At 39.2% G+C, this 72,089-nt stretch overlaps 1 protein-coding gene across 1 annotated transcript; it reads right to left on the bottom strand.

The window, feature by feature from the left end:
* Window positions 1-7,620: 7,620 nt before the first annotated feature.
* PLAC8 (placenta associated 8) lies at window positions 7,621-31,362 on the bottom strand. The gene is made up of 5 exons (XM_081049117.1): window positions 31,269-31,362; window positions 14,870-15,001; window positions 12,636-12,760; window positions 9,651-9,765; window positions 7,621-8,005 (listed from the first exon to the last, which is right to left on the bottom strand). Exons 2-4 carry the CDS (start codon window positions 14,970-14,972, stop codon window positions 9,661-9,663), a joined length of 333 nt encoding a protein of 110 aa, XP_080905243.1. The 5' UTR covers window positions 14,973-15,001; window positions 31,269-31,362; the 3' UTR covers window positions 7,621-8,005; window positions 9,651-9,660.
* Between the last annotated feature and the right edge of the window lie 40,727 nt (window positions 31,363-72,089).

A 72,089-nucleotide genomic window follows, 5' to 3' on the forward strand; every position in this document is an offset into this window, starting at 1 on the left:
TGTGGGGAAGACTCTTCTTTTGTACTGGGAGAAATAATTACATATTCATTTTTAGAAAAATAATGTAGTTTCTTGGTTTGAACTAATAACGAGATGTTTTTAAAGTATATCTTTAATATGAAGCTCTAGAGTGCTCAAAAGCAGATAACTAGTTTGATTGTAAATGTAAGTAATTTAACAGTCATATCTGAATCTGAACACACAAAACAGGAAGTGTTTCCCTCCACCACCCCTTCAGGGGTTGTTATAGGCCAGACTGAAAAGACTTGATATGTATTGAAAGTGGGCAGACTGGGATAATGCTGGAATAGGGGCCAAAGGAACAAACATAAAGGGGTAATCATTTAGGGAAAAGTGTATTGGTTTCTGTTCTTCAAATTTATAACTAGAGATCCATCAGTTTCAGCATCTCATATTAACACAATTCTGTTTTGTTTCAATCAATAACAACACAAAGATGAGCAATGAGGTAAACACCTTAGCTCATACAAATATAAGACCAGTCTTCCCCCACTGCCCCACCAATGTCCTCCTTTCTCCTCCCTTCCCCTGCTGTCTGTGGGAACATCTGGACTTTGACGAAGTTGTCCAAAGGCAAATACATCAGATTAGGATATTAAATGCACTGCTTAATAATCTAGAGTTTGTTCCCTGGTGGTGGTTTAGGAGACGTGATGGGCAGGGCAGGGAGGACACCAGAGAGATATTTTTCATGATATGCTGGAAGGAGGTGAGAGAGAAGAGAATACATTTTGAAGGTCTCTAAGCCTGGTGGAGGTAAGAAGATGGGAGAAAAGGCTTTCAAGGAATCATGGAATTGCTGGGTGCTTGCTCTTATTTTTCTCCATTAAACAGTCCTGTATAGAGTCTTATATGTGAAAGAAAGGGTGTACCATTGAATGACTTATTCATAAGTTTCCTTGCTCATTCTTAAGCTTATTCTGTTTTCTGAGTGGCTTTGAAAGCAGAGGCTACACCACTTGGTGTCTCCACTGAAATCACATGGTCACTGGCTCCAAGACGCATGATTTTGCTGCAGACAATCAGCCCTCCTTCTGACATTTTTCACAATTTATTTTCCTTCCCTCTGGCCAAAAATTTCCTTCCCTCACTGGCCAAAAATTCTTGAAACACAACCTAACAGGTTACTTTGCAGGCAAAGTCCACCATCCTGCCAGGGTTCATTGTTTCTGGAAGATATCACTTGTTAATTATTTTTATTCCACATACTAAATAGATTTCCAGCTGCACATATGATTGTGTTTTTGTTATCTTCTTTTCCCTCTTGGCAAATTAATAAGATCAATGCTCACTGAGGCTTTTGTAATGCTGTGTTGAAACAATTGACATCATGGAACATAGTTCCTTCCTTTCCCCATTCACAGTGTACATGACCGATCTTAGGCGAGCTGTTAGACCTGAGAAATTACTGATGCTTATGTGTATTCACTTTGTAGTTGAAAAGTCTTGTTCCTATACCAACATATTGTTTCTTTTAAGCCTTAACATTCAGTAAATAGTAGGAAGGTCTTATCTCCATTGTAGAGGTGAAGAATCTAAGGCTCAGAAAAGCCAAGTGATCTGCTTATACTCACACAGGGGCAAGGGCATTGTTGGGCTTGGATTTCTTTCTAGGCTGCTCCTCCTTTGTCAGCCTCTAAAAAAATTTTTTAAATTAAAGTTTATTGAGGTGACAATTGTTAGCCAGCCCCTAAATTTTGATACCACCCTGGGCTCTGACCTTCAGCCGTGCTCTCCACACTTTCCATGTCCCCGTCAGGCAATCTCATCCTATGAATTTTAACTATAAGCTGTATGCTGATGATTTTTAAATCTGTGTCTTCATTCCAGACCACTCTTTTGAGCTGCAAATACATAACTTGCACTTAAGAATGATAGAAAGGAGAAACATCCATCTGAGGAAAAAACAAAGTAATCAAAACTGTCAAGACTATAACTGATTGCAGCTCTGAAATACTTAATAAAAAGTAAATTAGCCATGACTTTACTAACCTTGGCATCTGAATACAAAGTATATATCAGTGTAAACTAATGGGAAATGATTAAATTTATATGCAGCATTTTGACAAATCTGTGTGTCCTTTGTAGACATGTCCAGTACTCTGAAGTTTGTTAGAAGCAATTGTCCTCTTTTCAGCAGGAATTTTGTTTTGTCTGATGTTTCATTTCTGTTTTACCAAAAGGGACTCTTTTTTCATTCTTGTTGTTGTTTTCTTCTGACATTTACTTTTTAGGATATAAACTACATTGAGATAAAAATTCAAACAGTCCAGCTATTGCTGTCTTTTTTAGCAAACCAGAGACCTGGGGCTGGAGGCTAGGGCTTGGGCTGGGGGAAGGTAGGGGATAGGACTCAAAACCCTGGGTGGGCTAGTGAGACCAGGCAGGACCATGGCCATGGAATCTGGGACATGGGTATCCATCCAGGGATTTCAGTCCAGAGAAAGAAGGCAAGGATACCATCTGTAGGGTTGGATACAAGAGTCATGTTGGGCATTGGTTGGCAGCTTTGTGTTTACTGATCTTTCCTTCTTACAAATGTTCCATGATGGTTGTGGATTCTGGGGACCCAAGGGTGGAGTCCCTTATATCAGTTGGTAGAGTTTGATAATAAACCTAGAGAAAAAGACTCATGAAGGCCCTATATAGGGATTGTATTATCTCTTGAGTTGAAGGTAAAATGTGATTTGTCTTAGCCCTTAGAGCCAAAGGAAATAAAAAAGTCATGCTTAAAACACTCCAGTACTAGATATTAGAATTTTTTGGTGTTGGAAAACTCCAGTGAAAAAGTAAAAAACTTTAAAAACTAAGTCTAACCAAAGATTCAGAAGTGAGGTGGTTGATATAAGAATATTTTGTGACTTGTTCCATCAGTCAAAACAACCAAACAAACAAAAGAGACCTTGGCTATGTTATATTAAGAATCTCTTCATTTTTTTAATATTTGGGGAATAATGTACAATAAATAATTGTATATTCTTTGTTGATACTTGGAAGCTTTCCTTGTAGTTGTGTATAAAATTCTTATCATTCCTTTACTCATTCTGGCCTCATTAGGCTTCTTAAGCCAACTATAGGCATAAATTACCTAATTCAAATGCTGGTTATTTCTTCAAATTTCAAAATTATTTCGTAGGTTTTAAAGGAAGGATCCAGAAAATAATGTTAAAGTGGGTTCAGTATTCCAGCTTTATAATAACAGGTTTTGACCTTGTAGTCAACACATAAACTATAGGTAAATGAAAAACAATGAAGGAAAATGTTGTGATTCAGCTAATGGCTTAGTTTTACACATGGTAGAGGAGGAAGTGACCTAGTTTAAGAATCAGATTGGATTAAAACAAACAAACAAACAAATAAACAAACAGACTTGGTCCTGCATGGAACATTAAAAAGAAGTGTAGATAAAATGCTAAGAATGAGGAGGATCCTGGCAAAATGGCAGATGTAAGAACCAGGAATCTGTGTTCCCACTCAGATAAGAATTATACTGGCAGAAAAAGGGTATCCACAGGATGAGAGAAAATATTTGCAAATCATATATCTGACAGGAGATTAATATCCAGAATATATAGAGAACTCCTAAACCTCAACAACAAAATAATCTGATTAAAAAATGGGCAAAGGACTTGAATAGACATTTCTCCAGAGAAGATATACAAATGATTAATAAGCCCATGAAAAGATGCTCCAAGTCACTAATCATCAGGGAAATGCCAACCAAAACTACAATGAAATACCACATCTATTAGGACACCCACTATCCAAAACAAAACAGAAAATAACAAGTGTTGATGAGGACGTGGAGAAATTGAAACACTTGTGCACTGTTGGTGGGAACGTGAATTTTCCACTTGGAAAATAATATGGCAGTTCCAATAAAATAAAATGTGGAAACAACCCAAACATATGAAGGGATCAGCAAAATATAGTATATACTAACGCAATAATAATGAAATATTATTCATCCTTGAAAAGGAAGGAAATTCTGACATATACAACATGGATGAATTTTGAGAACATTATACTAAGTGAAATAAGTCAATCACAAAAAGAAAAATACTGTATGATTTCTCTTATATGAGGTACTTAGAGTAGTCAAAACTGTAGAGACAGAGAGTAGGTGGTAGTTGCCACAGGCTAAAAGAACAAGGGAATGGGGAGTTATTGTCTAATAAGGACAGAGCTTTAGTTTTACCAGATGAAAAGATTTCTGGATATGAATGATGATAGTTGCACAACAATATGAATGTACTTAATACCCCTGAAGTATTTACTTAAGAATGGTATGTGTATTACCATTATGTGTATTTTATGTTGTGTATTTTACCACAATAAAAAAATAGAAAAAAAATTCTGGTAGCAGATTTAGAACTTGCTGCTGCATGGAAATCTGTGGCAGAATGGAATCTGAAGTAGCTGTTACACAAAAGCCAGAGACAGAAGTAACAGAGGAAAAGCAAGGCTGCATTAGGAGTGAAGATGACCTCACCAGTTACTCCAGGTCAAGAGTTTTTGAGGGTTGTACTCCACTAGGAAGGTCCTGCAAAAACATCTTCCTGAGGAGAAGACCTGGAAAATCCAGAGCAGCTATTGAAGAAGAAACGCCTATGAAAACCTTGGCAGTCTGTAGACTGATTAACAGGTGACTGAGATTATGGGAAATGCAAAGAATTACTTGTTATATTGTGATATGCCCTGCTCCTAGGATAGAATAGAGGCTATGTTCCTATAGAGAGAACCAGAGTGCCACAATGCATGAGTCAGAACAGAAATGGAAAAGAAAAATAAAATGGAGAAGAGGAAAGGAAAGAACAGATAACACATGGTGCCTCAGCTCAGAACTTCAGCCCCCTCCACTGTTAGCTGGTCCATATCTGAGTTATTGCATTAGAGCTCCTTCCATTACTACCTACAGGGAAAAGACGGGTCTCACAGCTGGGGTACAGCCTGCATCAGAAATACTTGTGGTCCTTCTTAAAATTCAGACTCCTGGACCCCAACACAGAACAGAATCAGAATCTCTGGATGAGCAGGCTATTGTTAAAAGCTTCAACCACACTTATGCTCTGAAAATATTTTCAAAGTCACCACAAATACTTAGCTGGTATTACAGAATTTCTGCCCCCTAATGGACAACCCAGGCTGGGCTGCTGGCCGTCACACTGCTGGCACTCTCCAAGAGGTGCTTTATTGAGAACAGATGGATTACAGCTCTGATCCCAAGAGACACAACATAGAGCACCTGGCGGCATCTGTGTCTGATTGTTTTTACCAAAGATGGCTGCGACAATACCTCCTGTCCCTTATACTCTTCCTGCATCTTACCACACTCCATTAAGAATGAAAGTCTATGTCCCCTCCCCCTTGAAACTGAGTGCACTTTTGTGACTGCTTCAACCAAGAGTTCAGCAGAGGTGATGCTATATGTCTTCTGAAGCTAGAGCATAAAAATGTCATGCACGTTTATATTGTTCTTTTGAGATGCTTGCTCTGGACACCCAGCCATCATACTGTGAGGCCCTCCAAGCAGCCTGTGGCATGGCTAATGTGGAGAGGAACCCAGGCCACTGGGCTCAAGCTCTGGCTGGACCCCCAGCCAAGAAGCAGCAACAACTAGCCATGTGAGTGAATCATCTTGAAAGGCCACCCTCCAGCTCTACCCCAGTTCACATTGCATGAGCAGACACAGAGTGGTCTGCCCAAACTGTAGACTTTTGAGGAAAAGAAATGACTGTTGTTTAAGCCACTAGGCAGCAACAGCTAAATTTGATACATCATCCACGGGAGGTGGGACATATGGATAATCATTCCATACCCTGGAAGGGCAAGATGAATTCTCTTCTGCTGTTGTTTTTGCTTTGTCAATTTGTAAGTCTTCTACTTCCTCGAAGGAGTTGCTGCTTCTTGGCTCTTGCAACTTACTTCTAGTGTGCAGGAGGATGTAAGGAGGGTGTTGATGTAACTGAGGGAACTAGCCTGGTATGAGGGGCCTTAGGCATTTAGAATGCACAGGATAAAGCATGAGATCAAAAGAGGGACAATGGGGCTAAATAACAACTATTCTCAGCTCGATCAAAGAGTTTTCTAAAAACTTTCTTGTTTATCATAACTTTTACCTAAAAGTTGTACAAACATGTACAAAGTATAATTTTCTAATAAGCTATATGGAAAATATTTTGCTTAAAAACAGAATTCCACCCCTATCCTGTGCCTTTGGAGTTATGGTTCTTAGGACTGCAAAGCTGAGCTGGAACTAAATTGTTCTGCATAAGAAAGGTGTGTAGTCTATACCCCCATGCTCATTGCAGCATTTTTTACAACAGTCAAGACATGGAAACAACCTAAGTGTCCTTCTGTAGATGAATAAATAAAGAAGATGTGGTACATATATACAATGGAATATTACTCAGGCATGTAAGAGAAGGAAATCCTGCCATTTGCAACAATATGGATGGACCTGGAGGGCATGACGCAAAGGGAGCTAGGTTAGATGAAGAAAGACAAATTACATGTGACCTCACTTATACATGGAATCTAAAACACACACACACACACACACACACACACACACACACACACACACACACACCAAGCTCATAGATAGAGAAAACAAATTGGTAGTGGCCAGAGGAAGAAGGTAGGGAGTGGGCGAAACAGGTAAAGATTGTCAAAAGATACACATTTCCAGTTATAAAATTGATAAGTCCTGGGGACGTTATGTACAGCGTGGCGACTATAGTCAATAACATGAAGTGCATATTTGAAAGTTACTAAGAGAGTAAATCTTGAAAGTTCTCATCACAAGAAAAAAATGATAGCTGTGTGGTGATGGCTGCTAACGAAAGTTGTTGTGAGAATCATTTTCATATATAAATCCTATATAATATAAAATCATATATATAAAATCTTCCTGTGGTACACTTAGAACGAATACATATTAATTACATCTTTGTTGTTGTTGTTGTTGCTAATTACATCTTGATAAAAAAACAATAAAATGCCACATTAACCTGGGACGGGGGGCGGTGCAGAGAGAACGGTGTGTGGAGCTCCTGTGGCTGACTTGCTGCAAGAGATGACTTTGGGGAGGACAGAAATGTCCAATGGGAATTTGAATTAGGCTTATGACAGAAATCCCCTCTTTTGTCTATATAATCTACAGTAAACTCTGTATTGCTTAGCACATACTTTCTGGAGTGGATTTACTTTATGAGACTGTAAAGAAGTGCTAAATGTTGGGGCTGCTGGATGGCTCAGTTGGTTAGAATGTAAGCTCTTAACAACAAGATTGCTGGTTCAATTTCCACATAGGATGGTGGCTGTACCCCCTGCAACTAAGACTGAAAATGGCGACTGGACTTGGAGCTGAGCTGCACCCTTTACAACGAGATTGAAGGATGGTGACTTGGAGCTGATGGGCCCTGGAGAAACACACTGTTCCCCAATATTCCCCAATAATAAAAAAAAGAGGTGCCAAATGCCATTCAGACTCCCAAAGGTAGGCAACCACACTTCCTGGGGTGAGGGACCCCATAGGGTAACATCTGGCCTCGCAATGAAGGGAAAATCCAAAGTAATAAAAACTTTTTACTTGGTAACATTTTAAAAAATCTTTTATTCTGGACATTTTCAAACATATATAAAGGCAGAAAAATAGAATAGAAAATCTCCATCTACCCATTATTCAACGTTGACATTTAGACAACCTTGGGTTCATTTTTAAAAGAAGAATATTGTAATTTCCCATGAAGCAGTATTTAAAGACATAAAAATTATTGAGGAAATTAATTGTTTTAATGGCAGTCATTTTAGAGAATAGGACTGGAAATAGTTTTCAAAATAAACTGCAAATTGAAATATTTTGAAGCCATGTGAAACTAGATGATTAGTTAAACTAATTTCTAAGATTTGAGATGAGATAGCATTTAATAAAAGCTGAGTTTCATTCCAGCATTTTCTTTCACCACAAAGTGAATTTTACCTGTAGGAATAAAAAAAAGAAAGAAAGGAAAAAAGAAGAAAGAATAAATGAATAAAAAAATTGGGACTTATCAGTTCCATCTTTTTTTAATGTTATCTTGTTCCAAATACCAAAACTTCGAGTCCACTTTTACCCTACTGCCAAATTGCTGCATATTTAAAATCTACATCAAATAATGTCCCCTGGTTCAGTACAATCTTTTAGGAGGAGTCATGACCACCAGTTAAGATTCAGATGAGTCTCGTAGATTAGGGCCCTAATTATGCTTCCTTGCTTGAAAGTTGCATTCATTTATTCATCTACAATATTTATTAAGTGCCTACTATGTGTCAGGCACTATTGCTAGTTGGTTGGGTGAACCAACAGAATGCTCTATAGATTGCCAGAGTTAACTTCCATTACAAAATGACAATGAATCATCAAAAATGAGAAGGTGAAAGTATCCAAAAGATAGAAATCCAAAACAATCTTTTCAACTGATTGAATGACTAGACCAGTCAACTGCCACATGGTAATTCCCTCAGGGCTACTTTGCCATAAAATTCTGAGTCCAGTTGGTAACATAGGCCTTTAAAGAAGCATCACTGCTTGGGAAGAGGGATCGTAGTCAATTCTTAGGAAGTAGGGTATAAGGAGGAAAAAGACTGATAAGAAAACTCCCTACCTTGACTCTGCTTGAAAGGGAGTTAAGTACTTCAGTCATTGAGGGAAACCATTTAAAACAAGCAGAAGACAAATACTAGGATACTAAAATAGTACTAAAAATGCAACATACTGAAGCATGATTCATTAAGAGGACATTATTTTGCGCTGCATATGAGAGAGACAGATTACATTAATGTCAACCAATCATACACATTAATACACCATCCTGATCAAACACTCTCAAAAATCTTTTGGGAGATAGGAGTTTTACAGAGAATAGCCATTTCCATGTGAAAGCAAATTTTTGATTACAAGTTCCATAGGGATTGGCAGGAAGAGATTGAAAGACTTGCTCTCTTGCCTAAGAGAAACAGGAAAATCTGAGAAAATTAAAATAGTCTTTGATAATGACTTTGATAATATAGTCACCAAAAAGTCAGTAATTCTTCATAGTGGGGGTTTTGGAGTTTTGGATAACTGGGTGAATTCTCCATACTTAATTTATAGAGACTAAAATAACGTTCCACCACTTTGGAAAATGAATTATTTTAATATTGTGGTGTTGATTAAGAAAATATAACTACACAGTCACACTTTGTATGACATCTCAGTTGGTTACTGATGGTAGTGATGGACCTGAGATCTAGGCTTAGGGAAAGTTATACGCCTATCTCTACTACCTTAAACATGACGTACTTAAGATGGGCATGGTTGATACGTGGCATGTTTATTTGGTACATCAAATGGCCACTCCTGTTGTGGCAGACATCCTAAAAAAAAAATCACAGAATTCTTTCCTATTCAGCCAGGCTTTGCCCTTTCAACCCAGGTTCTGGGAAGTTGACTACCAACTGCTTGGTGTAGGCTGGCAATTAAAAATCATTTGTCCTTCATTTGTTAAGGGATACCTTATGTATCTGTGAGAGAGTACCAAAGAAATAAAAGCTGTCTTGAGAATTTGTTTTGATATTCATAAATCAAAGAATTTTCACTAACATACCAAGCATCTTTTAGAAAGCATTCATTTCTTTTCTTTTCTCAATATCTCGTTTGAGTTGACAAAGGGCGCATTGAGGGAAACACGCCAGCATTAAGAAATCACTGCAAATAGATCCCTGTTAAAAAAAAAGACAAATGAATCAACATGTAGCCTATAAATCTAGTCACACAATACCTGGCATTCGTATAACTTTTCAAATCTCTTTAAGACATTCATTTTATGTCACTTGTTTATCACGAGAGTTCTTGAACATTATCTTCATTTTTCTGATGACCCAGAGATGTTAAATGACTTGCTAAGATCACATAACACATTGGTGACAGCCCTTGGTCTTCCTTTTCTCAAGCCAGTGCCCTTTTCATGATACATCATTTCATCTGCAGGTTACGACTGTAGCCCCAGTCCTCTATCATCTGTCCTGGAATGGTTCCCTTTAAAGCCAGCTGTGCAATGCATCAATTTGTCTATAGTTTGTGCGTAGTGCCAGACTAGGCTTCACCTTGTATCCTTCTAGCCATTTTCATCGGCATCTCTCATGTTTTGCAAGGGAGGAGGTCCAGAGTAAGAGAGGGATATACAATTTTTGGGAAAAAGAAAAAAGAAGAGAATGGTGTTTGGAAAAGTCACGAAATGGGCTACTTTGAAAAGTTTTGAGGGCTCTGTCCCTGGAAGGATCCAGTTGGGTTCTCAATGATCCTCCGGTAGAGATGCTCTTGAAGGGACTCCTGATCTGAGCAGGAGACATTGGGTGATCCAAGGGGATCTAGTCTGACAGTCAGGTGCTATGACTGTGCATCTTGATGGATGGAAATAATTGTGAACTCCATTTTTTTGCCAGCACTAATTTTTTTAGACGTTGGGTACATGTGATTCCCAATCTACAGTGTGAGTAGAGAGAGAAAGGGAAAGAGATAAAAGGAACTGGTAGATTCTGTTTACAAGGGTTAGGAGCTCCTCAGTGTTGAGATTATGAGTGATTTATTTTTCATGAAAATTTTTTTTATTGCTACAGTGATGTTGATTTTCATCTAACAGAGTAAATATGTGGAGCAAAGAGTGGGCAAATGAGTAGCAATGTTAAAAACCTTATAATGTTGTAACCCTCATCAGGTGGAGGCATGGATATTCAGTGTAAAGACAATTCAGTCTCATAGCCTTCTCTTTTTCCCTGATAAACAATCCAAATTCCTTTAATCTTTCCTCATAGTACTCTTGTTTTTCACTCTTTCATTCATTATTTACTTTTTAAAACTCTTTTAAACCTTCATTACATCAACATGTATTGAATACATATAATATGCCCCAAAGAAGAAAATATTCTCACTTTACTTTTCTGTTCCAGCATGTCTATGCCTGTCTTTTACCTCAGGTCGTTTTTAGAGGGGGAAAAAAATCCCACCATTATTTGCTAAGTAACCTAGAAAAACCAATAGAAGACACACCTTGATTCTAAGTCTCTTTCATAGTATAGGTATAGAGATGATGGAGAAAAAAACACATTCCTTTTTCAGAGAGAAAATAAACTACAGGTTTATATCATGCCAAAGTTAATAAGGGACATAAATGCCTTGACTGGACTAGCTTCTCAGGAAATAGGTGCCAGAAATAAAGATTCTGCATTCTACATTCACCACTCTGTTTAGTTAAATAGGACCAGGGCATCACTGGTTAAAAAAGAAGTCTGTAATGAGCACTATTTACAGAATCACTGATTGAGCAAATAAATGAATGTGGTACATGGTTTAAGACACATGTACTCAGGAAGGCAGGATGATAAAGTGGGAAAAACTGGACCTATGCAGTCAGTCAGAATAAACCTTAGCTCAATTTCCAGCATGTCCGTGTTCTGTGACCTTAAGCCTGTCTCATCCCTAATTTCAATATCTATAAAGTGGGGGTGACAATCCTGGAACCACAAAGAGTTTGTACATAGTAAATGAGCAAATATATGTCAAAATCATATCCCAGCACATAGTAGTTCAATCAGCAGTTGTTTCCTTTCTTTCTCCTTCTTTCCTGCAGAGGAAAGAAGGAAGCCTAAAAGGATGGTGATAAGTGCTATAGAGAAAAATAAAGCAAGGAAGAGGAAGAGTGCTGAAGGTTCTGATTTTAAATAAGGTAATCAGGAAAGACCTCAGTCAGAAAGTAAAGAACTGAAAGGATGAGAGGATGACCCATCTGGGGAAGGTCCAGGCAGAGGAAAGAGCTAGAGCGAAGGCCTTGAAGTAGAGCTTACCTGGAATGTTCCAAAAACAACAGGTAGGGGGCAGGGATAGAGTGTGTGTGGGGGGATGGGGTATAGAAGAAGACGATGTCAGAGCATTAGTGAGAACCTAGCAGACCATTATATTTTACTCTGAGTGAATTGGGAAACCACTGAAATCTTTTAAACAAAGAAGGGACATGCCTTTCATGATTTCCTTTGTTCACTGATGTGTCTTTAGTGTCTGCAATAGTGATTGGCATGTTCTATGTGTTTGATAAATCCCTATTGAATGAATGAACACCAGCTTATGATTTAACAAGATTCTAAGTGCTCAGTAGTCCTTTTTAATGAATGAACACTAGCTTATGAGTTACCAGTGAAGCAAAAATGCCAGCTTCATGGGGAACCACTACACACCCATTTTTACCCAAGACTTTCAGAGTTACGATCACACACTCTACAGATTTGCAGGTCCTGTCTGACTCTGAATAAAGCCAGGAGAGGCTAAGGGCCCTGTGCCGATTTCTACCCCTCACTTACTCACCTCCAGCAACTTTTTTAGTTACATTTATTGGATCAATAGAAGATTTCATTACTAACATATTCCAAAATATAGATAGCCACACAGCCCCTGTTAATCACTTTAAAATTACGAAGGTAGTGAAGACTAGGTCAAACCATGAAGGATGAGGAGAGCAATTATGGAGATCCAGTCAGACTAAACAGAAGCCTTTGGGTGTCTGAGCTATCACTTCCCAGTATATACTTGGGTGACTCACCGGGATGCCGTATCGGGTTCGATACTTGGTCCTCATGGCGACACTTGCTCCACACAGGCAGCATTCGTTCATGTCAGAGGCAATCTGACATGAAAGGCACAGGGGAAAGAAAGTTCCACAAAGGCCTGAGTGAGGGTGAAACCACACAGAGGAATTAGTTAAAGTCGTCATCATTTCCACTAAATCACACAGCTTTCAAATAGATGCTAACTCAGGAAATGGCCTTAATGGACCATCTGAGAAAACAATGTGGTCATCTGGGTCTTTATGTCTTGCTTCTGTCCAGGAGTTGTGAAAAATTTGCATGTTATTATATCAGGTCAGATTTCATTGTAAAAGTGTCTGCCGAGTCAATCTGAGCATGTCCAAATTATTTTTTTTTCCTGCTCTAGATTGCATTTGAGTCATTCTTGTATAGGAAGTTTGTGGCATCGGGATGTCTGAGAAGCCCTCTGAAAACTATGGGAGGGTGTTTAGGGTCAGAAAATGCTGAGTGGGGAAATTATTGGGGCCAAAATGTATTAGGTTGTTGCAAAAGTAATTGCGGTTTACAAGGTTAAAAATAATTGCAAAGATTGCAATTACTTTTGCACCAACCTAACAAAAAAAGCAATAGGGAATGATTCTAGAAGGTCTTTCAGGCAAAGGGTAGATAGAGCCCTATTATTATTATTATTATTATTATTATAATTTTTCAGATTTTATTGGGGAAGGGGAACAGGACTTTATTGGGGAACAGTGTGTACTTCCAGGACTTTTTTCCAAGTCAAGTTGTTGTCCTTTCAGTCTTGGTTGTGGAGGGCGCAGCTCAGCTCCAGGTTCATTTGCCCTAGTTGCAGGGGGCGCAGCCCACCATCCCTTGTGGGAGTCCAACCAGCAACCTTGTGGTTGAGAGGACACTTTCCAACCAACTGAGCCATCCGGGAGGCAGCTCAGCTCAAGGTGCCATGTTCAATCTTAGTTGCAGGGGGCGGAGCCCACCATCCCTTGCGGGACTCAAGGAGTTGAACCGGCAACCTTGTGGTTGAGAGTCCACTGGCCCATGTGGGAATCGAACCGGCAGCCTTCGGAGTTAGGAGCATGGAGCTCCAACTGCCTGAGCCACCAGGCTGGCCCCGAGCCCTATTATTGACATGAGGATGGAAACAAGTGGAAGCTAAAGGATATTGGCATCAAAAGCTTAAAAAGCTTACTGCAATTTCACTTTAAAGAATCTGTATCAGAGCAAAAAAAAAAAGGCCTAAGAAAATGGCAACCAACAGCATACTGTTCTCAAACATGCTGAGTACAAATCTCTTTTGAAAAGCTCTAGGGTAGAGTTTTGATATGGCTGTACTCTAGATAAGATAAGAAAGTCTTTGTTTTTTGGTTGATTGTTTTAAGCAGAAGCCTATCTCCAATGAACTTGGAACTTCCATCATATTTATTTTAAAAAGGAGACTGTTTCTCAAACCCTGGAAAGACAAGCTGCACAGATTGTTTGCAACTCACATGGCAAAAGACTCAGAAATAAGGAAAATTTTCTCATACAAAAGTATGTTTGGTAGTGTAAAAGAATTAGAAGGCAGTAAAGTTAAAAATGTACAATGCTTCCTGAAATGGAACAGCCATAAGAGTATCACAGTAAGCCGGAAAACACAAAATCAGCGCTGTAGGGAAAGGATGGTGTAAACAGAAGACTAGAGAAACGTGTCAAGAACATGGTGATACTAAGGAGGTAAAAATTTTTTTAAAAGGTGATTGATTTAGACAAGAATCACAAATTCAAGACCAGGCAGGTAAAATAAATTAGTGAAATAGGTTGGAAAAAACAAAAAATAAACAATAATGAAGGGTGGACATAGATATGGCAAACTGCAGCGTGAATATCCTTTTTAATGGGGTTGGCTAATACTCAGCAACAGTTGACCTCTGCCACATGAGAAGGAGGGCTCATCTTTCCCGATTTTCCAAATGTTTCAAGAGAAGCTGGAAATCTAGATTTTTATGTGGAATCTGATGTTTAGGTGTTTCCCACTACATTAAAATTATGACATCAAGAGAGCTCATTATGTACAGAACAAACAAAATACAGCCCGTGGCTAAATCTGCCCATGGGCTTCTAGCTTGTGACTTCTGAGTTAGAGAGTCAAACATGGATGGACATCAATGAGAGGAGAAATAAACATTTATTATGTTAGTAATCTGCATTATTACTAGTAGTCAGGGAGAAAGCAATTACTATGTGTACTCACAAATCCCTATGTCACTGCAGCAGTCAAATGTGCCAGTTTGCCAGTCACTAGTCATCACAGCACCCCCTACGCCATATCCTGGCTGGGTAACAACTGGATTCATTTTTACGGATAAGTTCAAGAGGGCACTGCCTGTGAAAACAAAACCAGAAAAGTCCTAAACACAACTGTATTGGTTGGCGATAATGGAGATACCGGTCGAGAAGACGTTTCATCAAAACTCTCCTTATTAGGGGTGCTCACATTCCATTACCTTAGCACAGCATTTCCAGACTGTTGTCGATATTTGTGAATTAAATACATAAAGGAAAGGTGTGAAGGTTCCTTTCTTAGGTTTTACTGTGGTTTTTTTTCCTCTTTCACTGACCAGCAAGATGATTTTTTTTTTCTGTTTTCAAGACAATCATCCTGAACAATGTCTATTTTGCCTTTGAGGTGTTTCTATTTAAAAGCCGATTTTTATAAAGCTATTCCATGGCCATTATCTTAATTTATCCTTAAGAGGACTCTGTGAGATAGAGTTCTTTACTTCTCCAAAAAATTGTTGTTAAAACAGATGCTTCTAGCTAATGTCAGCATTCACTGCGTATCCTGACAGTACAAAGTTTTAATAGAAGACCTAGTTTACTTAAACAAACAGACAAACAAAAAAGCCATTCAGTTTCCTTTTGTGAAGGTGTCAGGTCAGAATCTGAAAAAAGAGGCTTCAAGGTCCCAGTGGTTGCAAAAGCACGAAAAATAGTGTCCCTCAAACAAATTGGCACTTATATTTTTCATATTTCATCCAATGCTCAAGGGAAGTCTCCTGAGCTCCTACCCAGTCAGAACTCCCAAGAGAGGAAATGCATTGTGTTCCACAATTACCAGTGTTAAAACTTAACACTGTGCTCTGTAGTCTTGGTCCCTGCTCACTGCTAACACGTCCTTTGACCAATTGCAAGGCAACTCCTTGCCCCATATTATCCTGCTGCTTTTCTGCCTTCGGTTTTCCTCCACTATGTCGCCAAGGAAGGCCCCAATCAAAGATTCTATCAATCTTCTTTATCCTTGCTGTGCACTTGCTTCATCCTAAGTGGTTAAAAAGACAGATTCTTGCTTCTGATTTAGTAGCCTGGGGTGGACTCTGGGTGCGCAAGTTTTTATTATTATTATTATTAGTTTCAAGTGTACAAAACAATGTAATAGACATTTCACCCCTCACAAAGTGATAACTCCCCTCCCCCAATTTATTGCCCCTCTGACATCTTATATATCTATTACAATTCCATTGACTCTATTTCCTATGCTGTACTCCATATCCTGTGACTATATATACATATATTAAATTATAGTTGACATACAACATTATTCAGCTTCAGCTTCAGGTGTACAGTGCAGTGGTCAAGCATCTACACCATCCATGAAGTGGTCTCCCTAATAAGACATGTGACCATCTGACACCCTACAAAATCTTTACAACATTGATTATATTCTCCAAACTGTCTTTCATATCCTCTTGGCAACATTGTAGTTACCAATTTATGCTGTCTAATCCCTTCTCCTTTTCCCTCATCCCCACCCCCTTCCCATCTAGCAACCATCAGTTTTTCCTCTGTATCTCTGAGATGATTTCTGTTTATATTACTCATTTATTCAGTTCTTTAGATTCCACATATAAGTAAGACCATATGGTATTTGTCTTTCTCTGACTGGCTTATTTCATTTAGAATAGTGTTCTCTAAGTCTATCCATATCGTTGCAAATGGTAAGAATTCATTCTTCTTTATAGCCAAGTAATACTCCATTGTATAAATGTACCACAGTTTCTTAATCCAATCGTCTGCTGATGGGCATTTGTTTCCAAGCTTTGGATGTTGTAAATAGCACTGCAAAAAACATAGGGGTGCACGTACTTTTTCAAATTAGCGTCTTGGATTTCTCTGGATAGATACCTAAGAGTGGAATTGCTGAGTCATAAGGTAGTTCCATTTCCAGTTTCTTGAGATACCTCCATACTGATTTGCATAGTGGCTGCACCAATCTGCATTCCCACCAACAGTGTACCAAGGTTCCCTTTTCTCCAGCCTCGCCAGCTCTTGTTTGTTGATTTATTGATGATAGCCATTATGACCAGAGTGAGGTGGTATCTCATTGTGGGTTTTTTTTTGCATTTCTCTAATGATTAGTGAGATTGAGCATTTTTTCATGTCTGTTGGCCATCTGTATGTCCTCTTTAGAGAAATGTCTCTTCATGTTCTCTGCTCATTTTTAAATTGGGCTGTTTGATTTTTGGTGTTGAGTTGAATGAATGTTTTATAAATTTTGGATATTATGAGTGTGTAAAATTTTTAAGGGTAATTCTGATACAGCCAGCTCTGGTGACCACTGTTTACATGCTATCTTACTTTCTTAGTCTTTCCTAATCCCTCTTCTTAGCTTTTCACTGTGCCCTGGTCCTCCTCTTCTGTGTTGGTTCTGCTAGTGTCAGTTGATTCCCACCAACAGTTGAGTCCCCACAGAGAGGGACAAAGTTCTCTGGGATAATAAAAGCCAAGGCACTTTGAGCTGCCCTAGAAAGATGCCTCTAGTACTTTTTATCAAGAACTTGTGTTATGACACAGAGGGAAAACTGCCCAGATCGAGAAGGCTTATAATTATACAATTGTGGTCGAATCACACCAGGAATCATGTTTAAAGCTGGAAAGTGTAGGTAAATATTTAACTACCTCTCCACTTAATTGGGAAGGTAATGATGGCTTTGCTTGTAATGCAGGAAGACATATGCCTATGTGATGGAGAAGAGAGAATTAACTGACAGACTGAAATAGTAAATATTTTACATGCATGCAATAGAATATTGTTGAAAGAATTAATTAGCAGAGAGGGGATGGTTAAAAGTCACGGGAATGGGTAGGGTTTCCTTGCCTAATCAAGTGAATATAAACTTGTGCAGGATAAGGCACAAACTTTTTAGTTTTGATATAGGAGTATTTTGTAGTTCTGGTTACACTGGGGTCTTATTAATTAAAATATTCTACATACCAGATATTTCTCACTGATTTCTCTCTGTAGACATTTTGTCTTAGAAAACCACTGTCATATTGCTAGCTAATATTTGTGGTATAACTTTTTAAAATAGAAAACCTGCTTGTAATTAACAAATGTTCCTTTTATTCTTCAAACTTTAGTGTGGGTAAGAATCACCTGAGGGGCTTGTTAAGAATGACACATCCCTAGATTTAGATTTAATAGGCTTGGAAAGGCATTGAGGAATCTGTATGTTTAGTAAGTGCTCAAGTGCTTCTTAAGGGAAAGGGATTGTTAAAAAGAAAAAAAAAGTGAGAGTGGTAAAGGGGACCATAATATTATTGCCTAATCTGACTTTTTTTAAATCTAAATTTTTTTTTTCAATTCCCTTCCCAGGCACCAATTTCTCTGAGAACCAAACCAAAATAGGATAAGAAGAGAAAAGCATAGTTCATTGAAAAATCTGTATATCCAGCAAGACTGGCTTCGTTTTGTATTGGGTATAGTTATAAAGCCAAAGGGAGTGTTTAACAGAAATTTGAATAAGGAGGAAAAATTAAGATGAGAGCCCATTAGGTAGGAATTTCCAGTAGTAAAAGACCTAAAACTGCAGAGACATTTGCACAGCCCCAGAAGGACAGGTGTAACCCAAAAAGGAAGTGGTAGTATTTAATTTCAATCAAAACAAGTCATATTAAGAATCTTCTTGGCCTCCTGGGAATTGTAAGGGAAACATCTGTGTCTAGGTCCTGAACTGGAGAAGTTCAAGCATATGCTCTGAACCTCTTTTTTTTTTTTTCCTTTTTTCCCCCCCAAACTAGCAGAACTAGAATTATCATCGATTCTGAAAAAGTTGAGGAAGTCTGGTTGGAGATCATGAGATTCTTATCTGAGCACAGAAAGTAGAACATTCTAAGCATGGAAAGAGTGTGAGGAAATGCCTAGGGTAAAGCAAGACTGAGGAATGCATGAGGAACAGGAGAGACATAAGCTTTTTGTAGCAGAAGGAAGGGTCGAAGTGTAGGGATGGCAATGGGTGGCCAGGTGTTCATCAACAGTGCCTTCCTACACCCACAGCAGACATTGCTAATTGATACCAGAATGTGGGATCGATCTTACTTATGATTTATCTAATTGATCTCATTACGTAGGATCTATCTCCTCTGGACATATTTTAGAATCCTAGAGAAGATAGTGCATAGGATGCTACTACCATTTGATCAGAGTTGGCGCATAATGTGAACTCTATCTATTATCTGAGAAATAGGTACAAATAAGAATAAGTTGCATGGGTAATGTGTTGTTCCGTTCTGAATGTTATGGATATACCTCCAACCTCAAGGATGAATTATCCATTATCTTTTATTAATATACTGGGAAAATCAGTATCATAAAAATATACAGATAGCTGCTGCTGAGGCTGCTGTGTGTGTGTGTGTGTGTGTGTGTGTACCATTAAATAAAAATTTACCTGTAAGGATACATTGTTAAAAGAAAATTACTTCTTTCATAAAAACAATGCTTAAGGAAAAAAAAATCAGCACAGCCAATCACAATCAGTTTAGCCAATTTATCAAAATGGAAAGCCATGCTAAAGTTCTTTTTTCAAAAATTTATCTATCTATCTATCTATCTATCTATCTATCTATCTATCTATCTATCTATTATTCCCCTTCACATTCCCCCCCTTTCAATTTGTCAATTACAGTTGACATTCAATATTATATTATATTAATTTCAAATATACTGCATAGTGGTTAGACATTCTTATAATTTAAGAAATGATTCCCCCTGACTAGTCTAGTACTCACCTGGCACTATACATAGTTATTACCATATCATTGACTATATTCCCTGTGCTTTACTTTACATCCCCATGACTATTTTGTAATTACCAATTTGTATTTTTTAATCCCTTCACTTTTTTCATCCTGCCCCCAACATCCCTCTCATTTATCACCTCGATAAATCTAGTACCTATCTGACAACATAGTTATTACAATATTACTGACTACATTCCTTATGCTATATCCTACATCCCCATGACTATTGTGTAACAATCAACTTGTACTTCTTAATCCTTTTCCCTTTTTCACTCACCCCTGGCAACCATCAGTAAAGTTCTTTTCAAGAGTCCCCAAAGCTAAAAATTACTCCAGGGCAAAGATGGTGTCTTAAACAGTCTTCCAGTGCTTCATAACTGTGTATAGCACTGGAAACACATACTTGTTGTGCTGAGTAGTTTGGAGTAGGATAAAATTTGCTGGTTTGATATAAAAATACCAGTCAAGTTACAATGATAAGAAGTTCTGATATATTGAACTATCCAAGGTGGCAGAGTAGATAAACGTGTGCATCTCATGAACACATCGAAATTACAGCTGAATTATAGAATTATCAACCTGGAGAACCATTAGTATTTTATAACTAAGCATATAAAGAAGGAGCCACATTGAGACTGGTAAGAGGAGACATGAAATGGGCCGGCCCCAAACCTCCACGTGGTGGAAGAAAATTGGGAGTGCTATCTCGGCACAGAGTTTCCCCATGTAGGAGCAAGAAACCCCAGCCTCACACCGGCTCCCCAGCCAGGAGTACTGGTGCCAGGAAGAGGAGCCTTCACAGCATCTGGCTATGAAAAACAGTGGGGATTCTGACCATCCGAGTGGGACAGAAGGCTATTGGAAACCCAGGCATCCTCTTAAAGGGCCCCCACACACAGTTGCAGGCACTCACCTTGGGCTCTGGCAGAGGGATGGTAACTAAGGGGGCATGAGAGGCACATAGAGGGCAGACTGAGGTGTGTGGCCTTGGGGTACAACCCGCAGGACAGTCGGCATTTTCCCTGTGTGGGGTCGTCCTCCCAAGCAGCTGGCAGGTGGGCGCCATCTTTCCTGTGTTGAGCCCACCCCATACACTTATGGCCACACCTGAATCAGATTGGTCTGGTGAGTTCCACAGCTCCAACCTGCTGACTCATTGTAACCCCACCTCACGCAGCTCTGTACCACATGAGGCTTTATTAACAACTGGCAAGTGGCAACCAGCAGCAGGTGGGAGCAGGCTTTCCTGCTCCTGGCTTTTTGCAGAGCTACCCCAGGCCCAGTACTGGTGGCAGACATCCTTAGTTTACAGGCTGAGGTTTCCCACATGCTTCTGGACACCTTCAATGGACAGTTTTAGAAAATAAATATGTATTTTAAATTTCATGAAAATAAAGTTCAAATACAGCATAGGCTGTAATTGCTATGTATGCAAATCCTAGTATGTATTGTGTATCTGTTAATTAATTCAATTCCTAATCTAACACAGGGACTTATGCCACTTGCCTTTAAATCCCTAATTTCTTTCTCTTAAAGCAAAATGTTTAGAAGTATATTTTAGAAACACACTACAATGTATGTGTATATGGATGTATATGTGTTTATTTATAGATTTTGTACTTCTGTATGTTGTACATAGATCTATATTGAGCGGCAACAGAGATCAGAGGTTCTTAAATTTTAATGTGCACAGGACTAAGCTTGGTATCCTTTAGAATGCAGATCCAGATTCAGTAGGCCCAGAGTGGGAACTGAGATTTGCTTTTTTTCAACAAGCTCCCAGATGGTACCCATGCTGTAGGTGTCTGGCCCACACTTTGACTAGCCAGAGTCTAGATCATAATTCGGAACCATGGAAACAAACGAAACTGGGTTCAAATCTATTTTCCACCTTCTGTGTGTCCTCGGACAAGTAAACTAACTTCTCTGAGCCTCCACAGCTTTAAAATGAGTATGACTTTTCTCATTGGATTGTTGTATTAATGTGATGAGACCATGTCACTAGACAATGTCTATTAAGCACCGTGTTTCCTGTATGTCAATGACCTGACATATGCACCATTGTGTCTATTTTAAACTAAATGTTGCTAAGTAGCAGCGCCCATGCCTGATTTAATGTTATGGAAAAACTCCTAGGAGCATAGCACTTCAAAGGCTAATGAGTGTGGTGATAAGATAACCAATGGGTTAGAAATCAGAAGGCTTGCGTGTTAGTCATTGCTAGTATTGAGGAAGATCAGATAAGATCATTCATGTGAAGACATTTTGAAAACTGCAAATCTTTGTTATACACGAGAGACTCTAACTAAGTGCCAGAGACTGTTGACAGAAAAAACCAGAGCATGGTATGTTGCCTACATGACAATGGCGTAACCTTGTAAAGAGCATTATACTTTTCAAAGCATTTTATGTTTGATTTCTAGTTAACATTGATATCTATTTAATATTCACAGCAGTTCAGAGCACTCAGGGAATTAAGGCTGATAAAACTCTTGACTGTAGACAAGAAAACTGAGGCAAAGAGTTTAGTGCCAAAGCCAAGGAAAAATCATGATCTCCTGTCCAACCTCTTTAATTTACGAATGAGAAAATAAAGCTTGTCTCAAAGACTGAGCGTTGGCTCTTGTCTTCCTCCTAGTCTCTTCAAGGGAAAGACGTGTAGAGCACCTCACAGGAAATGTTATAGAACCAAAAGATGGACGAAATAGCCCTTCCTAGTGGCTAAGATCATGGAATTTGGCCCTAGACCCTAGCTCTCCCAGGGACTAGATGTGTCACCTTGGGCAAGTGACCACCTCTCTGTGCTTCAGCTTTCTCATCTGTGAAATGGGGATAGTACTTAACTTATATAATAGTACTTAACTTATTAATAGTACTTAACTTATATAACCGTCAGGAGGATTAAATGAGTTAACATTTGAAAAGCCCTTAGAGGGGCACCTGGCATAGGGTAAGTTCTCTATGAATGTTAGTTAAATAAAAGACAGTACTTGGCCACAGAGCGAAACACAATATTGTCCTTTCCCTCACCGTCAGCTCAGCCTCACCTCCTTTACACTCTCCTGGATATTGTAAGATGTGGGTAGTTCTTCTACAAAACTACAGAAGGAGGGAAAGAAACAGAAAATAAATCTCACGTCCAAAATAATAGAGTGGCAGGGCTGGGACTTGAATTTAGTTCTATGGGACTCCAAAACCCTTTCTTCTTCTTCCCACTGAAGGCCACCAGTCAAGAATTATAGTTAATGGCCAGCTGAAATGAGTAAACCCTGTTCAGGAATAAAAGGTAAGCATTTTCCTAGTGTCCCTTCCCAGGTAAATTATGGGACTACAGGAAGCTACGCAGTTTGTGACTAACTTTGCTTTCTTTATATGTGTGTGTTTGCTTACATATGTATGTACGTGTGTGTATGTATTTTTAGTATCTTGAAATCAGTTACTCAGACACTTGCCCTAGAGTTCCACAATACAGATTTAGGTAACTTGTTCTCCACCAGAGATGATTTTAACTCCTGGGGACATTTGGCCCTATCTGGAGACATTCTTGGTTGTCACTACTGAGGGTGAGGTGCTACTATGATCTAGTGGGTAGAGGCCAGCATCGTTGCTCAGTATCCTACAAAACACAGAACAGCCCCCACAGCAAAGAATATCCTAGCCCCAAATGTCAAAAATGCTGAGGTGAGAAACCATGATTTAGATATCATCAACATCACGAAACGTGAGCATGGGGAGGGACTCTACATGTTGTCTAATTCAGTTTCCCAGCAGATGCATACGTTGTGTTTACAAAAGGCCTGACAGGTAGTCCTTGTGAGGAACGAAACCTAACACATTGCTTCTCGGTTGAAAAATGTTCAAAATGCAAGTGCTGGAACTCAGGAATCATTACATGACCTCAGTCTCCCCATGGATTTGTTCACATTCTGTTCTGAAATTCCTCTTCTATATGGCAAGTCCAGTTGGGCTCCCTCAATCCCACCTCCAAACCTGCCTCTTTTCTCTTCCTTCTGCTTACTGTTCCCATGTTTACAGTTTAACCTATCCAGTTCCACTACTTTTCTTCTCTTTAAGTAAACTTTCCATTGAAGTACAATATACACATACATTAAAGTGCAGAATCGTAAGCATGATTGATGAATTTTTACCAAGTGAACAATTATTGTAACCAAAACCTTATTCAAGAATTAGGACATTACCAGCACCCCAGAAGCTCTCCTTACCCTCCTAGGGAACCTAATCCTTTGCCCAAATGCAACCTCTACCCTGTCATCTGTTATAACACCAGAGGCTCGTTTTGCCTGTGGTTGAGCCTTGTACATATCTTTAATTACATATGAGTATGTTATTTTTCTGTGTCTGGCTTCTTTTGCTCAAATGATGACTGTAAGATCAACCACGTTGGGTGTAGCAATAATCCATTCATTCTCATTGATGTGTAATATTCTATTTTATAGATATGACACAATTTACACATCCATGCTACCATTATATAGCTTCCAGTTTCGACAATTATGAATAGTATAGTGCTGCTATGAATATTCTTGTACATGTCTTCAGGTGGAACGATGTATGTATTTCTGTTTTGCATTTACCTAGGAGTAAAACTGCTGGGCCCTAATAGGGTTAGGAGATAGTGCTAAACAGTATTCTGAAGTGGTGGTACCAATTTACAGTCCCATCAGTAATGTCAGAGAGTTCCAGTTGCTCCATATCTTTGCCAATATTGGTAATGCCAACATCTTTTTTCTACCCATAGGTTGCTAAGAAGCCTAGCTTTAAGATGGAGAAAAACAGAAATTAGGGTTAGATGATTAAATAGAGTGCCACATTTAGGAAAAAGGAATGCAGGCTAGTCAGTAAATTTGAATAAGTATGTTTCACGCAATATTTGAGACATACTAAAAATTATTCATTCTTTATTTGAAGTTCAAATTTCACTGGACATTCTATATTTTATCTGGATGGTTGGGGGAATGATTTTAGTATAGATATTAATGTGGGAGCAGTGGATAATGTGCTCCCCATTATAGGAATGGGGACATTTATAGGAATGGGAAGTGTGAAGACAAGGCAGAAATAATGCATCTTCCTTAACAGGAAGCCCTTCTCCCATCCCCCAGATAGTGACCAGAAGCCAAAGGATACTAATGCTGGCCATGATTGATTTCTATCTAAATTCTTGTAAGAGTATTTCCTCTGGGAACACACAATTGCTTATTCATGGATAAAGGAAGAAAAACAAATTTCTTGAGCAATTTCTACTGCCAATTTCCACATCCAGCAATCTTATGTATGCTAAAAGATTCTAGCCTCATAATCTTTTTTGCCCTGTACTTGGAGAAGTTACACTGCTCAGTAAGGTTCAAAGCCAAATGAGCTAAAGCCAAAGTCCATGCTCTTCTATAGTGTGAAGTCTTTTTGGAAGTTTTATTGACTAGCCTAGGTCCTGAATGGCTCTCTTTCTCAACCAGTTTGAACTATTCTGATGGAAATAGGCAAAACCAGTGACTAGGTGACTATCGCTGTCTTTGGGCTTCCCAGAGATCTTAATTCCCTCTGTTTCCATTCTCTCCTTTTTCCTCTGGCTTTCAGTTTCATGCCAAATAATTCCATGGGTTATATGCATTTCTGGGAGAAGAAAATAAAATAAAGCCAACTGAGTAGGTCGTATAGATGAAGATGTGAACAAAACTAACTCCACCTCGGTGTCCTGGATTTCATTTCATTTTTAAGTCTCAAGTCTCATGCTGTGTCCTTCAATTAATGTCAACCTCACTGTCCTTAAGCATATCAGAGGTTTCTAGTTGATGATTATTTGTATCCCTTGAAATGTAGCCATAAATATTGTGTTAGTAAAGGCCAGAATGGCATGACAACAAAGATAAATATCAAACTGGTAATAGTATCGATTATAAACAATCATCTATCACAAGACCACCAGGAGATGTGGCCCCTAGTGCTACTGCATTCTTTGTCCCTTTGTCTTGTCCATCATTAGTACCCAAATTATACTATAAAAAAAGTATTGTAACAGGGATCTGTTAGCAGAGAATAATCTGCACAGACTGCTGGTTGTGTTTTCCTTTGACCCAATCTTCCTATAAGTAAATTATCCTATAATAAATTCTGTTGTATTCTATGGAGCTAGTTGTCCGCTTTGTTTGCCTATCTTAAGATAACGTCTCATTATGGTGGCCGTTACACCTTGGCCACACTTTTTATCACTTTCAGTTTCTTCTCTATCACCCAAAACCCCTCACAGGCCTCTCTTTTAGTCCTGGATCTGAATATGCACCTGGAGTCAGTTGTCCCCTTCCACTTTCCCAGCACCCCTGGGTCTCATACCGAAATCTACAGTCTCTGCATCATACTCAGGTTCTGCCTGGTGTACCATTTATGTTGTAGACCAGAAAATTCCATCCCCAAATATACCTCTTTGGCATAAGTGTTATTTTGATTTGATTATTTTGAGAAACAGCAGACATAGGAGGAACGCTGAAAACAAAGAAGTTACCTTTTAAGGAAAATTTATACTTATAAAAGAAGCCTCCATTTGTCAGTGTGTCTCCCTGTCTGTAGCACTAGGAAGAGAAAGATGACTCTAAATCTCAAGAAACTCTTATCAATGGAGAAGGTGCCAGAATGAAATCTGTATAACAAAGCTTTACTCTTGTTTACCTGGTCACGTCCCCACAACTGGCCTCCCTAACACCTTCTCTCTTTTGCCTGCAGCTGAAAATGGTATTTAAGCCTGAATTCTAAGCCGCCTCTGAGAGTTAGTTATTTCCCTGGTTATTTCCTATGTATATGAGGTATATGTGTTGATGAACTTCTGCTTGTTGTTTTCACCTGTTAATTTATCTTTGGTTACAGAGGCCCCAACAGTAAACACCAGATGTATGAGGCTGCCGCTCGCATAACACAGCATACTGCTTTATAGCCAACTTTTGTTTTATAGATAGAAAGAGTACACTTTAAAATAATAATTAAAAGTATAGTATAGTAAATAATATATAAACCAGTAAGAGTCATTTATCATCATTATCAAATATTCTGGGCTGTACATAATTGTATGTGCCATACTTCTATACGACTGGCAGCCCAGTAGGCTTCTTTATATACCAGCATCATCACCAATAGCGTAATGTATTGTGCTACGATTTTACCCAATGCATTAGGTGTCACTAGGCAACAGGAATTTTCCAGCTCCACTATCATCTTACAGGACCACCATCATATATGTGATCCATTGTTGACTGAAATGTTCTGTGGCGCATGACTGTACTAACTTCAAATATGAGAGTTAGATATGCATTCTAAGTATTTATATTTCCTTGCTTTCTTTTTGACTTGTTGGCTGTTTTTTTCTGGGGGCAGTAACCGGGCTTCATCATCTTTGTGTCCCTCCCCGAAGGTGGCCTGCACATAGCCTAGAAAGTACTAGGGGTTTAGGACATACCACCCCCAATTGTGGCACCCTGGCATGTTGAATATCTTATGCTGAAGGAGGATGAGAAAAAAAGCAGAGGCAGGAAAAGTCACTCTGATCTCTTTCCCCTCCTCCTTCTTCCCCAAAAGGAGTAAATAAATCTCTGTGTGAAAGGTACCCTCCCTACACCAGGAAGAAGGGAGACATCCTTGTGGCCAAAGCCAGGGAATTCAGGGCTGAGAATAAGCGAATCTTGTTATTTCTTCACCATTTAGTACCCCTGCAGCAAATCCCTTGTCTTGTCAATTCTTCACAAATACATTGTTTGTCTAAAAGTTTCCTGCCCTAGTTATTTCTTTCGGTCTTTCATTCTCTTATACATGTAAAAATTCAATAAAATTTGTATGCTTTTCTCTCCTTAATCTCTCTTTGTCAGTTTAATTTCAGACCCAGGAGGGACCTTAAGAAGGTTAAAGAAAACTTTTCTTCTCCTACATGCTTAATACCAATTTATTTATTCATTTATACCAGAGATTTTTAATCAGAGGTGATTTTCCCATTTCACAAGACATCTAGCAATGTCTGGTGACATTTTGGATGTCGCAACTCGGAGTGGGGGGAGGGAAGGAGAACTGCTATTGACCTCTAGTAGGCAGAGGCAAGGATGCCTTCCCCAACTCTTCTCCTGCCCCCAACGCTCCTCTCCTACTGCCCATTCCCACCATTAAATGTCAAGGCTGAAAAACTCTGATTCATTCTGTCATCTTGTTCTTAAGAAGATTTGAGCAGTTTACAAACTTACCTATATGGTAACAAGATACAGAATGAAAAATGAAGATATCAGGTACAGGGACACTACAGCCTGCAGCAAATTTACAGCATGCCGTAAGCTCCCTGTACAGTGCTAGTCATGGGCTACAAATTAGACTCTGAATTTCCTACCAGGCAAAGCAAAGAGGGAGCACAAACGTTTAGGAGATTGACCATGTCCATAAAATAAAAACAGATGGAGACCCAAAGAAGTTTCTCATCAAGGCCCTCAAAAAAGAGACGATATGTGACAAGGAATGGTCAAGGCCTTTAACAGTTTCTCTGTAATGAACAGAACAGTGACTTTCCTGAGCCTCTTTCCTAATATAGAGTTAAAGCACAAGGCTCGAGTAGAATTACTGAAAGCAACCTATGAGAAGCTCAAATGATCCCACCTAAGTACTTACCTCTTGGATAATCTGGGATGATTCAAGGCTAAATGATCAGATTATTTAGATTATTCCGAGAAACACATGCATGCACATTCTTTGACGGTCCTACATGAATATTTTCAGCTGGGGTTTGACAAGAATTGAACAGCAGCGAGGCTGAAATGTAAGTCTTTGGCAAAAACTTGAGTTCAGATTCCCAACTAGGGCTGCTTAGTATACATACTAAGAACAGATATGCAGAGGGAAAGACTTCTAAAGCGAATGCACTGTTATAAAAATTAAAAGATGCAACCAGGAAAACACACCTGAACAGAAGGCCAGTCTATTAGCATGGAGGTGAGCTAATTAATGGCTATCCTAATTCAACATGGAGATAAACTAAAGGAAAGCTTATGTTTTCCTCAGGTGACCAGTGGGGAAGTTTAGAAAAAGGATCAATTAGCCAACACAAGCTACAACTTATATTTAAATGATCGATTTGAAACAAGCTGGTAGTGTTTTATTAAGCAGTACATCTTGTGCAGGCACTAATGAATTAATTACATGTGACTGATCAAAGTCCCAAATTCTATACCATAGAGCCTGGAAACCTTTATATCAGGTGTTACCAAAACTCACTCACTATGACAACAAAAGCATGTAGGAAAACACATGAAGTCTAATTTTAAGTAATGTAACTTCCTGGTCAATGCTATAGAGATAAAAGACTTGCAATATGGAACCTTAGATAATATAATCAGTCAAGAGCCCCTGGACTCCACCCACGCTTAGCATATCTGGTATCTGGTCACAGCGACAGTAGAGCAGTCCTGTCAATGTCTCAGGTTTAGTATCTTGGCTAAATGAACCAGAAGACCTATAAAGTACAGCACTGTATTTTAAATCTTGCTGCAACTAAAATTTGAATTGAAAGTAACTTCCTTTGAATCATGAGGGCTGAAGAGCACTTACCTGGTGATTCAATACAGGTAATGGCTGCAGCCGCTATGGTACAAAACATCCCAAAGGAACTTGATTTTTCATTTTTAACTTTTTTGGTAAGCAGTCAAGTTTGTCAAATGATTTTAAATTTTGTTTTATTGTGCGTGTGTGTGGGGATGAGTCCCCCTCACCCCTGCCCCTCAAATGTCAATAACCTGTATTGTTGATGGAAATAAATGGGGTTAAGATAGTGTTGGTCCTTAGTCATAAAAACAATGATCAAAACTTCCAGAATGTTGAATTTGGGTGGTGTATGTAATCTGTAACTTGAGCAAATCCCATCCAATATTTTATAAGAAGATAAAACCATTTGTGAATGCTCTAGTTGGTATAGATGGGTCTCAAAACATCAGTAAATATACAAGTGTCTAGTGGCCATGAAACACTTAAATGATGGCAAATTTAATTCAGGAAAAATGCAGCAGCCTATACAAACACTTAATTACAAAATATTTCTTTTCCCCAAAAGCTTCCAGATGGATTCTTCCAGAACATGGTTTATGAGCTAAGAGGGGCAGCCAGTAAATTCATACACATTTGTCTCCATTTTCACTCCCCAAGTAAAACTCAAGTGAGTTTCAATGCAGTGAGTGTTAAGAACCAATTTTTCAATAAAACTGATGGCTAACCATGGAGTGCTTGCTCAGGCCTCCGGTTTCCTATGCATTCAAGTGCTCTTACAGTTGCCTCTCAGGAGGCAAACTAAGCACAGCCATAAGGCATCGATAAAGCTGGGGCAATAAAGTAAATTAAAAGAGAGAAAACTTTGGAAAAATATTTAGCATCCTTCCACAAATAAAGGTAATCCTTGAGGGAAATAACCACAACCATATTGGACTTCTTTACACTTATTTATTTATGGAGGGATGTGGATGGGTAGCACACACATGCACTAAAGCCTCTAAAGTCATCTGTTTCGTTCTGGTTATATTAATATTTTAAGGACATCTGTTTTCAGGTCCCTCGCCTCTACCAGAGTCTGAGCTCCACGGGTGCTGGCCATTCAGTTTTTTATCCTAACACGGTTCTTGGAACATAGTAGATGTTCAATGGGTGTTAAAAAAAAATGAACAAATGTATGAATATATGAACTGTAAATCTCATACACACAATTTTGGAGTCTCTAGACTAGATATCCAGACATCAGAAATACCACTCCTCAACCCTACCTCCTTGTAAAAAATGTGTTTGCCTTAGGGACCTGGAAGTTAAAGGGAGAGATAAAAAAGCTTCTTCCCCCTCTTCCCTCCTTTATTTAAATCAAACAAGTGAGAAAAGCTAATCATTCCCTCAACAGTGAAAATAATGAGAGCTGCCTTGGTAATATTGACAATAATTACAAGGCTACAAATCAGGAAAGATAACAAGTGGACAGATAACGATGATTTCAAAAAATTGTTTTTGTTATATAAAAACAAATTCATTAACTTTTGACAATAAAATAATAATAAACCTCAAAATCACTGAAACAGACATTGTGCACCCTTCCCAGTAGCAAAACCCATTTCAACAGGCAAATGTTGAAACCAATTACAAAATAAGAGACAAACTTTTATTAAGAAGGAATTTAGAATATTCTGTTTAAACATGCCAGCCTTAATGGTGATACAAAGATTTCTTTAATGATTAAGAACTTTTTTTCTATTAAAAAATGAATTTTTAGTGGCACATTCTAAATAAAAGTTCATAAGATACACAGACTCTTAAGAATCACTGCTGCCCGATTTAATTAAAAAGACAATTGCAGGTTACACACATGTGGGTTTTTAAAAGATTAATCTAGATTAATACCTACCATTCAGTTCTGCCTTGGCTTTTGTTAGTTACAAGGTAAGATTTTACTGGCTTTATAGTTTATTGTTTAATAATTTTTTTGTTTCTTTTGAAAGAGAATAAGCGAGAAGGACAAATGTGTGCAGCACAGAAAAGGCATTCTGTATTGTAAAAATTCTTACCACACAAAGGTTAACGGCTGAGGACTGAAACCCAGGTGAAACTTCAGAAGGCTCAGGAGCACTAAAATGCTCTGTGGTTGCAGCCTGGGGTTGTGATCAGCAAGGGTGGGGTTGGGGGTGGGGAAAGTTAGGAGGTGGAACTGGAGGAAAGAACTCTTACCGGGGTTGTCTTCACTGCCTAGGGGACCAGTGTTTTTCTATTTAAGAAAGTGGACACTGCATTTCATCTCAGTGCATTTATTTCATGTTACATTTGCCTGACAACCTTGTTTTCTTAGACAGCAAGATTTATTCATGACTGGGCAACAAAATGTTTTATGAAGGTCCAAGACTTTTTATTTAGTTAGGATTTCTACAATTCATTCACTTCCTAAGGCATTTAAGGGTCTTAAAATTTTACTTTGTGAGGGGTATAAATGTCTAACCATTACATTGTTTTGTACACCTGAAACTAATAAAAATAAATAAACAAATTAATTAATTAATGTAACTATTAAAAGACAAAAACGTTTTTTAAAGTAAGAACTGGCCAGCTGGCCTTAGGTCTCAAAAAATGGTAAAGAGATATTCAGCCTTCCACTTGCCAGGTTATTAGGACTTCTGTTCCAAGCTAAGGAGCTGTATTAGTGTAAGCAAGGGAAAATATTGAAGGGTTGGGGGCAGAGTGGGGACACGGTCAATGGCATTTTGAGTTACCTATCTGGTACTAGTGTAGAGCCTGGATTCTAGAAAGCAAGACTGACATTAGGGAGCTCCCTCCAGGGGCAATTTCATAGTGAAGGATGCAGAGAGCCTGAGAGGTTTGGAAAACAAGAAGATGGATTTAACAGAAAATCATAATTGGAAATGGCAGTTCTTAGGAATTATGCAGAGGGAATAAATCATTTAATGAATCATTAAATAGGTACACAGGCACACAACACTGTATATTAAAACCTTAATTGTTTCCGGTTACTGACAAAAAATTTTTAGTTTAGTTGAGGTTAAAATGTCCGTTCTTCTCAGTGTGACTCTTAACAAGTTGTATTTTCTTTTATGGTTTTTAAACATAAAACACAAATGACTCACAAAACTAAAACTTTGTTTTATGTTTTCCTTTGTTAGACATGTATACAGAGGGAGTTTTTCCTGGAGGTGGAAGAGTGGAAAAAGGATCCTGGGTGATTACTTATTGCAAAGAGGCATTTGCCTAATCCATTAACATTCATACATACCGTTGAGATAGAAAATTCAAATCCTACATAATAAATGCTATCCTATTTCAGGAGACTGGTGTGTGACTAATAACCAGTGTATGTACAGGCCACTAGACCAAAGAGGTGGGGGACATCATCCCTGTTTTAGAAGAGCTCACAACCTGGGAAGTGAGACAAATCCTACAGCCTGTATAGAAAATATCTTTAGGATCTGACAAAGCAAGAGGTCATTAAATTCCAGGCCACTTATGATGTGGATCTTGGGCAAACCTCTTAATTAAAAAAACCTGTGATTTGTTGAGTACCTAGTATGTGCCAAGCACAAAATCATTTCATTTTGTGAATATATCCATATACATCATCACCATTTGATATTGATAGCAACTCTAGTTTTTATTATCCTCAGAATAAAAATAAGGAAACTTAAGTAACTTGTCAAAGGGCCCTATAGAGGATAATATGGGTGGGTGAAATTTTAACCTATGTGACACAAAAGTTCATGCTTTCCTATTGCAGTCATATGCTATTTAACGATGGGGGTATAGTCTGAGAAATGTATCATTAGACAATTTCCTCATTGTGCAAACATCACAGAGAGTACTTACATAAACCTTGATGGTATAGCCTGCTACATACCTAGGCTATAAGGTACAGCCTATTGCTCCTAGGCTACAAATCTGTACAGCACGTTACTGTGCTGACTGGAGGCAACTACCGTGTTTCCCCGAAAATAAGACTTAGCCGGACCGTCAGCTCTAGTGCGTCTTTTGGAGCAAAAATTAATATAAGACCCGGTGTTATTTTACTATTATAAAGACCAGATCTTGTATAATATAAGACCGGGTCTTATATTAATTTTTGCTCCAAAAGACACATTAGAGCTGATGGTATGGCTAGGTCTTACTTTCGGGGAAACACTGTATAATGTTGCTACTATGTCACTAAGTTACAGAAAATTTTTAGTTCTATTATAATCTTATAGAACCACTATGGTAAATGTGGTTTGTCATTGACTGAAACATCATTATGCTACGCATGACTGTGCTCTCAATTACAAAATGGTGATAAAACCATTAATGTCACAGGACTGTTGTGAGCATTAAATGAGATAAAAAGGGAGAGAACCTGGATACATGGAAGATGTGCAATAGAGTTGGGTTTCACCCCTCACCTGTCATTCCCGCCCTTCCTCAGGAAAAGGCTCTGGTGTTTAGGTTCTCCCAGAGTCCCCTGTGTACTTCTTTCCTCCACAGTAGGGTATCTCACCTGCCTTACTTCCCAGTTGGACAACGAGGCTTTGGAAGGATAAGTATAGGGCTTTGTCGCTGGCACAACTTTAAAGTTGGGGTCAAGCCAGGCAAAGGCATGGGAGAAGTTCAGGGTCATATGGGATTATATTAAAATGTCTTTAGAGTTATGGTCTAAGCCAGCCACACAAGAATAGGAAAAGAATGTGGAAATCATTCAGGGATCAATTGAATTGTATGGAAAGGGGCAGGACCCAGCATTTGGGAATTTTACCCATTTGCTCATTTATACCAATAAAGCAGTTTAAAAGGGAACCACAGTTCACTGTGAGGGGGTAAAATCAGCCCTCCGGGTCTTATGTTCTAGTCTCTGATTCCTTTTTCATTCATTCAACAAATATACATTGAGCCCTTGCTACATGTCAGGCCTCTGTGAGCTACTGGGGATACAGCAGAAACAAACAGGTTTCCTGCTCTCAAGATGCCACTTGGTTTCCTTCTAATAAAGGAGAAAGACAAAAGAAAAACACATGCAAACATAAACAAAACCCAAGTAACACACAAGTGAATAAAGTAGTTGCATGTTTTTCTGAAAGTTGAGAAGAAAATCATCAAGGGGCTGAGATTCTGGATAAGGGGTGTTGGGAAGGGGAGGCAGGGAGTGCCTCCCTCAAGCACAGATCCAGGGGGGAGCAGATGCTGGCTGTGTAGAGAGGGGAGGGAGCAGCTTCCCGCGAGAGGGCAAAAGTCCCAGCATGAGCTCAGCAGATTTGAGGAACTGAAAAGCGACACCTGTTAGACAAGCAAAAAGCATTCCAATGGAAACGTGAGGAGCCCGTTGTCCATTAGAATGAGGTGCAAATAGTTTCACAGGACTATTCAGAAAGGACTCTATGAACAGTTGTTGTCATGCAGGGTGTCAGGCGGGGTCTCTTCTCCCGCTCCCCACATAAAAACGCAGGACATGGTAAGGCCAAAAAGGAACACCCACAGAGCCATAAATAGGGGAGTCATACCACTATATTCTCACCGGCGGCATCCGCCTCACTGCAATCCGCTCTTGCTAGCCCCCATTTTTTCTGCCAGCGTAGCCACGGCAGTTATATTAGTGGCCAACGGCTCACTGGTTACAGCTGACGGCCAACTACACAGCTGATGGCCATCCAATCACAGTTGATGGCCATTTACTACCTGAGCCAGCACCTTTCTATGTGAGGCCGAGAGCCTGGAAACTGCTTGCTGGGGTTCTGTCCCCACAGTTGAATTTTCAAGAAGAAGACAGATTGGGGGACACGGATCATGTGGGCATGCATGTGTGTCCGTGTGTGTGAATTCATGCTGGGAAAATCACCAGGTCACTTGTTTGCCTTTATATAATTGAGGGATGTGACATGGCTGCCACCTACCTAGTGTTGTTTCTCTCTTTGCAGACAGACTTAGGAGGTCTAGGGCTGAGAAATGGATGAAATTAGTGGTTGATGACCAATTCCCGAAGAAAAGTGGCCAGGACAGGTATGTGTGACTCCTGACATTGACGAAAGCTTTAGGGTCATTTCCATTTTCTAAAAGAACTAAGTCGCCAGCGGCCAGTGCCAGGTGAGGTCCTTCCTGGAACAAGTTCTGTAGGTGTTTCTCCTGGGGTTAGCCATTCAGCAAATGTTTTTGTTTTTTTTCTCCCTCATCAAATATACCTTTACTTATTTTTAAATTATAGTTGTCCTTTTAAATTATAGTTGTCCTTTACCCATACAATATTAGTTTCAGGTGTTCCACATAGTGATTAGTCATTTCTATACCTTACAAAGCGATTATCGCAATAAGTCTAGTAACCATCTGTTACCACATTCCTCAAATGCTTATCGAGACAGTATGGCATAGTGGTGCCAAGTGTGACCTCTTATGTTGGAATTACCACTGGCTCACTGTATGACCTTGGACTAGTTTGTCTCTGTGTTGCGTCCTGCACAACACAAGCCGTGGAAGGCGAGGGAGGTGGCGAGGGTTAAACTATAATAAAGAGACAGAGACTCAAATATAGTTAAATCACAGAGGACCAAGGGACTCACAGCCTCAAGGGACTGGAGCCCCGAATAGGGTCACCGTGGGTATTTATTGATTTTTTACAATAGAGATCACATGATTAGGGGCAGGGTCTGCGAAACTCTTACACCACACAATAATCATTCATTCCAAATCCCATAATTGTCCCAAAGCAACCAATGCATACCATCCCCCAAATGACCAAGGTGCGGTGCATACAATCCCTGGGGGAACAAGTCTCACAAGATAAGATTATCCCATGAGCCAAACAGGAGGGGCAGATGCTATTGTTCTAATGGGTCCATTACACCTGAGGGTAAAGGACAACAGTTGAGGCATGCGTCAGCAGCTTCTCAGAAGAGGAGGGGCACAGCTACCTCCTAACTTTACATTAGCTCATGGGGGTTGTCACGCAGGGGACCCTGCTCGCTGCGCCATTTGTCGTGCAGGGTCTCAGCTCCCACTCCCCGCCCAAGAACGCAGGACACGGTAAGGCCAAACAGGAACACCCACGGAGCCATAGTTAGGGGAGTCAAACCAATATATTCTCGCTGGAGGCTTGGCTGGAGACACAGGAAGCAGGATCTACATAATCTGCCTAACAGCAGTCCGCGCTTGCCAGCCACCATCTTCTCGCTAGCCCCCATTCCTTTTCTGCTAGCATAGCCACAGCAGTTATATTAGTGGCCAATGGCTTACGGGTTACAGCTGACGGCCAACTAGCCACAGCTGCTGGCATCTGATCACAGTTGATGGCCATTTACTACCCGAGCCAGCACCTTTCTATGTGAGGCCGAGAGCCTGGAAACTGTTTTTTGGGGTTTTGTCCCCACACTCCACCCCTACAGGGTCTCGCCTCACAATCTACGCAACAAGCGTCTTCTGCGAGGGGCCCTGTGCAAGGAGCCTGGAGGTGAATGCACTATCCTGAACACAGCCAGGCTCTCTGGGCACAGCCAGGGTTTCTCAGGGCACCACCACAGTACTTCTGGGCACAGCCAGACATCCTGGGCTTCTTAGGGTACCACTGGTCTCCCCGGGCACAGCCAGGTTTTCTCAGGGGACCACCACAGTACTTCTGGGCACAGCCAGACTTCCTGGGCTTCTTAGGGTACCACCTGTTTCCCCGGGCACAGCCAGCTTTTCTCAGGGCACCACCACAGTACTTCTGGTCACAGCCAGACTTCCTGGGCTTCTTAGGGTACCACCTGTCTCCCCGGGCACAGCCAGGTTTTCTCAGGGCACTGCCACTCTCTCTGGACACAGCCAGGGCCTCTCAGGGCACTGCCACTCTCTCTGGACACAGCCAGACTTCCTGGACACAGCCAGGGCCTCAGGGCACTGCCACTCTCTGGACACAGCCAGACTTCCTGGACACAGCCAGGGCCTCAGGGCACTGCCACTCTCTGGACACAGCCAGACTTCCTGGACACAGCCAGGGCCTCAGGGCACTGCCACTCTCTCTCTGGGCTTCTCGGGGTACTGTGCTGGAACAACAGCGGCTCACATCAAGGTGCTTACATATTATCAATGGCGGCCAGTCAAGACACAAAAGCAAACATCAAACCAGTCCCACTACATGGTGGTATGTTCCCAAACAGTCAAGCGTCCATTAAATTAGGGATAGAAGGCAATTCCCCATAGTCCATAGTCATTCGCCAGGGCTGTCCTGGGGGTGAGGGATGACCTTGACCTCACCCTCATCTCCCATGGAGGACTCAGCAAGCGTTTCCTCCTGGGACTAAAAGTCCTGCATCCGGGCTGCCTCAGCAAGCAGTTCCCAGCCCACAGGGCGGCAACAACCTTCGCTTTCTCCACTTTCTCCGGCCTCTGCTGGTTGGGGAACCATCCACATCTTTCCACCCCTCCACGGGGATCGAGCTCTCCAGCAGCTGCTCCTCCTGGTCTTCCTCAGACTGAGCTTTCATAGGCACAAACTGCTCCACTGCCCTTCGGAAAGCTTTGGCCAGCACCGTATCCTGCCGACTACGCCATGTGTCACGCAGGGGACCCTGCTCGCTGCGCCATTTGTCGTGCAGGGTCTCAGCTCCCACTCCCCGCCCAAGAATGCAGGACACGGTAAGGCCAAACAGGAACACCCACGGAGCCATAGTTAGGGGAGTCAAACCGCTATGGTCTCACTGGAGGCTTGGCTGGAGACACAGGAAGCAGGATCTACATAATCTGCCTAACAGCAGTCCGCGCTTGCCAGCCACCATCTTCTCGCTAGCCCCCATTCCTTTTCTGCTAGCATAGCCACAGCAGTTATATTAGTGGCCAATGGCTTACGGGTTACAGCTGACGGCCAACTAGCCACAGCTGCTGGCATCTGATCACAGTTGATGGCCATTTACTACCCGAGCCAGCACCTTTCTATGTGAGGCCGAGAGCCTGGAAACTGTTTTTTGGGGTTTTGTCCCCACAGGGGTCCTAGGGGGGTCCCGTCTGGCTTAGGTTGTTTCTCCCGTGAGAAATCTTACCCGTCTTTGACTGCAGACGCTGCTTACAAGGACCAAACATGGAGACTTAGAGTAGCATAAACTCAACCCCAACGAGGGACAATCCCGCAGGGTCACCTTTCCCTAAGGAAAGATTGGAGGGGACAGACTGCTAGGTTGCTGTGTGACTACATCTCTGTGCTTTAGGTTCCTCATAGGGTTGTCAAGATTAAAAAGTGAAGAGGTCCTAGCAGAGTCTATAAGCATATAACAAGTACTTAGCAAATATTGATTTTCTTTTTTCTCCCCTGAGTTAGGGAAGTGTGAAAAAGAATCATAGTGAAAAGAAATTGAGGAAGTAGCATGTGCAGCTTGCCACATAGGATGTGGACAGTGAGGGAGAGGGAAGAATTAAAACGGTTGTCAAATGTCTAGCCTGGGACAGTTATATCATCTAAGACTCTGACTCAAGTCAATATTAAGCAAAAAAGGGTTTTTTATTGCCTCATGTCTGAAATATCCTGGGTACAACTAGCTTTAGGACCAATTTTTTTGCAGGTCTCAGCCCTGTGATCAGGGCCTATTTCTCTCCTTTACTTGGCTATGCTCTCCTTCATGCTGACTTTGTTCCTGCTCAGACGTCACATGTCCTGTAGTGGCATGGGGGCTGCCAACAGCTCCAGGTTTGTTCTCCCAGAACCTAGGGAAAGAGAAAACACTAATAATAGTTAACACCCATATTTGCTTAATATATCATAAGCACTGTTCTCACTTTGTACATATACTGACACTTGTAATTTTCACAAGAATGAGGTAGGTAGGAAACTGAGGCAGATTAAATAACTAGGCCGAAGTTACAAATGAGAGACAGAGCCAGCATGTGAGCCCAGGCAGTCTGGTTTCAAAGTCTGAGTTCTGAAACGCCTCTTCTGAAAGAAACCTGTCATCTTTTTGGGTCCATTTGCACTGCATTAGTTCTGTTTGAGTCCCTAAGGCTAGAAGAAGATGATTTCGAATTGGCCAGGGTGCAGTCACATGCCCATCTGAAGTCTGCCTGAGGAGAGACACCATTCAGAGCTCCTGGGCTGGGGGTGGGGGTGGGCCAGAGAAGAGGGGCATTGGTGAATAATCCAGCAGAAGGATATCTGGATGCTCTGTTCAGAAAAAAACAGCAAAACAAGAACTTTCCATCACAATTAATATGGAAAATAAAGAAAAGGAAAAGGTTTTAGGGAGAAAATAATGAGCTCAGTATTAGAAAGATAAAGTTTGAAGTGCTGGAAAAACATTAATGTGAAGACGGGGCTCTTTGGACATATTGGTTCATACACGAAACAAGATGATAATAAAAGGGTGAAAATAAAATGATAGGCAAAGAAATATTGGGCAAATTAAAAACAAGTGAAAGCAAGAGTGGTAACATTAATATAAGACAGGTGGAATTGGTAGGGTAGGTAGAAAGGTAGAAATGAGCAGAAGGAAGGAACTAGCCTGGGTTAGGAGGCCCCCTTGCAGCTGCTCCTACCTATCAAGAAGATATGACATTAGAAGAAGAAGAAAAAAAAATGCCGGAGAGGGGAGAGGGAGGGAAAATATCCCACTTACCAGAATGTACATCCTGCTGCTAAGGACCATACAGTTATAGTTTGCCCCTTTTTAAGGAGCTTCTCAAATAAATCATGGGAAATTGACAGGTTCACACTTGTGTCCTACCTAGGAAAGAAAACTTGGGAACAAAAAGGGAGAAGGGGGACACGCCAGCAGAAAGAGAGAACGGTACTGGAGAGAGAGAGGAGGAGACAATTCTACCCATAGAAATAAAAACCCTCACACAAGGTTAGAAGGCTGCTTCCCTCTCTTGGGTCAGCTGCTCCATGTTTCTGAGTGTACTTGCTTTACTAATAAACTTCTTACTGTCTTATACTTGTACAAACTCCATCTCTTGACTGAATTCTTTCCTTTAATAGGACAAGAACCGAGGATCAAAATTAATTCAAAATGGATCAAAGACTTAAGCATAAGACCTGACACAATAAACTGCATAGAAGAAAACATAGGTACTAAACTTATGGATCTTGGGTTCAAAGAGCATTTTATGAATTTGACTCCAAAGGCAATGGAAATAAAAGCTAAAATAAACAAATGGGACTATATAAAACTTAAAAGCTTCTGTACAGCAAAAGAAACCATCAACAAAATAAAGAGGCAATCAACTGAATGGGAGAAGATTTTTGTAAACAGTGCCTCCGATAAGGGGCTAATATCTAAAATATACAAGGAACTCATGAAACTCAACAACAAAAAAACAAACAACCCAATTGAAAAATGGGCAGAGGACCTGAAGAGACATTTCTCCAAAGCGGACATACAAATGGCAAATAGACATATGAAAAAATGCTCAACATCACTAATCATCAGAGAAATGCAAATAAAAACCACAATGAGGCATCACCTCACCCCAGTCAGAATGGCTATCATCAACAAGACAAATATTAACAAGTGTTGGAGAGGCTGTGGAGAAAAATGAACCCTCATACACTGTTGGTGGGAATGCAGACTGGTGCAGCCGCTATGGAAGGCAGTGTGGAGGTTCCTCAAAAAATTACGAATAGAATTATCATATGACCTAGCAATCCCTCTCCTGGGTATCTACCAAAAAAATCTGAAAACATTTATACATAAAGACACGTGTGCTCCAATGTTCATTGCAGCTCTGTTTACGGTGGCCAAGACATGGAAACAACCAAAATGTCCTTCGATAGATGAATGGATAAAGAAGTTGTGGTATATATACACAATGGAATACTATTCGGCGGTAAGAAAAGATGACATAGGAACATTTGTGACAACATGGATGGATCTTGAGAGTATAATGCTAATCAAAATAAGTCAGACAGAAAAAGCAGAGAACCCTATGATTTCACTGATATGTGGTATATAAACCAAAAACAACAAAAGAACAAGACAAACAAATGAGAAACAAAAACTCATAGACACAGACAATAGTTTAGTGGTTACCAGAGGGTAAGTGGGAAGGGAGGTGGGAGATGAGGGTATGGGGATCAAATATATGGTGATGGAAGGAGAACTGACTCTGGGTGGTGAACACACAATGGGATTTATAGATGATGTAATACAGAATTGCACACCTGAAATCTATGTAATTTCATTAACAATTATCACCACAATAAATTAAAAAAAAAAAAGAGCCGAGGATAAAATCTCACTCCTGGTAACAGAACTACAGGCTAAAAGCATTTAGAGTTTAAGGATCATCCTTATAAGTACAGTGATAAAAGGCACAGATTATCGCGATATAACAGTCATAAAGCAGACACCAAAGAATGCCCATGTTAGCAGCTAAATACATATAAGCAAGGAAAATTTTACAAATATACAGTTATAATGAGAGATTTCAAAATACCTTTCTCACAATTAGCTGGAATTAACAGTCAAGAAACCATTCATTGTGCTGTACACCTTAAACTTATAGTTTTTGCATGTCAATTATATCTCAATAAAACTGGGAAAAAATCTTTCAGTCCAGCAAAATAATACAGCATTATACTACCAAAGCATTATTCAGTTGGACTATATAACATAATGAAATAACTTGAATACTGTGTTTTCCCGAAAATAAGACCTAGCTGGACCATCAACTCTAATGAGTCTTTTGGAGCAAAAATTAATATAATATTTTTAATATAATATAATATAATATAATTATTTTACTATAAGACCAGGTTTATAATAAATATAATTAATATAATATAATATAATATAATATAATACCGGGTCTTATATTAATTTTTGCTTCAAAAGACACATTAGAGCTGATGGTTTGGCTAGGTCTTATTTTCAGGAAAACGCGGTAGTACATGTGAGGACTTCTTACATTCCACAAATAAAGAAACCATTTTTTTGATAAAAATGAAAAATTATAAATACACGATAAAAGGTGGCCTAAAAATCCATAAATAATTAAAAATTAAGGAACAAACTCTAGGTAAGTCTTGGATCAAAGAAGAAATAAAAGGGAACTCATAACCCTCTAGAAACCAATGAATAGGAAACCACTTCTTATTGAGACCTACAGTCTGAAAGCAGTACTAAGAGGAACATTTAAAACTCTAAAATGCCACTGCAATTTAAAAAGTAAAAGCAAGAAAACAAAGGAACTAAACATCCATCTTAAAAATGTAGAAAGATAAAACAAGAAATTGAGATTAATAAAGGTAAAAGTTGAAATTAATGATATAGAAAAAAATAACAGAAAAGATAAAAATAATAAGAAGGATAAATAAGTCAAAGTCTACAGAAAACAACTCCAAAAGTTCATTCAATAGACTAATAAACTATATATTTATAGAAAATAGACAACTTGAAAGGTTGAAGAGGGAAAAATGGAAAAATAGAAGAAATTAGGAATGATAAAAGAGTCATAATAACAGGCATGCGAGAAATTGAAAGATTTAAGAAACTCACTATAGGCAACTCTACAGCAATAAATACGAAAACCTACAGGAAAAGTATAATTTCCTGGCAAAATACAAACTATTAAAACAGACCTAAGAAGAGAAGGAAAACATAAATAGACCAATTATGAGGGGATTGGATGTTATTAATGAAAAGATGCCTCAGAGCTGAATTTCAGTTTACCTCGAAAGGTCTGATAATTCCATTGTTAAGTTATTTAAACGCTTGTTACTCAAAGTGTGTCCACAAACTGGTCAGCATCACCTGGAAGCTCATTAGAAATGCAGTTTTAGCTACTCCAAGCTATAGAAAAATCTTTTAAATTCATGTTTTGAAGCCAATATAATTTTATTGCCAAAATTTAAGAAAAAAATTCTAGATGACTTATAATTTTAATTACAATTATAATTATAGATTAGTCTCACTTATGATTTAGAGAGTAAAATTATGAAAAATATTAGTTTATAGAAGCCTTCATTATATCAAAAGAATGGAAAATAATAAATAAGCAGTGTTTATTCCAAAACTGTAAGAGTGGTTCAATATCCAGATCCATTAACATCATCCATTACATTGATAAACTAAGAAAGAGAAAACATCAGTAGGTATTCAAACAACAGTTGCTAAAATTCAGTAGTTATTCATTTCTGATAAAAATTCTAAGTAGGTATAGGAGAAAATTAATTAAATAGGCAAAAGACTATTAAAAAAACCAATAGCAAATATCTTAAGAGAATGTGATAAGGTGGATGGATGCTAGATAAATATACAGAAATCAATAGTTTTTTTCCTGCTCTAATAAGAACAAACTAAAAACATAAATGGCAACATATGAGGTTTGACAATTAAGTTCCTGAACTTGTTGCAACGATGTTGCTAACCTTTTTTGATATCAGAGGGATTATTCATTATGAATTTGTACCGACTGGAAAAACAGTTAACCAAGTTTACTATTTGGAAGTGCTGAAAAGACTGCGTGACAAAGTTAGACGACCTGAAATTCTTGCCAACAATTCATGGCTCTTGCATCACGACAATGCACCAGCTCACACGGCACTGTCTGTGAGGGAGTTTTTAGCCAATAAACAAATATCTATTGGAACACCCTCCTTACTCACTTGATCTGAACCCCAATGACTTCTTTCTTTATCTGAAGATAAAGGGAATATTGAAAGGAAGACATTTTGATGACATTCAGGACATCAAGGGTAACATGACGACAGCTCTGATGGCCATTCCAGAAAAAGAGTTCCAAAATTGCTTTGATGGGTGGATTAAGTGCTGGCGTCAGTGCATAGCTTCCCAAGGGTGACCATAGTGATATTCAGCAATGACGTATGTATCACTTTTTCGAGGATGAGTTCCTGAGCTTACTAGTCTGACCTCGTATGTGAAAGTGGTTACAAACCAACAAGCACTCTGCAAATCAAGGTTGGTGAAGATGAATCTGCCTGAGATTGACCATTGGGGTTATGGACTCGCCTCTTCATGTGGTCCACAGGAGCCTACTCATCCTTCAGATCTCAGCCCCAGTGGCCTTCCCTGATCTCCCCAAGGCCCAGTGCTCCTGTCATGAGCCCTCATTGCTAGTCCATACTTCTTACTGTGATGATTTGATCCACATCTTTGTCTCTACTCTCAAGGCATTCCAAGGGAGTGAGCCACACATCCATTCTGCTCCCTGTTGGGAGCACAGTGCCTGGCACACTGCAGTCCTTCCAGAAATGTTCTTTGAGTAAATATAGAAAAAAAGCAGTGGGCAAAGCAGGAAGGGTAGTCAGAGATGGAAGAAGAAAAACAGGACCACCACTGGAGGCAGAGCAACACAGAACTTTTCTTAAAGTAGGCAAGGTCAACAATGCTGACGGCATTCAGAAACAAAAGCGAGTAGGGCAAAAAAGGCCCAAAGTGCAGATTAGCTGTACTTTGTTGTGATTAGAATGTTGCTGCCACATAAACAATGGTTTACATATGAACAGTGGAAAAGCTGTTGGATATAAATAGTCTCTGGGTTTCTAAAGAAGGTAAATGTAAATATTAAAAACACACCTGTCGCGTCTCACACCACGAGAGTTGTGGGGAGCAAGGAGGATGGCTCAGGGTTAAGAAAACACAGTAGTCATGAATAGAGTTTAAGTGCAGAGGCCAAGGGACCCCCAATCTCAAGGACTGGAAGCCCCGAATCAGGCCTCGAATCAGCTTTTATTAGTTCGGTGGGGAAGCAAAGAAGACAAAGCTTGTCAATCTCAAGATCTGTGAATCCCACAATCACCCTTGCCTGCAGGCAGCTGGACAGTAAGTCTCAACTTCCCCAAGGGACAAAACCTATATGCATATGAATAGATGGAGAGCACCTCATTGAATCACTTCCCTTGCAGGTTTTGGGAAGGAATGTAGCCACAGAGCAGAGGCTTTCCTTAGCCTGGGGAAGGTGGGGGGGCTGTGCCCACCTCTGTGCACCCCGTGGGTTCTCCTGTTGATACCCACGTGATTGCGCCTGGCTTGAGTTGTTCCTTTCGTGAGGAATCTTACTTGTCATTGACTGTCCAGTCATCTTTCTGGGACCAAACAGGGAGGCATAAGGTGCAAACATAAAGGGTTAACGAAGTCCCTGAAAGGATCCGTCTTACAGACTCTCCTTTCCTTCGGGACAGGTTCAAGGAAACAAACGGTTAAGCTGCTGCATGGAGACACACACCCTATTTCTGTTTGGCATGTTACTCTAGGTAAACTTGCCCTGTGAAGTAAGAAAATAAAAGGCATGTGAACTCAGCAGAATCACTTGAATGGAACTGTAGAACAAAAGAGCTGAAGACCAGGTGTATATATTCTCCCCAACAGGTCTGTAGTTGTTGCCAGAGAAGTTTCTGATTACTAAACTTTTGCTCAAACCCCAAGCACTGTTTATAATACTGTATTATGTACTTGAAAGTTGCTAAGAGAATAGATCTTAAATATTCTTACAACAAAAAAGAAACCGTAGTTAGGAAACGTGATGGAGGTGGTAATCATTTTACAATATTAAGTGTATTGAATCAATACATTGTACACCTTAACTTAAACAATGTTATATATCAATTATATTTCAGTAAAGCTGGAAAAACAAAAACAACAACAAAAAACCCCAGGTGCTTCAATGAATCACAGTTCAATTCCTTTGCTTTGCTTCTGGAGAAAATGTCACAGTTTATTTGGATCCATGTATTTTGTGCATTGAATAATTTTCACATATTATTTCAGAGTGTGGACACTCATTTTTTAAGCTCATTTTTCAATCTGGCAATATGAAATATTTGGACAATTCTACATTCTTATTTGATCCTAGAGGTCAGCGCTTATATCTGTAAGAATTCCAGTGGTGATAAGTACAACCTCAAGCTTTCTATATAATCTGTCATAAACTAAAATGCAATATTGTTATCCCATGGGAATTTTACCCCTTTTCTTCAGTGCATGGTAGAGATGTGTGATGGTTACATTTTTAAAAATTGTGGTAAAATACACATAAAATTTACTGTCTTACTCATTTTAAAGTGCACAGTGCAGTAGTGTTAAACATACTCATAGTCACATTTTGTGCAACCAATCTCCAGAACTTTTTCATCTTGCAAAACTAAGACTCTATACCCATTAGAAATTGGTTCATGAAAACCACACTAAGCCATGCATTCTGAGCGAAAACTTCTTCCCCATTTCACCAATTCATTCATTTAAATATTGCTGGTTCTCTGCATCTGTGCGAAGGAAAAGGTGTTTCTTCCTATGGCAGAAGGGGCTCAAGCCAGACAAAGGGCTCGAGAATTGGATGCAGGCTGGGGTATCGGCCCCCAAACTCTTGTCGTGGGCCCTTCGCACAGAACACGGCCGGCCACTTTGCTCTTGTGTCTCTACCCCTAGCTCTCGGAGTTAGACATTTTCAAGAAACAAGTTAGTTAACCATAAGCATTCATTATCAGAAAGGTGGTAAGAGTTTAATTTGTTCCACCAGATGTTCTGAAGAAATATTTTTGACTTAATTAGAAAAACATGGACAAACTATTCTGGTAATGTCACAAGACCCAAAGGGTTTCTGAATATGTAATTTATTAAATGAATTTTGTTCTTTTCCTGAATTTATTAAATACTTCTGTTTTTCTCCTGAAGACCACAGGCAGGGTTTCCTCTTTCCAAACAAAACAGTTTGTGGCTGATGTTGTGTCATTGGAATTAACCACTGGTCGTTCACAAAAGGTGAAAAAAATTCACAGACTCAGCCTGAAATGAGGAGAGCAAGGAAGTAGGTTTATTCAAGAAGAACAATGCCAGCATAGAATTTGCCGGGGCAGACAACTGCACCTAACTTTAGGTTAGCTTTTTCTTATATAGGAAAGTAGGTAAATTTCCTTACAGCAGGAGATCTCAAGTATAGACTGAGGTCATTGGATTGACATATGTTGGTTATGTAACTAGTTTCTTTCTGTGCATGCTTTTACCCAGAATGCATACAGAACAACCCAAGGGGGGACGGGGCAAGGCTTAATGTTCATTCTATTCTAATTTCATTATAATTAGGTTAGAGTTCAACTAACGCACAGATTTTGGCAGTTTGTGCATGTGTGAAGAGCCTGTTAATGCCAATATTTGGACGATACTGCATTCTTGTTTGATCCTAGAGGTCAGTGCTTATATCTGTATGAATTCCAGTGGTGATAAATACAACCTCAAGCTTTCTATATAATCTGTCATAAACTAAAATGCAATATTGTTATCCCATGGGAATTTTACCCTCTTTCTTCAATGCGTGGTAGAGATGTGTGATGGACACAGGTAAAAGCAATTGAATTTCCAGGCATGAGTCAAAGGCATTGTGTATAAAAGAAGGGATGCGTACAACAGCTGGAGGATATGTAGAGATCATTTAGGTCAGGTAGTCATTCATTCAGTAAATATGTATTGAATATGCTTAGGCCCAATTCTGATCTAGGATTTGGCACTCAATGATGAATAATCCAGGATTCCTGATCTCAAGGAACTTGCAGTCTAGTAGTCTAGACAAGGTAAGGCAGGTAATAAATACATGTTTATTTGCTGCCCCTTCCACCTGTTCCTCCATGCTACATATCCTTTTTACCTCAAATAAACTGACTACAGAGGGTAAAAATATAGATGACCATGTCCTCAATTTTTAAATTACTCATCTATTTACCACCATAATGTTCTTTTATTACATCAATCTTAAAATGCTCACCATTGGGGCGGCCGGATGGCTCTTGGTTAGAGCACGAGCTCTGAACAACAAGGTTGCTGGTTCAATTCCCACATGGGATGGTGGGCTGCACCCCCTGCAACTAAGATTGAAAATGGCGACTGGACTTGTAGCTGAACTGCACCCTCCACAACTAGATTGAAGGACAATGACTGATGGGTCCTGGAAAAACACACTGTTTCCCAATATTCCCCAATTTAAAAAAAAAAGTCACCATTTAACTGAGTCTGGTTGATGTGGTTGAATATCCATTAAGTACTTACAAGTCCATAATCACATTTGTTCCTAGGAAATGTCCTGAAGGAGGAGGATATTGTTATTATTATCATCCTTATTTTGCAGATGAAGAAATAGAAGCTCAGAAAGGCTGGGTGACTTTTCCAGCATCACAAAGCTAGAAAAGGTACTCAAGATGGGAGTCAGGTGCTTGATTATATATGATGTTCTTTTTGACTTCCAAAAAGGTTAATCACAGGTAGAAGCTTGTCAGTCAGTTGGTCATCAATACACACATTTATTGAGCACTTAACTGCCCCAGGCATTCGGGCTACTGTAGTGAATAGGATCTAGTCCCTTATTGAGCCGACAGACAGATAATTGCAAACCACCACAAATGCTAAGCAGTCCAAAGGGGTGTTTGGGGACAATAAAGCACAAGATTCCCACTGAGGCTGGAGAGTGGGTGAATGGTTGGAGAGTGTCAGAGACAAGAATTTTCCTTCTGATAACAGTTTCAGGACCCTACCCTTAATTGCTGTTATAATAGCTGCAGACAGACACATTCAAGCTTGTTTTGTTCTGTGGGAGGATTCAGTTACCGCACCTGTGGATTCAACTGAATTGTTGGTAGAAAGTCTGATTCCCCACTCAGACCAGCTGAAACTAGTTTCAACATATTCACATTCTGTGAAATACACACTCTGTGAAGTGTCGGTTGACATATCCTCAGTTTGGAGTCAAAATCAGAATTAGCCCCTGAGTGGAGTAGTCTGACCGATCACCTATACTGTTAGTGCTACTTTAAGCAAGAGAAGGACATTTCTTTGTGAGTAAGAAAATGCTGTTGGACTTGATGCAACTCTTGACACACTGACTTCTGCATTGCTCTTTTCCTCCAGATTAACACAATCATAGAAAAAGTTGACAGGAAAGTACTAACCAGACACAATTGCAAAACTTAACACTAACAGTGGAAGAAATGTACTTCTGGTAAAACAGAAAACAAACCGGGAATAAGTTTCTTCAGTTTTTTGCATACTTGATTATTAATTAACCAAGTTCATTTTAATACACTGTATGAACTTCACTGTATGAACCGTCATCATTGGGTGTTGCCAGACTCAGATTGTGTCAGACTCAGCATGTGGAGTAGATCACTATACTGGCCCTTTAGTTACAAAGAATTTACTCTCACCACTCTTCTGCAGATTATAATCTAAGACCACAAGAATTTGCTTCCTGGACTTTCTGGGACTGTTCCAATTTCAGATAATGTAGTTCCTGGTCAAACCCCAGCTTCTGAGGACAAGGGACTCTTTTGTCTCATATGTTGCTGTATATCTGTCTCCAACAGAGTGTTTGTATATTGTACATATTTCATAGATGAACTGTATGTCTGACAATACAGAAGTCAGAGTCACCACAATTGTGAGAGACCTTTAATAAGGCCAGAGACATTAGAGCGTCAATAGAGAATTGTTTGTACGTGCAGACCAAAGGAAAGGCCCTGAGACTGAAAATGTACCTCCATAAGTGAAGGGAAGAGAAAGACTGAAAAAAGAGGCAGGCCACTCCAGTATGGTACCCAATATAGTTTCTTAAGGGAAACTTATATATGAGGCATGACTTGGGAGACTGCAAGACAAAAATGGATCCCTGTATCATTTAGCAGGAACCAAAGAATTATATAGGGTAAAGGTGGGTTATAGTCATGGGTACTAATATGTGAATGCTACCAGATATGGGAAATTACTTCACATGCTTGACCAAACAGAACCTTTTACAGACCCAGCACTACCAGGAGGCAGGGAAGGGGTGCTGATTTATGTTAAAAGGAAAAAATGATGATGATCAGACAGATTCTAAAGAGGATTAACAGTAATCAATCTCCATTCTGGCTTGGGTTCAGTTCATAGGTTGGATGGTAGTCACGTCATGGAAGAGTCTCTCCTCCACAAGAATCACCCTTCATCTATTTGTGAATTTATTGATGTGTTGCACAAATAGTTATCGACTGCCTAGTCTGTGCCACACACTATTGTAGGTCCTGGGGATACAGAAGTGAAAGAAATAGGCAAAAATTGCTGCCCTCGTGGAGCTTAAGGCCCAGTAGGGAAGACAGATGAAAACTAAATAAAATATATGGCATGTTAGATGGGAATAGAAGATATGGAGAAATATAAAGTAAGGAAGGGGAATGGAAACTATTGGAGTGGGGCTGTTTGCAATTTTTGATAGAATAGTCAGGGCAGCTTTGCTCTACGTTCGGGAACACGACAAGGTTGTCCCCTATCACCTCTGCTTTTCAACATAGTGTTGGAAGTCCTCGCCAGAGCTATCAGGCAAGAGAAAGAAATAAAAGGCATCCAAATTGGGAATGAAGAAGTTAAATTGTCACTCTTTGCAGATGACATGATGCTATATATAGAAAACCCTAAAGACTCCACCAAAAAGCTATTAGAAACAATCAATGAATACAGTAAAGTTGCTGGCTACAAAATCAATGTACAAAAGTCCATTGCTTTCCTATATACCAACAATGAAATCTCAGAAAAAGAGATAGAAAAAACAATTCCTTTTGCAATTGCAGCAAAAAGAATAAAATACCTAGGAATAAACTTAACCAAGGATGTGAAGGATTTATATGCTGAAAACTATAAGACATTTTTGAAAGAAATTGAAGAAGACACAAAGAAATGGAAAGACATTCTGTGCTCATGGATTGGAAGAATCAACATAGTTAAAATGGCCATATTACCCAAAGCCATATACAGATTTAATTCAATCCCTATTAAAATCCCAATGGCATTTTTTAAGGAAATAGAACAAAAATCATCAGATTTGTTTGGAACCACAAAAGATCCCGAATAGCCAAAGCAATATTAAAAAAAAAGAACAATACTGGAGGTATCACACTGCCTGATTTTTGCTTGTACTACAGGGCTACAATAATCAAAACAGCTTGGTATTGGCGGAAAAACAGACACATAGACCAATGGAATAGAATTGAGAACCCAGAAATAAAACCACATAAATATGGACAGATAATTTTTGACAAAGAAGCTAAAAACATACAATGGAGGAAAGACAGCCTCTTCAATAAATGGTGCTGGCAGAATTGGATAGCTCCGTGCAAAAGAATGAAACTGGACTGCTATCTGTCACCATGTACCAAAATTAATTCAAAATGGATCAAAGACTTAAGCATAAGACCTGACACAATAAACTGCATTGAAGAAAACATAGGTACTAAACTTATGGACCTTGGGTTCAAAGAGCATTTTATGAATTTGACTCCAAAGGCAATGGAAGTAAAAACTAAAATAAACGAATGGGATTATATGAAACTGAAAAGTTTCTGCACAGCAAAAGAAACTATTGACAAAATAATGAGGCAACCAACTGAATGGGAGAAGATTTTCGCAAACAGTTCCTCTGATAAGGGGCTAATATCCAAAATATACAAGGAACTCATGAAACTCAACAACAAAAAAACAAACAACCCAATTGAAAAATGGACAGAGGACCTGAAGAGACATTTCTCCAAAGAGGATATACAAATGGCAAATAGACATATGAAAAAATGCTCAACATCGCTAATCATCAGAGAAATGCAAATGAAAACCACAATGAGATATCACCTCACCCCAGTCAGAATGGCTTTCATCAACAAAACAAATAGTAACAAGTGTTGGAGAGGCTGTGGAGAAAAAGGAACTCTCATACACTGTTGGTGGGAATGCAGACTGGTGCAGCCGCTATGGAAGGCAGTGTGGAGGTTCCTCAAGAAATTACGAATAGAATTACCATATGACCCAGCAATCGCTCTCCTGGGTATCTACCCCAAAAATATAAAAGCATTTCTCTATAGAGACACGTGTACGCCAATGTTCATTGCAGCTTTGTTTACGGTGGCCAAGACATGGAAACAACCAAAATGTCCTTCGATAGATGAATGGATAAAGAAGTTGTGGTACATATACACAATGGAATACTATTCGGCGTTAAGGAAAGATGATATAGGAACATTTGTGACAACATGGATGGATCTCGAGAGAATAATGCTAAGTGAAACAAGTCAGACAGAAAAAGCAGAGAACCCTATGATTTCACTGATATGTGGTATATAAACCAAAAAGAACAAGACAAACAAATGAGAAACAAAAACTCATAGACACAGACAATAATTTAGTGGTTACCAGAGGGTAAGGGGGTGGGGGGTGGGTGATGAGGGTAAAGGGGATCAAATATATGGTGATGGAAGGAGAACTGACTCTGGGTGGTGAACACACAATGGGATTTATAGACGATGTAATACAGAATTGTACACCTGAAATCTATGTAAATTTACTAACAATTGTCACCCCAATAAAATTAATTAAAAAAAAAAAAAAGAATAGTCAGGGCAGGAGTTTTGGAGTGAATCATGCGGAAACCTAGAGAAGAGCCTTCTGGAAAGACAGACTGCAAGTAAAATGCCCTGAGGTGGGAGGAAGAGCAAAGGGGTCAGGGTGGCTTAAATAGTGAGAGAAGCAGGAGATAACAGGGCAGGTTGTGTAAAGGTTTCCTAGGCCTTAAAAGACTTCAGCTTTTACTCTGTGTCAGGGAGAGTTTGGGGACAGTTTTGATCAGAGAATATTAACGCTAATAATAGCAAACTTTTATATCACATTTACTAGATGCTGGGCAGTTTTTTAACTACCTTTTGTATATTCACTCATTTATTTTCTATACCCATCCCATGAGATAGACAACTCATTTATACAGATGAAGAAACTGTGACTCTAAAAAATTACTAAGTAACTTGTCCAAGGTCACATAACTAGTAAGTGATAGAACTGCAATTCAAACCAGGCAGTTTAGCTGTGGTCCATTTCCTCTTTTCCAGGCCACACAAATGAGATGACATTACCCGGCCCCCTTGCAGTTAGGTTGTGGCCATGTGACTGAGTTGTGGCCAATGGAATGTGAGTAGAAGTGAAGAGTGCTACTTCCAGCCTGGTCCATTAAAAGCTTCCACATGCAATCCTTCATACCCTTTCCTCATCTTCCAGTTGAATGCAGAGAATTTCAAGGTCCTAGGGGAAGGTGGAGCCATGAGATGAAAGGAATTTGGGATTTTAAATAACCATATGGAAGCCCTCCTGCAGATCAGGAACTGTCCCTTGAAATTCACAATAAGTTTCTATTGTGTAAGCCACTGAGAATCAGGCATTGTTTCAAAAGTCTTGTATTTAGGGTTGAAGGGGACATGGCCCTCATGTGGAGGAATCTGCCATCTATTAAAGGAGACAGACTTGTACATGATGGCAATGCAGTCCTCTAATGCAAGCATTAAGAGAGAAGTCTGCCACTTACAGAATGAAGTTCTTAACACTATCTAGGGAAACAGAGGTCATCTTTACCTAGTGATATCTGCATAAGAGTCTGAGGTGAGAAGGTGTAGGGAATAGCAGCAGGGCCATTTCAATGACAGCTTATGCAAAGGCATGAAAGGGCAGAGGAGTCTGGGAAGAATGAGATGGTCTGTCACCCAGCTTATCTCATTTTGTGCTAATGCAAAGGCATGAAAGGGCAGAGGAGTCTGGGAAGAATGAGATGGTCTGTCACCCAGCTTATCTCATTTTGTGCTAACTCCTGCTTTCCTTACTCACACCTCTGATTCCTCACAGCTTCCACCTTCTGACCTGAGGAAGCAGGTTAGGTATGTTGAAGAAAAATTTATTCTGACACTTGTTAAAAATGGTAAGTACGATTTTATTCAGGAGTATTGCAAAAGGCATTAAGACTATCACAATAGGGAAGAGATGGGGCTCAATTCTGAATACAGCAAAGACAGCTGGGGATTTATAGCTAGTGAACAGATGGAGGAGGGCAGTAGATAGAAAAGCACTAAGAGAATAAATTAAGGGTAGGGGGTCTTAGTCTTGCTAAACTGACTTAATAGGATTCTTCCTTAAGACAGGCCAGGGTGATACCAAGGGCTGGAGATGAGGACTTTGATCAGATATCTAGGGTAGGGGATTCTTGCTAAATTGACTTAAGATTCTTGGTACAACTGGACTTAGCAAGGATGAGGAGGAAGCAAGGTCAAGGCCTAGTGGAGAAGAGGATTCAGAGGAATCTGACTAAAATTTGGTGAAGGAGAAAGTCTTTATCAGGTATTTGGGCTCTTGAACTGGAATGAGCGCGTCTCGATTATCATTCTCATCTTGAGCTAGTTGCTAAATCTCTCTGTGCCAGTTAAACAGGGATTATAACAGTACCTACCTCATAGGGGTACTGTGAGAAATAAATGAGTTAAATATACAAAGCACTTAGAACAGGGCTTCTGAGTCTCAGAAGGGCCATTAATTTGTGTTATCCAAGGGTACTTGCCTGACCAATATTGAGTCTTTGGCGTTCGCATTTTTAAGTGATATTGATGACTAATATTCATGCCCTCTCTCTGCAAGATTCCTGGGAGAGTCAATGGAAATGACTTTTGTAAAGTTGTAAATCTCTATTTGACTGGAAAAGATTATAAAAGCCACCATACCTTCACTTCCTGACCCAGCCCACATCCACAGGCCTCTCAGCAACCTCTCACCAGCATCCCCTTTCCGTCTACCTGTGGACATTGCTGGAATCTACCTCAATATTCATTTTACTACGCCTTACTCTACTGCTCCACCTATGCCTATATGCCTATCAGCCACAACCCAATCTTGGCACCAGGCTGCCCTGATCTTTGTCCTCTAATGATTCCTTAGAATTCTGAGGAACTCAGACTGAAGGGGCCCCTTGGTAGCACTGGTAAATAAAATATAGGATGCTTAATTAAATTTGAATTTCAGGTAAACAATGAATACATTTTTAGTAAAAGTATGACTCAAATATTGCATAGGACACACTTATAGTAAAAATGTATTTATCTACAATTCAAATAACTGGGCATCCTGTATTTTTATTTGCTAAATCTGGCAACTCTACACTCAAAATGGGGACAGATAGAAATATATAGGAGGAAATGGAATTGGGAGGATGAGTGGAATGAGGGAGAGGAAAAGGGAGTAAGAGACTTGTGTGAAAATTCCCAGACCCACTATTTTCCTCATCTTACAAAATTCAATGCCATTGTCCCACAATGTTAAAAATGTTTTTGACTTACTCCAAGGAAAAAAATAGTGAGAATATAAACTCTTTTCTCTACATTGCCCAGAGTGGTCTTTCTAGAACAAAAATCTGATCATTTCACTGCTTTAATCACTCCCTTTGATTTTGCTGGAGTCTGCAAACTCTGGTCCCCTGGGGAAACCCAGCTACATTCATGTTTTTGTAAATTAAGTTTTATTGGAACACAACCATGCTCATTCATTTACATTTCATCTATGTCTGCTTTTGTGCTACAGTAGCAGAATTTAGTGCCCGCAACAGAGATTACGTGGCCTATAGAGCCTAAAATAGTTACCATCTGGAATTTTATTTAAAAAACTCCCAAATGTCCTTCCTCCTCCTTTTTTTCTGGTGAAAACCTGCCCTCTTGTGAGATGTCTTTCTACTTATACCATAGAATCCCTGCTTCTCTGTTGCTCCCATAGTATTTAAACCTCTGTAGTATTTTTAAAAAAATATGTTGTAATTACAGGTTTGGTATCTATCTCTTTTACTAGCTATGGCTTCCTTGGATGCCAGGAGCCATATCTTGTTGTTGTAGCTTCCTGAGCCCCTAGCACAGGGCAAGCACATAGTAGGTATTTGTTGAATGAATGGGAAAAGTAGCTACAATGGGAAGAGTATGGGAGTTAGATCCAGAAAGACCTATTTTGCGGTCTAATCTCTTCCTCTTACTAACTGTCTACTTATTCAACAATGATTGGGAAAGTTACTTAACCATTGTGAGCCTCAGTTCTCTCAATTATAAAATAGGGATAGTAATAGTAAGTCTTCGATGAGATAAAGAACATGGCATATTACCCACTCTCTTTCTTCTACCTTTGAATGAAAGAAGAGAGTAGAAAGAAGAAAGGAGAGCAGTGGTTTCCAAGGAAAGTAATATGGAGACCAGACAAACAATTTACCACGCAGCATTAGAAAACTTTGAAGCCTGTGAGTTGTTTGGTGTGCCTCTCTCCAGACTGTCTCTCTGCCTGTGGCTGGTTCTCTCTGAGCAAGGGAACAAGACATAGCTGTGCTATGCTCTGGGGATAGTCACTATATCATAAACCAAAACTCTGTCTGGACAGAACCACAGGTACTCACAGAACCTCTAGTAGAGATTGTAATCCAGACAATCAACAAGGCTCATGGTCTCCACAGCTGGTTCTGATGACCCTTCTCTGGACTGTGGGCATTTCATAGCTTTGGCCTTTCAAGTTTCTACTGTGCATGAGGAGAGCCCTGCTGTTTTGTACCTGGTCTTCAGCCTTATTTAGACAGAAACAATCCACCCCCACTAAAACAAACAAACAAACAAAACAAAACAACAACAACAAAACCTAGAAAATTAGCTATTGAACCAATGGGTCAAAGAATTAATCACAAGGAAAATTAGAAAATATCTTGAGACAAATGAAAACAAAAATGTACCTAAACTTAGGGGATGCAGCAAAAAGTTTTATAGTGGAAAACACCTATATTAAAAAAAAAGAAGAAAGATCTCACATCAACAACCTAACTTTACACCTCAAGGAACTAGAAAAAGAACAAACTAAACCCAAAGTTATCAGAAGAAAGGAATAATAAAGATTTGAACAGAAATAAAATAGAGAATAGAAAAAAATCAACAAAATTAAGAATTGTTTTTTTAAAGATCAATAAAATTGATTAACAAACCGTTTGCTAGACTAAGAAAAAAGAGAGATGACTCAAATAACAAAATTCAGAAATTGAACAGGAGACATTACAACAAATGCCACAAAAAATAAAAAAAGATCACTAGAGATTACAATCCACAATTATATGCTGACAAATTAGATAACTGAAAAGAAATGAATAAATTTTTAGAACCATACAACCTACCAAGACTGAATCATGAAGAAATAATAAAAAAAAATCTGAACATACCTATAATTAATAAGGAGATTGTAATCAAATCAGTAATCAAAAACTTCCCAATAAAGAAAAGTCCAGGACTAAATGGCTTCATTGGAGAATTCTATCAAACATTTAAAGAATTAACACTAATCCTTCTCAAATTTTCCCCAAAAATTAAAGAGAAGGAAACATTTGCAAATTCATTTTGAGTCTACTGTTACCCTGATACTGAAATCAGACAAAGATACTAGAAGAAAAAAAAATTACAGACCAATATCCCTGATGAAAATTGATGTAAAAATTGTCAACAAAATACTAGCAAACTGAGTTTTACAATTCATTAAGAGGATTATACATCAAGACCAATTGTGATTTATCTCTAGAATGCAAAGATGTTTCAACATACAAAAATCAGTCAATGTAATACACCACATTAACAGAATGAGAAAAAAAAAAACCCACATGATCACTTCAATTGAGGTAGAAAAAGCACTGACAAAATTTAATACCCTTTCATTTACTCAAAAAATAAGTGTTCGAAGGAAATTACCTGAACATAATAAAGGCCACGTATGAAAAGCCCACATCCAACGTCATATGCAATGATGAAAAATTGAAAGATTTTCCTTGAAGATCAAGAACAAGGCAAGGAGGGACGGATGTTCAGTTGGTTAGAGCATGAGCTCTTAACAACAAGGTTGCTGGTTCAATTCCCGCATGGGATGGTGGGCTGCACCCTGTAGTCGCACAACAGCCTAACCAACTGTCCTTCCATGTGTTTCCTTAAGGAAAGAAGAGTCTGTGAGATTGTGCCTTTCTGGAACTCTGTTCCATCCTTGTGTTTACACCTTATGTCTCTCTGTCTGATCCCCAAAAGATGGTTTGCAGCCAAAGACGGGTAAGATATCTCATGGGAGATACAACCTAAGACAGGCAGAACCGAGTGGGGACCCCCAGTGAGCTGCCTTAAACAAATATGGGAAAGGGCCTTGCCTCTCCTTTTCCCTGCTTGGGAAAGTCTGTTGTCGGCTCTGGCTTTTCCCTCACAGTTGTCAGTTAGAAAAGTAATGAGGAGAACGAAGACCAGTTACCTCTTATATCTGAGAGACTTAACACTGAGAAGATATTTACCTTAAGTAAGATATAGTGGGACCTTGTACTTCGGCTGTTTAAAGACTAAGATAAATTGGCTTGGGATGTTTATATGATAAATGAGTCTCACAGACCGTGCCATAATACACTGTTACTCCCTTGCATACTGGTCAATAAAAGCCTCCAGTCGGCTTTGTTCGGGGCTCCAGTCCTCTGAGACTGAGAGACCCCTGGCCTTCTGAGAGATTTAACAGCATTAAGTCTCTGTTTGTTTCTTTCTTAAAAACTTAACCCAAACCGCCCCTTCTTGCACCCTCACTGGCCGTGTTGCGCTGGACGTGACAGCACCCCCTGCAACTAAGATTGAAAACGGCAACAGGACTTGGAGCTGAGTTCCACCCTCTACAACTAAATTGAAGAACAACGACTTGGAGCTGATGGGCCCTGGAAAAACACACTGTTTTTCAGTATTCCCCAATTAAAAAAAACAAAACAAAACAAGGCAAGGATGTCCACTTTCACCACTTCTGTTCAACACCACTTCTGTTCAGCATAGTACTGGATGTCCTGGCCAGAGAGCAATTAGGCAAGATAAAGAAATGAAAGGTATTCAAATTGGAAAGGTACATGTAAAATTATCTCTATTCACAGTTAACTGGATCTTATATGTAAGAAACCCTGAAGACTCCACCAAAGAACTGTTAGATCTAGAAAGTTGCAAGATACAAAACTAGCATGCAAAAATCAGTTGTCTTTCTATATAACAACAATGAACAATCTGAAAAGGAAATTAAGAAAACAGCCCCACTTGCAATAACATAAAAAATAATAAAATATTTAGAAATAAACTTAACCAAGAAGTCAAAAAGACACAAATAAATGCAAAGACATCCCATGTTCATAGATTGGAATACTTAATATTGTTAAAATGTTAATACTACCCAATGTGATCTACAGAATCCATGCAATTTTATCAAAATCCCAATGGCATTTTTTTCCCTGCAGAAATAGAAAATCCATCCTAAAATTCATATGGAATCTCAAAGTACCTGGAATAGCTAAGACAACCTTGAGAAAGAAAATCAAAGCTGTAGGCCTTACACTTTCTGATTTCAAAACATCTTACAAAGCTACAGTAATCAAAACAATAAGGTATTGGCAGAAAGGCAGACACATAGAGCAATGGAACAGAACAGAGAGGTCAAAAATAAACTCTCACATATATGGTCAAATTATCTTCAATATGGGTTCCAAGACACCACAATAGGAAAAGCTTAGTCTGTTCAATAAATGGTGCTGGGAAAACTAGATATCCACATGCAAAAGAATGAAGCTGTACCCTTCCTTATACCATATACATAAATTAACTCAAAATGGATTAAAGACCTAAATGTAAGACGTGAAACTATAAAACTAGAAGAAAACATAATGTCAAACATTGTGACATTGTATTTTGGAATGATTTCTTGATATGATGCCAAAAGCATAGGTAACAAAAGTAAAAATAGACAAATGTGAATATATCAAACTTTAAAACCTCTGTGCAGCAAAGAAAACAATCAACAGAATAAAAAGGAAACATATGGAATTGAGAGAAAATATTTGCAAACTATATATCTGATAAGGGGTTAATATCTAGAATATACAAAGAACACCTACAACTCAACAACAAAAACACTAACAGCCTGATTCAAAAATAGGCAAAGGACTTTAACAGACATTTCTCCAAAGAATATATAAAAATAGTCAATAAAAATATGAAAAGATGCTCAATATCACTAATCATCAGGGAAATGCAAATATAAATCAAATGAGATATTACCTTACAATCAATAGGGTAGTCACAATATATACAAATGTAAAATAACAAATGCTGCCAAGGATGTGGAGAAATTGGAATCCTTGCACATTGTTGTTGGGAATGTAAAATGGTGCGCACAATGGAAAACAGTGTGGAGGTACCTCAAAAAATTAAAAATAGAATTGCAACGTGATCCAGCAATCTGACTTTTGGCTATACATATTTTTAAAAATTGAAAACAGGATCTCAAAGAGATATTTACACATCCATGCTCATTGTAGATTATTCACAATAGCCAAGAAGTGGAAGAAACGTAGATGTCCTTTGATGGATGAATGCCTAAAGAAAATGTGGCATATGCATAAAATGAAATATTCAGTTTTTTTAAAAAAGGAAATTCTGTCATATGGTACAGTATGGATGAAACTTGAAGACATTATACTAAATGAAATAAGCCAGTCACAAAAAGACAAATACTGCACAACTCCTCTTATATGAGGTACCTAACGCGGTCAAATCCAGAGAGACAAGGAAGTAGAATGCAGGTTGCCAGGAGCTTGGGAGAGGGTAATGGGGAGTTATTGCTTAATAGGTCCTGAGTTTCAGATTGAGAAAATGAAAAAGTTCTGAAGATGGATGGCGATGATGGCTGCATAACAATATGAATGTACTTAATGCCACTCAACGGTATACTTATAAATGGTTAAGGGGGTGAATTGTATGTTATATATATTTTATTACCCCCCCACACACACACACAAATACAAAAAAACAAAAATAGGTATCCCTGCGTGTCATCCCCAGAAATTCTGGTTCTGTAAATCCAGGGCTTAGGAATTTGCATGTTGAACATGCAACGGAGGTGATGTTGACAGGGGTAAACAAGCAGTTAGAGGTACAGGGAAATAAATTCTTACTCATCATCTGGGAAACCTCTGGGGAAGGTGAGGTCCCCAGAAGCTCTGGATGACCAAGAGATATCTCCTGCTGCCCTGCTGGACTACTCATTCTTCATTTTGCTGTTAAGTTGTGGTTGAACACCACCTGTGTGTAAATTGCTGTGCTAGGATATGGGCGAAGGATCTAAAATCTGGCTTTCAACTCAGGGGATGTGGTCAAACACAAAGCTAAAGGGATTCCTGGTAATTTTTAGCACTTTAACTCTCCTTTTCCTCTTCTGGGCAGTGATGTCCAGCTCACAAGATTGTTCTGGAGACAAAATGAGGTAAACGGTGTGACAGTTTTGTTTTTTTTTTTTTTTTTTTTTTGTAGTCAATTATTCAGTGTTTACTTTTAAGGTTAGTGCTTAAATACTTTGGCTCCATAAAGTGCCAGGACAGAAGTTCTCAATCCTGAATACACATAAACATTACTCGAGGAGTTTTTTTTAAAAACACCCATACTGGTCCCTTCCTCTCCAAGATTCTCATTAGTTAGTCTGGGCAGAGGCCTGAGTACCGGCATTTTAAAAAAAGCTCTCAGGTTTTGCAACCCAGAACCACTATGTGATGGAATAGGAGGTAATGGTGAATTCAAACGGGTAGGATGTGAAAAGATCGTATAGAAAGTCATGTTTGTGCTAGACCTTCAAAGGGCATGTAAGATTGGGGAATAATAATTTTGGGCTAGGTAATATGTACAAACGATATAAAATCCAAAAGTCCAAAAGGATCTGTCATGAGAAATGTATCTTTCTCTCTGTCCCAGCCCCTCCCTCATTCTCCTCTCTGGAGCAAACAACTCTTACCAGTTCTTGTTTATACTACCAGACATACGCTTTACAGTTGCTATTAAGGAACTTGTCAGTTTGATAAGGAGAAAAGAGGAAAAAGAAACAGGTGTTATTTTCTGTTGCTCCACCTTTCACTAGGCACAGAATGGCATCTCTATAAGTATAGCATGACTGAGGAAGTTTGCCTAACAAAACAACCAAAGTTGATTTTCAGGGTGGGGCTTTTGTTTGTGGGGGAGTTGGGGGTTGTTATTTCTTTCTTCCTGTGACAATACATTCTGAATAGCTTTTTTCAATTACACTTTCTTTTGAGATAATGATAGATTTACATGCAGTTTTAAGAAGTAATACAAAGAAATCCCGTGTACCCTTTGCCTGAGTGGCTTAATTTTCATTCTAGTGCTAATCAAGATACTTCAAATTCTCTGAGATGGTTTTGAAAAACTGTATCCGGATATTGATAATGAACTAGCAGGGGCGAGGTGGAGAGTGGAGAGGAAGAAAGTGGTTTTGGTTTCGCCTTGTGGTGGCTGGGAAATCAAAACTAACTTGCTTATGTGCTTCCTTTTCCATGGTGACAGATGCAGTGTCTCGTCTGTAACATGCTCAGTGTGCGTGCTGGGGAGTCATGGCTACACCAAGCAAAGGAGACCAGCTGTGACTGAGGCTTTCTCTAGTGAGGCTGAACCAGCCGTTTCTACCTGTGTCCAGGCTCCTGGTCAGAACGTGCAAGAGTACTGGGCTCATCTTTTCCACCTCCCAATGTCCTGGTCTCCAGACTCACTGGAACAAATGGCGGCAGCACGCCATTCCTGACTCTCTCTGTTCTCTACCTTGTCTCTGATTTGTTACTGGATTGCTGAATAATGAATGCATCCCTCTGTTAAAAGAATTTCACAGGTTACAAGAAAACAGGGTAGCTGTGATTGCTTCCCTGCCTCTTCCTTGTTGAACTGCATTGGCAGGAAGGAGCACCTAGCTGGAAAGTTTAAAAGGGGTTTTGCTCTCCCCATTCACCTTTCACTATTTACCTGTCTTGTATGGCAGGTTCTGCTGATTGTCAGCCTTGATATTCTGTCAGTGTAAGACTTCTTAAGTTATGTGTCCTCTCCCTGTGGATGATCTTAGTCCAGCATTTGGTTCTAATGCTGATGTCTTATACTTCTGGGTTAATACTTCTGGGTACAATAATATTTGTCATTTTATATGGTGCTTTTTGGTGAGGAAGCAGGTACAGGCACATTGAACATTATCACATATTTTCATTAAGGTATTTAAAGTTTTCAGCAGGGGGAAAGAGTGGAACGCAACCATCAGTAAACATGATCTCTGGGCTTGTAATTATATGAAATAGAAAACTATGCATATATGTGAAATTTAGGCACCATCTCTTCTATGTTGATAATGTCTATCATTTATTGGGTGCTTAAGATAACCTGGCAGAATGTCAATGTTTTACATGCAGGATCTCCTTTCGTCCCTGCAACACATCTGTGATACATGCTAACCAGGCTTGCAAAGGTGAAGTGATTCCCCAAGGTCTACACGGCTGGTAGGTGAGGCAGGGTTTGAATCCAGATCCATCTGGCAATAAGCAGGGACCCTTAACCTTTTGTGCTATGTACATCTGGGGAAGCCTTCAGACATCTTCTTAGAATAATGTTTTAAATGTGAAAGTAAAATACACCGAATTACAGAGAAACACAATTGTATTGAAGTATAGTTATCAGTTGTGATGGGCAGTCTTGAAGGTGACTACCCCAGACTTTGACAAGTGATAACCATTAGTTTCTATATTTGTTTTTTGTTATTGTCTAGTTTCTGTATTTGATGCCTTGACATCTGGTGCCTTGCTGATCCTGGAGAGGATAGCTCATTCTTAGAGATAATAAATGACACTCCTTCCATATGCAAACCAATTGTTCATAGCCCAAACCCAACCACCTCTTCTACTGAGCTGTCATACTCAGGGCCTCTATCCACTTGCCCTAATCACTCCAGGGCCAGGTACCAGACAAGTAGGGGCCGCCCATATGCCCCAGAGCCCTCTGAATTGATTCAAACTAGCCAATCCTGAGATTTCTCATCCTGTCTCACCTGTGGAAACGACAAAAGGCTTTGTCCACATTTTCCCCTCACTCCCTCTGCCTCCTGAGTGACTTCAGTGCTTTCCTTGTGATCCTAACCCCCACCTCATGGGATCTGTGAGTATAACTGTTATGGATTGAAAGTTTGTGCCCCCAAAGTTCATGTGTTGAAGGCTTAACCCCCAGTGGGTCTGTATTTGGAGTTGGGATCTCTAAGGAAGTAAGGTGGTAAGGCCATGTGAGGACACAGTGAGAAGGTAACTCAAGCGGAGAGCTCTTATCAGACAGTAACCCTGCTGGCACTTTGACCATGGACTTCCAGCATCCAGAACTGTGAAAAATACATTTTTGACCATTTATGCTACCTAGTCTGTGGTGTTTTGTTGTAGTAGCCTGAGCAGATGAATACAATAACCTATTATCTTGTCAATGGCAATTATCTCCTGATCCATTGGCCTTGCCATACCTGAATAATGATAAAAATCCACATTTTAAAACAACAAGGCAATATGCTTGTGATCATAGACATTCAGTCCATTTTGATTTTTTGTTTTGATAATTACAAGGGTTAAGAATACTGTCTCACAAAAATATCTTGTTGCAAATGAAATGACAGAGTGCATTTTACAAAGCAACACAGGAGGCACCTTGTAAGGAACAGTAGAATTATCCACAACTTTTTAAATAAAATTTGATTTGAAATAAGTATTTTGTCCAAACACCAGTAGATCAACGTCTTCAATACAACTTATATGAAAAAGAAAATGATTGTAAATTTATAGTCAACTTGGATGGTATTATGATAGAAATAAGTTTTGAAATAATTCTAGGTGTTTTCAGGTGTTCTCAGCATCCTTTTTTTTTAAGAAATGGACAAAAAATTTTGTAGATATGACCTAGCAGGGAAGCAATGTAAATCTCTGGGCAATGAATGTAGAATACAGGACATCTAGGCTCAGAGTTGCTCAATAGCTTTTATACACAAGAAGACTACAACCACAGGTGATCTCTTAGGGAGCTAAAAACCTCAGCAATTTTGAAGTAGTGATGAATGAAGCAATAGTTCAAGATATTTCTAACAACTGAATTGGGTATGGAAAAAGCTATGAGTTCTACTGGTGAAAATGTCATGGGTTCTGTAAAAACTATTGGGATTTATTGCTTACATTCATTATCGAAAGAAATGCTAAATTTTATTTTAAAGTTAGTGAAAATAAAGATACATTTTCCCCCCTCACTCAGGTTCCTGGACCCCAGTTTAGAACACTGTCCTACAGCTGTCCTCTCAGCCACCACCAGTGCTCACTTCTCCATGGTTAGGAACTAAGGTGACAGTGAACTACCCATGAGCTTAGATCTCATAGTTCGAGTTACCTAACCATCAAAGGTAATAGACCAGAAGCGTATTTCCAACAAAGGATTATAATGAAGGAAAATGTAGGTATGCTCCCAAATTTGTGACTTTTTCAATAGTTCCAGAGTCCGCAGGAGTATGATCACACCAGGGTGACACTGACCTGCAGACAGTGAGGGAAGGATGCTCGGTGGGTTATGCGTGGCCGGAGTCCTGTTAAGATCAGCAGAGACCTTGAGCACTGAAAAGATGATTTCTCCCGTCTATGTAATTAAAATTTAAAACTACACCAAATCATATAATAAGTATTAGGTGGTCAAACAATGTTCTGATTTATCCTATTATGACAAATTTGATGCTTTGGGGAAAATATCTAATTATCCTACCCCAAACTGTTTTTGAATGTCTCTGCTTCAGTAGTGGTCAAAATGCATGCTTTGCCTGTTGGGTAATTTAGCACTGTTTAGGGTATTGCAAATGAGGGAAATCCATTTTCCTCTTGGAGCCCAAGCAAGCTCCCCACACAAAGGAGCTTATGGTTCCAGTGATGGCACATGGCTGTAATATGTCCTCTCCCTGGGTCAGTGGGCTGCTGGCTGCCAGAAGAGTAAACGCTAATCCAGAAAGAGCACATATCACCACGAAGCACCATGTCTGGCATAGCAAGGACAACAGGACCTGCGTTTTCCAGAGGTTATTGAAGAACACAAGCTTTATAGAAATTACCAAGTAAATGGTACTTAAGTCAAACATTGTACAATTATATTTTTAAAAACCCACAAATCTGCAATAAGAACTACGAATAAGGAAGCCCATCCCATTTGACAGGCACTTAGAATAGCTTGACAAACACACCCTCAAAATTGGGAGGGGGCAGCAGAATTGGAATAGCTTACGTGAGAACAGGGTTGATTCCTTTAGACACTCTAGAAGAAAGCTTCCCACAGTTCCTCATGGACAAAATACAGATATATATCCTAAAGTCAGCTCTTCTCAGACTTTCCCATGGACATATCATTAGTGACAGAGAAGCAGAAAAGCAACTGTGGGAGGTTAGGGGAAATAGGCCACAGCAGCCTATTTTGAACTCCATAAGTTCAAAATTTCTTTAAAGTTACATGCTTGGTTTAAAAAATATGTATGGATTTTCTATTTCACTCTACTGATATGTCTACAGCTGTTTCAGTACAAAAATGTTTTTAGGGGCTGGCCCGGTGGCTCAGGAGGTTAGAGCTCCATGCTCCTAACTCCGAAGGCTGCCGGTTCAATTCCCACATGGGCCAGTGGGCTCTCAACACACACACACACACACAAAAAGGCAAAAAAAATTGTAAAAAAAAAAAAATGTTTTTATGTTCCTTCCAAACGGGTAGCATCATTCCTGTGAGATCTTACATCTCCAGTGCGCTTTGCTCACCTTAGCCTTCTGCTACATATCTCTGGGCAGATAGTTACCTCAGTTAGAGAAGCAGGACCTTGAGTTATGTGTGATAAAATGGGGATGTATACATTTAGAAATTCTCAGTAAATCCCTTTGTTATTTTCATAAAAAAATAAAAAACTCCTCCAGGAATTATCTATCTATATGTATGTATATGTATTTGTTATGTATGTATATGTGTGTATATATACATATATATTTTATATTATATTATATAAATATTATAAACATAAATATTATAAATATATTACATAATTTATATTACTTTCAAACACCTCAGCCCTTAAGATCTTAGATGTGTCGTACAACAAGTGAAGGAGTGATTACCGACCTCTAAGGTCTTTTTTTCCCCTAAAAATACCACGTTCCCAGGGGCCAGTAATTTTTTTAAGTGGACATTTTCTCAGAAATTAGAGGAAGTAATTTCCAAATGCTGGCCACAAGAAGGAACTGGTCAGAGAAGTGGAAGTGATATGAACTCATGGGAAATAAACGATCAGGTTATTCTAGAGTTCATGCTAGTCAGGGAGAGCTGGATGTGAATAGGTATATATCCTAGACTTTAGTAAGACAGATCTAAAATATTTTGGAAAATGGTAGGATTCCCTGGACAGAAACCCAAAAGGGAAGATGGCAAGTGTTTGGGAGAAGTACTTCAAAATGAAATTCTAAATCTTACAAACAAGGATTATCTTGGATTAGGAAGAAAAAGGTGAGTTATCTAAAGAGACATACTTGGCAGCCTAGTAAATTCTCTAGTAAATTCAGATATCAAAGGACATGCACAAAAGATGGAAGAGGATTAAATTTCAATTATAGCCCTAAATTCAAAGACAATTGTCAGGAAACCCAATCCTTAGAATGATATATTTGTGAAAAATTTCAAAGGCAATAAAAAAGACTTAAAACTCAAATTTATTGAGATGTAATTTACATACACTACAACACATACATTTAAGTGGACAGTTTGATGAACTTTGACAAATGTATACACCTGTCAAGATACAGAACATTTTCAACAACCTCAAAAGTTCCTTCGTGTCCCACTACAGTCTGACCTCCCCCAACCTGTCCCAGGGGACCATTGACCTGATTTCTATCACTGTAAATTAGTTTTATTGATTCTAGAATTTCATATACATAAAATCATACAGTCTGCATGCTCCCCTTTGTTTTCTCAGCATAATGTAAAAAGAACTAAGAGCAAGGAAAGAGTAGAGTTTGCCTCTTGGAGCCAAGGATCCTGAGTTAATCAATAATGAGTAAATGTGGAATTCCTCTACATTGGGCTAGCATGCTTACAGCTAGCGGAAGGAGGAGGACTTTTAGACAGTGTGTGTAGAGCCCATAGATATTAAAATTGGTGTGTTCACCCTCATAAAAATTAATCAGCTTATGACCTCTGTCTCACAAACTTCCATCATGTCCCCACTGATAAGGGGGAGGGAGTGGCAGTAAATTATTTTTAAAATAGTGTGGAGGTGCAAAGGCCACGGTTGAAGATTGGTTTCAGAACTTTGACTACAGACATCATCTAAGGAAGATGGCTGCCTCAAATCTATCAGATTTTAAGAAGAGCTGATTTGTTCGATGTTTACACTAGTTGACCAAACCAACTGCAGTTGAATATGGACTTATTTTGCTATAAGTGTCTCCTAAGCATTTGGAAAGAAACCTCCCATCGTGTCCTCTGCCCTTGGCACAAGGACACTTAGAATTGAGATATCCAAAATATAACCTGAACTGGGACTTGGGACCTCACTTTATGGATTTCAAAGATCACCAATGTTAAGATATGGCAAGAACAAGTGCTAATGTCCAGTGTTGTAGAGCAGGGGAACCCTGTGAGACCTGGCTCTGATCCCAGAAACACAAGCCTCACCAAAGAAATCTTCAAGGACGAGGTCCAGGAAATTCTGAATATTCTATCCAAGGCATTAGAATTTCTCAAGAGAGGACTTTCCTCAAAAGAGAAAAATAAACAGGCACCAAAGAGGAATTCACAGAAGTGTCACTCCTGTTTTCTTAAAAATTTCAAGTCTGTTTTGAGATCAGGAGACATGGAGTCCTTATCTCACTGTGTCCCCTGACTTAAAGAGTGTGGTTAGTTAAAGTGTCGGTCAGGACATAGTGAACCACCTTGAAATATTTGCATATTCTGTCATGGAAACTCAGACCTACCTCAGGACTAATTATTTGGAGGGAGTTGTGAAAGAGAATAATAAATGGGAAATAGAAATCTCTAAGGCACTGGGTAGAAAAAATTTCTCCTCCAATAAGTACATATGTGTGTGTGTCTGTGTGTGTGTGTGTGTGTGTGTGTGTGTGTGTGTGTGTTTGGCATGGAGAATAGTATTTTTCTGTAACCCCAATTCTTTAGTATTAGTTTCTTATAAAAAAGCTTCTTAGAAACAAGGTATTTTACTAGATTATGATTTAAGGACTATCTTACGTTATGATGCTTTGAAAGATTGTTCCCTATTTTGTCTGACAATTTTGCTACTAGTACCTATGCATATCCTATCTCCGTTCATTGCTCTCACAATAAAGACAAATTTCAGTACCATTACCTATCTTCCCAGCACACCAACCTTTAGGAAGGAAAGCTTCCTCTTAATCTTCTTTAAAAAAAGAAAAGAAAATCTGGACTAGGAAGAAGGAGCTTTGGAACATCTTATGAGGTACAATGACAGATAAACTATAAACATGGCTGCTGCTCTCAGGGAGTTTCATATGATTCTCCCAGGGAGAATCATAATGCTTACTGAAACAGCTTATCAGGCTCTTTTAATTGGCAGAACAGAACATTACTTAGTTCCTTTCAAAATTATAAGTACTGAAAGTGTTAACCAATCCCTAGCTGCTTCTACTTACCACTTCTAAGATAGCATTGCCAATCCTACATTAATTTAATCCTACATTAAATTATAGCAATGCTAAGTATTAAATAAGTTAATTTGGTAATGATCAGAAGAGATTTGAGAGCAAGCATTTAAGTTGGCATCTTCACTATTGGAGACTTTATGAATGTAAAGATCCAATAAGATGAAGGGACTATTTAAACAATTTATACACAGCTGACACAAACTGAGATTAACATATGTAACCTATGTCTCTGCCAACTTTATCCTTCCTTTAACCCCCATCGTGGATAGGGGTTAAAGAAGGTTATCACGTTAAATTAAGCCATTTGAAGACACTTTTGCTTGGGAATAAAACCTAACAGAGGCAATTCTTTTTGTTTAAGTTTTAGAAGAACAAAATTTGAAATAGTACCATGAGACAGATTCCATGCAAACTACTAAATATCAGGAAATGTAGGCTTTTGTGTTTGATAGAAACAAACTTATTTTTGTAGTCCATTCTTGAAATATATACCAAAATGTTTCAATTCATAAGGATAATTTTTTTTCAAAGAGAAACATTCATAGAAACTTTATTATTGACTTACTTTTAATATAGAATCTTTAGCACTTTTCTAGAATTTCATATTTGTTTTCCTTTTCGTGAGTATTAAAGGCGTTCCATGACTATTAAACTGTCAACTAGGCTAAGTCTAATGAATACCTGATTAAGGTTAAATCTTCACTAACACAAAAATAATTATGATAGTTGGTGTCCACACAACTTCCTTGCAGGGACTGTCTCCAGAATGAGGGATCAAGTAGGGAATTAGTCGCCAAGCCACTCAGCAGACAATCTCTAAGAGGGAACTTAAAACCAGCCCTCAGAACTGGAGTTCAGAGGCAGATAACCAAGTCAGGAGCCTCCTAGTGCAAATGACAACTATAATCTTAGAATAAAATGAATACTGGACTCTCCCCAAGTTAGACTCATTTCTTTAGCTGTTCCTCAAGGTGTGGAAGCTAGGTAAGCGGCAGTGATGAACTTTACATAATTTACAAGAATTGGTTAACTGGGACAAGAGCAGTTGGGCAGCTTTACAATTTCAAAAGTCTCTTAACATCCTCTCTGTTTTGAGTTCATCATGGTCAGGGGGTGAATTATCTCCAGACCAAATTATTATACAAGCCAGTTCAAGGGGAACAAGCTGAAAAGATTTAAATTCACTAACAAGTTCTCTAGAGAAGAGTGGTAAATTTGTTCAAAAGAAATACTTCGAGGACAAGAACCATATGATTTCACTCATACCTGGGATATAAAACAGAAAGCAAATGAACAAACAGAACAAACAAACAAACAAACTCCTAGACACAGACAACAGTATGGTGGTTACCAGAAGGGAAGGGGAGTGAGGGGAGGATGAGGAGGGCAAAGAGGGCCGAATACATGGTGAAGGAAGGAGAGCAGACTTTGGGTGGTGAGCACACAATGCAATATGCAGATGATGTGTTACAGAAGTGTACACTTGAAACCTGTATCATGTTATTAAACTAATATCACCCCAATACATTTAATTGAATTTTAAAAAGTGATCACCCTCTGTCAAAGATGATAACAATATGAGAAATAAAAACATGAGATGTTATTATCATGAAAAAATGAGAAAAAGCATAGCGATTATGTGCATTATGAACAAACAAGAAATTCAAGACTAGGGCAGACAGACACTGTTTCCCATTTGTGCCTCAAACATTGGAGGTGTACCCTGCTGCTTGTGCAAGCTCTGATGCATTAGCACCTACGGACACGTGTTTCCTGCTTAAATGAAAGACCTGTAGGAGTAAGATGGGGAAAGAAAATGAGGAAAGAGGGAGAGAAGAAAGGAAACAAAGGTCCTTTTTGCCCCACAGAAAGCAGACTCCTTTTGGGATGTTGGGGAGGAATAAATATGAGGAATTTTTGTGGAAGCTTAAAGATTTATTTAACCTGGCACTTGAATAGAATTTGAGACAAAAATAATATTTAATTGTGAATAATATATTGCTTAAAGTTTCCTGCTGTAACCTACACATAAAATAAAAATAAGGCAAATAAAATTATGTGAATAAAAACCTAACCCTCAAAAAAAAAAAAGTACTTTGAAAGTCAGTGAAAGTCAAGAGTAAGACCCAAGGTCAGGTTCATGTAACAGAAGATGGTTGTAAAATTATTTAACATAAGTAGGCAGAAGTTAAGTTGCTCTTAAGAGGAAAAAAGGAGGAAAAGAGAGGGCAGAGAAAGAACAAGATAAGAGAGAGACAAGCAAGATAATACAATACAGGCCAGTCTAGCCCCTGTAGTTGTGGGTTTGGCCAGGGGCATAGTCTGCTCAGGAGAGCAAGTTGTGCAACTCTATCAGTCACATCATGTTGACAACTCGAAATAATCGATGGCAGGAGTATTTATACAGCAGATGTTGGCAAATGCTACAGATCAGGCCAAATACTACAAACCCCACCCTTCTTCCTAGAGCATGTTTCTTGGAACACCTTTGCATCTGGGTAAAGAGAATAAATAGGAGCCAATATAACATATGTCTAAATATTTAAAAGTTA

Source organism: Rhinolophus hipposideros, assembly GCF_964194185.1.
Source record: "Rhinolophus hipposideros genome assembly, chromosome: 1".
NCBI classification, from domain to species: Eukaryota; Metazoa; Chordata; class Mammalia; order Chiroptera; family Rhinolophidae; genus Rhinolophus; species Rhinolophus hipposideros.

What these genes read in the sequence shown, in the direction of transcription:
- PLAC8 (XM_081049117.1), bottom strand. Translation starts at nt 14,972, where the DNA reads ATGAATCCAGTTGTTACCCAGCCAGGATATGGCGTAGGGGGTGCTGTG. An exon ending in CTGCAGTGACATAGGGATTT is followed by an intron (nt 12,761 to 14,869) that starts GTGAGTACACAT and finishes ACCCTCACTCAG; the next exon opens with GCCTTTGTGGAACTTTCTTT. An exon ending in GAACCCGATACGGCATCCCG is followed by an intron (nt 9,766 to 12,635) that starts GTGAGTCACCCA and finishes TTTTTTTAACAG; the next exon opens with GGATCTATTTGCAGTGATTT.